The 64,299-nt window shown below is 51.7% G+C and overlaps 2 protein-coding genes across 2 annotated transcripts; one reads left to right on the forward strand and one right to left on the reverse strand.

The window, feature by feature from the left end:
- The first annotated feature begins 21,370 nt into the window (after positions 1 to 21,370).
- Dlx4 (distal-less homeobox 4) lies at positions 21,371 to 28,481 on the forward strand. The gene is made up of 3 exons (XM_005321680.4): positions 21,371 to 23,323; positions 26,671 to 26,867; positions 27,250 to 28,481. The coding sequence occupies exons 1-3, from the start codon at positions 23,041 to 23,043 to the stop codon at positions 27,490 to 27,492; spliced, it is 723 nt and encodes a 240-aa protein (XP_005321737.1). The 5' UTR covers positions 21,371 to 23,040; the 3' UTR covers positions 27,493 to 28,481.
- A 13,689-nt stretch (positions 28,482 to 42,170) lies between these two features.
- On the reverse strand, positions 42,171 to 47,598 carry Dlx3 (distal-less homeobox 3). Its single transcript, XM_005321679.4, has 3 exons — positions 46,866 to 47,598; positions 45,608 to 45,798; positions 42,171 to 43,933 (listed from the first exon to the last, which is right to left on the reverse strand). Exons 1-3 carry the CDS (start codon positions 47,188 to 47,190, stop codon positions 43,586 to 43,588), a joined length of 864 nt encoding a protein of 287 aa, XP_005321736.1. The 5' UTR covers positions 47,191 to 47,598; the 3' UTR covers positions 42,171 to 43,585.
- Between the last annotated feature and the right edge of the window lie 16,701 nt (positions 47,599 to 64,299).

Below are 64,299 nucleotides of genomic sequence, written 5' to 3' on the forward strand. Positions count from 1 at the left end.
GTCTTATGAAGTTGGGAAAGAACTAGGGAGAAGAACTGTGGGGTTAAGTGCTTGGACTTTATCTTAGAAGAGGTGACGGGGAACCATGTAGAGTGTCAGAGCAGCAGAGAGACAGGAACAAATGAATCTGAGAAAGATAAATTAGACAGCACTATGCGGCATTGGGTTAGGGTCAGGAGGGCCGGGCAGGGAAGAGACCAACGCAGTACCAGCCAAGTATATGTTCAGTGGTCTCCAGTTTTCAAGCAGGGGCTGACCTAGATGATGACTCAGTCCCATTTCTGAAGTGTTGGTCCCATGCCCGAGTGTCTATAGACATGCATGCCTATTTACCTTTTGCTTTCTGTGCATCACAGGACAAGTAAAAAAAAATAATTAAAAAATAAAATAAAATTTTTAAAAAGTTCTAAGCTTTCAAAATAAAATCTGATGTGTGGGACAGAGAATGATTTAACAATAAGCATGGTCAAGGTATTTTGCTAGCTGTGAAGCAACGGCACCTACCTGTACAAGTACAGGTATGTACATAATGCACCTATTCATCAGCAGAGCTGTGTGATTGGTAGGAGTGAACAGTACCGGGTGATCTGGTGTTGGGGTGACTTTGCAGGCCTCTAACTTGGGGTGTTGCTGAGGAGCAAATGTTAAAGATGTGAATGATCTTCTGGGTTTCTGGTGTGCCAGGTGTGGCCCAGGTGTGTGTGAGTACCTGTGTGTAGGAGGTGGGATTGGGGAGGTCCAAGCAGTGAATGAGGCCTTGTGAGTAGATTTTCGCTCTTGCAGGCTTGTGGAGAAGACTGGCCCCGTGTACGGTCCTGTGTGAGGCTCTGATTTCCATCCAGTCTGGGGATACCTGTACTGAGAGGTGCTAAGAGCCAGGCCATTCCTGTACACCAGCCCATTGAATGGTCCTTTCGAACCTTCATGTCAACAGGGAAGAAGCCAAGAACCTTCCCTGGGGTCTTACTACTAGCCAAAGCAGAACCAGACCCCAGAACCCCTAGCCCAGTGGCTGGAGGTGAGGCGCTAGAACATGGTTAGAAGGGTGGGGATTTATTGCTCCTTTTATGTCCAGGTGGGGTGGGCTGGGATGTAGCTCAGTGACGGAGCCCTTGCCTAGCATGCCCAAGTTCCTGGGTTCAATTCCAGTATCCAAAAAAAAGAACTGGGTAGGGCACTTCCTCAGGGGCACCATGCATCTCTAGGATCCCCGGAAAATGTCCACCTGCCCAAGTTCTCTGCCACCTCCCACCAACCCCAGGCTCATCTGCTCCCGCGAGCTCCTCTTCCTGCAAACCCACATCCCCGGAGCACCCTCACTGGAAGAGGGAATGGCTCACTCCGTCCCATCCACCCAGCTGGGTGCTCTGGTTGGTTATTGTTCTGGCGCAGGAGGGCGAGGGGGCGGCCTGTGGGCGCAGCGACGCCGGGCTGTCTGCTCTGCTCTCTGCTTGTTATTACCTCTCCTCCAGGCTCCCATTAGCCCGCCGGCCCCAGAGGCCTGCGCAGGCTCCGTGATCCTCGGCACCTTTGTTCCTTAATTATCACTGGGGAGCCCCGCTCACCTGCCTGCCACTTTCTAAGAAGCTGTCTGGCTCCCCTTTGCCGCCCTGCACTCCCAGGACCCAAGCCCCACCACCCCCTGGGGTGGGGGCCGGTGTCTCCCAGCAGCTGCCCCAGGCTTCAGTAGGCTCCTGAGCCCCAGGCATGACCCATCCCAGCCCCTCATAGATGCCCTTTCTCTGTGACCCTTCTACGTCCTTCGGGGACCCTGCCCAGATTAACCCTGACTTGGATATCAGGGCTGGAAGGGACTTTAAACTGTCATGTGGTTCAACCCCGCCTCCCTACTGATTACCTGGATTGGGCCACTTACCAAGGCACTCAATGAATATTCAGAGAGGATGATTAACCTCTGCAACCTCCACTGAATGCTTCCCTTGATGGACAGCTCCCTCCTTCCCTCCCAAGGCAGCCAGTGCCACCTCGGGATGACTTAAGCTATCATAAAACCATTCTCTCCCCAGCGCCCTCTGATTTTCACGGCCTCAAATCCAGAATCCAAGGTGATGCGTTTCCGAATCTGAAGCTCAGTCCGGCCTTCCCTCCTGGGGCTCACAGATGCTCACCTCAGGCAGGAACCCCCACCCCCAGGCTCTGTCCACAGGGCACTTGGTTCTTTTGCCAGGCTTGGGGACTCAGCCTTGCCCCAGCCCAACTCTAGCCCCTGGCTTTCCGGCTGTCTCAGGCCTCTGGCTGCAGTTCTTGGGCAGGAAGGCGAGGGGGAGGAGGCACTGGGGTGAGGAGCCTCAGGCCAAACAGGCTCTGACAGCCACAACCACTGCGGAGGAGGAGGAGGGCGCCGGCTGCACTCACAGCCAGGGCTGGGGAGAGCCCCGGGAGTCAGGGTGGGAGACAGGAATCTCCCCTCCTAGCCAGCCCGCCACCCTGCCTCCTGACCCTGGCACAACCCCCTGCCAAGGTGCACTGTGGGTGCGAGGGGGTCAGAGACTGAGCTTCTAGATGAAGGAGCAGGGAGCGAGCTGGCCCAAGGGGGCACTATGGACACCCTAACCTCAGCTCCTAGGGCACGGTGCTCCTCTCCTGGGGAGGACCACAAGAGTCCACAGCTGCCTACGGATCAGCCCTTTCCACAGCGGCACAGAGGAGGGGCACATGCCAGATAGAAGGAACCTTGTGTCCTCAGAGGTTCAGAGCCTGGGGGAAGCTCCAGGGCCTTGTCCTGCTGCTCTCCTTAGAGGTCCTTCCACTCCGTCCTCCTTGACCCCCTACCCCCACATCTCACCCTCTACTCTAGTCCTGATGCACTGGGGTAGTTTCCTTTTAAAATATCTTTGTGCTCTTGAAATATGTCTTGGTCTTCTCTCAGACTGGGGACTCTGTGAGGACAGGGCCAGGCCTCTCCCTCAGACTGGAGGCTCCCTGAAAGCAAGGTCACATCTTGCCTCAGCTCGGGCACACGGGAAGGGAGAGGCTGCAGCCCCGCCACGCCTGCCCTGGGCTCTGGCACCCCAGCGTTTCCACAGGAGGCCGGGGAGGCGCCTGGCACACGTCGGAGGGCCCTCTGGACAAACACCAGCTGGGGTGGAGGACTGGGGTCGGGAGGCCACCTCTGGCCACCAGACTGTGACCTCAGCCGCTGCCTCGGCCGCTCTCCAGATCTGACTCAGTCCCTTCCCAGGGCTGCTGTCAGGCATGCATCCCCAGGGTCAGCCCCAGGAGGCCCCCAGCTTCCACATGCCCCACCCAGATGGAGGTCACCCCTCAACCCTGCCTGGATAGCCAGGGGCTCCAGAAGGATGTCAGGAGAGCAGAGGACACAGGTCACCTACCAGGCCACTCGCTCCACCAGCTCCACCCCTTCCTCCTCACCCCGAGGATTTCTCCAGACCTGAGGTTTTGGTCTTGGTGTTGGTATACACCCCGGTCAGGCACCTCTCAGCCAGGCACCCCCTTTCTCACATGACACTGGCCATAGAGGCGCCCCCCACACCAGGCTGGGGACCGAAGGATCCCCAAAAGACAGTTGTTTCCATGATAGCGTCTTCCTTGGAAGTCTCCTGAAGTTACCCCCAGAACCTTTCTCATTAGGAAAAAAATAAATGAACATTCCAACTCCTCTGGAATGTTCCCTGGAGCCTGTGTGGAGATGTGCTGAAGAGACTGAAAGCTAGCAGGTATCAAGGTCCTGGAGGAGAGAGGAGGGGGTGACCCTAACAGACCACAGCACCCACCCCCTCAGCCAAAGGGGATTTAGAAACCATATGTCAGAGCAAGTCCTTCCCCTGCCCAAACCCTCCAACGGCTTCTTATCTCACCCAGAATGACAAGGCCTCTAACTTCTGGGCCTGTCCACCTTAGACCCTCGTCTCCCTCTCCTTCCCCCTCACTCATTCCTTGGCACTGGCCCTTGCTTCCAACTAGAATGCCCCCGGCGTCCCCACCCTCTGTCTCCACAGTTCTCACTCTACTGTCCCTCACAACTCTTCTGCAATTCCTCAGTTACTTTTTCCCCTGTCCCCCATTGGTGTATAAGTCCCAGGAGGCCTAGGGCCTCCAGGGGTGCCAAGGACTGAGGGAAGCAGGGGAGGAAGGCTGAGGCTACGACCCCAACTCCACCGCAGGACTCTGGGTGCCGGCAGGGAGGCCAGGGGAGGAGACCCCACAGTCTCTATTCTCTCGTGGAGGGGACAGGAAAGAGTGCTTGGAAAGTCCTCGGGTCAGGCCTGTCCTCAGAGCTCTGAGCCTGGGTTTCCAAGGCCGAGGGTTGTTCTGCGTGGCCCACTGCGTCAGGCTCAGCGCGTTCCAGACCCGATGGCTCATCCTTCCTGAGTGGCTCTGCTCCGTCGTCAACAACCCTGCTCCTCCCGGCCGTCAACAACCCTGCTCCTCCCGGCCGGTGGCTCCACAGCCAGACCCACCTCTGGCGGCCGTCTCACTCACCCCCTGGCTCTCTGCACTCCGACTGGGGCAGTGTCCCCATCCTCCTTGTCCCCCCATCACAGACGTGCCTGGAAAATGACCTCCGTGGGCCCAAGATCGCCCCAGCCCCTGAAGCAGACCTTTAAAGTGGCCAGGGGAGAAGGGTCTTGCCCACTGTGACCCACGCCTGCTTTGAGGGAAACCGGGACGTGCTGGCGGGGCCTGGAGTGAGGCTTGACCTGGGTTGTCTCACTTTCTCCTGATTCTGTGACCTCGGGGAACTCGTCTGACTTCTCTTTTTCTCCATCTGTAAAAATGAGGATAATGATGCATGTTTCACCCGGTTACTGAGAATGAAGTGGGTGAACCTATAATGAGCACCTAGCCAAACTCTGGAAAACAAGCACCATTACCAAATGGGAGGCTCATTCCGTTTCAACCTCAAGAACCTGCCGTGGCTCCCTCTTTCCTACCGCGCGTCTCATCTGAACATGGCTGGCTGTCGGGGGGCCTGGCATGAAATCTGACCTTCACCCCCAACACGTCGCACACGCGTTCTTTCTCCACTGAGCACATGGTGGTCATTCCTCTGCTCTTTCCACAGTGCCCTTCTTGTCCCCTTTGCCTATCCTGCTTATCTTGCCAGGCCCCCTTCTCCAGGAAGTGCTCCCCCAGCCGCTCCTCCCCAAATCCTGCTTCTCAGCCCAGGCAAGGCAGCTGAACGTTCCCTTACAAAGCAATGCAGATAAACAGGTGCAGGAGGGACGCCAGGAGGGGTGAGATGCTGAGCCTGTCCTCTGGGACAGGAACCAGACTCAGTGGCCCAAATGTTATCGCTTTATTCGCACCACCCTGGGAGGTAGTATTAACCCCCTTTTACAGATGGGAAAACTGAGGCTCCATGAGATGCTGTGACTTGCCCGGGGTCACGTGGCTCAAAGTTGGCAGGGCAGGGCTTGATTGGGGGGTGGAGGGTGTGGTCAGGGGGAGGACATGCCAGAGGGGGAACAGCCTGTTCAAAGGCTCGGAAGGGGAAGGCCGAGGTGTGTGTGTGGAGGGAGCGAGTGGGCGGGTGGGTTGGAGAGGGTGAGGGGTACCAACGGGGAGGCGCTTGTTTGCCAATTTGGAAAAGAAAGTGGAGTCTTTGACTGTATGGAGAAAGGGGCAGCAAGGTCCCCCGTGAGCTGGTGGTAGCTCTTGAATCTTCTTTACTGGAGAAAGGTACAGCTGGTCCCCTGTCCACACTAGCACAGAGAAGATGGCGTCTCCATCCCCTCCCTGCAGAGGCTGAGAGATGGAAGCTGGAGCCCTCAGGTTTCTTGATACCCCATCTCTGAAGAGCAGCTTCCTCGGGGCCACTTGTTTAAGTGACGCTGCAGCTGTCACACACCACGTGTCCCTGATATGGCCTTTGCAGGCCTGATCCATCCCCAGCTCTTGGTGAGGTGCTAGCCTCGGGATTCTGCTGTTTCCTGCACTCAGGGTTTGGGGTGGAGACCCTCATAGTCCCCAAAGCCCCACTGGCCAGGCCTCCCTGTGGGCATCCAGGCCCAGCTGGAATAACACGGCCTCCCTCCCACAGCCCTGGGCTCTTTACGACTCACCAGGGCCTTCACACCCATGAGCTCACTGGAGCCTCCCCCACCCACCCTGGGAACCCAGCAGAGGGGCCCCACCAGCTCCATTTTTAGGATGGGGAAACCGAGGCTGGGCTCTGCCCCGTGAGCTCCCCAGAGCCAGGCTCCCGACACTGTGACTTGAGCGGCTTCTCGATTTCCGCAGGATGGTGGCCCAGAACCCCCAAGTCCAAGGTGGGGGAGCTTCAGGCCAGGGCCAGGCAGGAGGCAGGGCAGGATCTGCTGAGTTAGCCAGTCCAGGAGCTGGAAGGAGCCTACGAGGCAGCAGGCCAGGACGGCGGGGGCGGAGGGAAGTTTTCATGGCCCCAGCCACTGGCTGGACAAGAGCCTGGCAGGGACACCTTCAGGGTGGATGCGGGGGCAGGAGGGCCTGTAGGTTGGCAGTCTGGCTGGGAGAGCAGGTGGGATGTCCTGCTTCCCAGGCTAGGGCAGAGGGAAGGGGGTGACACCACATCCACAGAGCTCCCTCCTGAGCAACTGGACATGGGACAATCGTAAGATGGCTACAGTTGGAGAGACAGTGGGTAGATAACCAGGGGGACTTCCTATCCACAGATTCTCTGCTTAGGTAGAGTTCCTTTGCCACATGAACAGCACCTGACCTAAGCCCTCCCTGGTCATCTTCCCCTGAGGATAATGCCCCGAAGTCTTCCCATCTCTCCTTGCCTCCTGAATATCTTTCAAGAATTTGTTCCATGCCTGGGTCCTCGTAATCTCCCACCCTCCAGGATGCACTCTCCTACCTAGCCAGCACCCAAGTCCTTGAAGCCTCCTCTGAAGCCTCCTCCAATTCTTCCTCAGACTCTGAACTTGACTCTTCTCCCAGGAAGCTGAAGTTTGCATTCTCTTTGCTCTTTGTCTTTGGAGGAGTAGTTCTGACTCCCCCATAAAACCAGGGCTTGGGGGATGCCTGGGGACCAGGACCCTGCCTCCCCCATCAAAGCGCACCAGCCTCCTTCCCTTAGCTCAACCTGCTTCCTCCTGGGCGGGCTCGGCCCATAGGGGGCGCCCAAACAGTGCCATTGGGGCCCAGCGCCTCGCTCCAGCCGGGGGCGGGAACTACCTGCAGTGAGATGCATCTGGGGACGTGTCCTTGCGCCTGCAGCTCCAGCTCCCTTTCCCACCTGTGACTAATGGGACCGAGGACTTTTAGATACAGGACTGGATGAGGACCTCTAAAGAGGCGTCCGTCCTTGACCTTCCAGCCTCAGGGAGGGTGCCTAGGGGCTCCCACGGGGGCTGGAGCCACCCACCTTCCTTGGCCCTGCTCTGAACAGCCCCGACCAAGCAACCCCTGTTCCTTCCCCAAGTCTCTCGGAAAGAGTGGTGAGTCAGTTGCGGCCATGAACTCATCCGAGGCAGTAAAAATAGGAAAACACGCAGGCTTCTGCTGCAGGCAGGGCAGGGGCAGGGGCAGGGGAATGGGTTTTTCCCTTACTGGGCAGAAACGATCACCATCTTTTGAAGTCCTCGAGGGTGAGGCGGACGTCCTTATGGCCCCTAGAGATTCAACCACATCAAAGCCATCAGAGGAAGGTGTTTGAGGGGGATGCTGTGTCACATACTCACAGTCACAGTCACACACGGTGACACAGCCGAGTCCCTCAGAGGAACACACAGTGACACACACAGTTGGGTGGGGGCCGTGGCACCCGGCCACACACACAACCTGCAAAGCCAAAAACCCACCAGGCAATGGCTTAGATGGTCACACAGAAGAAAGCACTGCCAGACACTTGGGGACAGTATTGCAGTTTTCCCGCCCCACCTCCATCCTGTGGCATTTGTCCACAACAGCTGCCTCCACACAGCGTCACACTCAGCTCCAGAGAGAGCCACATCCACACTCCCAGCACCAGCCATCTCAGAACCAGCCTCTGAGGGTCACGCTCGCGGCCAGGCAGTGCCTGTTTCCACGCACACAGTCACACAAACGCACAACCACACGGGAGGTCACATGCAGCCACCACAGCATAGCTCACACACAATGCCCAGAGCCACACCCAAGCCACAAAGAGTCTCTCTCACACACACACACACTCAGAGAGGCTGTTACACACCTACCACATACACAGTTACACATTAGTCACATGGTCTCAGTTACAAACGCACCATCCACGCAATTATGCACACAGTCACGCAGATGCATATGGTTCATGGAACCTCTGGGGCTGAGTCCTGATGGCGCTTGGCCCTGGGGTGGGAATGGGGGAGTGTGATTCACAGCTGCCTCCCCTCCCCCCTCTCCTTGGCAGCACCTCCCAAGCCATCCTCTGCCCTGAGCAGTGTTCTCTGGGCTTGGCTGAGACCCCTCACCCTGGCCTTGGCAATGACTGAGTCCCACCAACATCAGGTATCATCCACATCTCCAGCTTGCTGTCATTGGACCCTGGGTTGAAGGTCCTGCACTTGGAGTTGGTGAATAGAGACGCTTTTCCCCAACCAGACCTAAATATCTACTTGCTCCCAAGCCTTGACCTTGGGGAGGCCCCCCCCCAATAGGTCTGGCGCTTCAATTTCACTTTGTTTAGCAGCATTTCCAGGAAAGTGAATAGTTCTCTGACTAAGGCATGGGGACAGACTCAGGAAAGACTTCCCTGTGAACTTGGCCTTCCCTTCTCTGAGGGAGTGAGGCTTGAAAGACAGCTGGGTTGGAAAACACCCTGTACTATGTGCAGAGAGTGGGGTTTGCAGCCAATTCCAAGGGCCAATCTTGTCCCCTCTAGGGCTCAGCTTCTTTTTATTATTTATTTGTTTGGTACTAGAGATTGAACCCAGGGGCACTTAACTACTGAGCTACATCCCCATCCCTTTTTATTTTTTTAATTTTATTTTGAGACAGGGTCTTGCTGAGTTGCTTAGGGCCTCACTAAGTTGCTGAGGCTGGCTCTGTTTCTCCTGCTTCAGCCTCCCTAGTTGCTCGAATTACAGACACACAGGCCACCATGCCCAGCTCAGCTTTTTTTTTTTTTTTTTTTTTAATGTAACCCAAGAGGCAGAGACACTGAGCCATTTACCTTCAGGTGCTTATTAATAATATGCAGATCCCCAGGCCTACCCCAAACTTTCTTGATCCCAGAATTGGAGACCTACTGGCACTGGGGACCTCTGAGATACCTTCCAGCTATAAGAACAACAAAAGTTGAGCACCCCTGTTAGACACTATGTATGGCACGCGACCATAATCCCATCTACTTTGGAGGCTGAAGGGGTAGGATTGCAAGTTCAAGGCTAGCCTCCGCAACTTACCCAGACGCTGTCTCAAATTTTTCAAAAAGGCCTGGGAATGTAGCTCAGGGGTTTCACATGCATAAACCCCTGGGTTCCATCCCAGCACCGCAGAGAAATAAATAAAGAAAAAAAAAAAGTGAGGAAAAAAGAAAGCAAGCAAACCCACAAGAGACTGAGGGTTTGTCCTAAGCTGCTGAGGGCCCCTCCCAGCCCAGGGCGCCTGGCACACCACCTCCCAGGAGGTGCCACGTCATCTTGCTGATTTAGAGGCTTGAGCCAGTTGAGGGCTTGTGGTTAGAGCAGGTGATGACCAAATCAGAACTCTTGGGGCCTGCTCTTGGCAGAGGCCAGGCTTCCAGAGTGGTTTGGGCTTGGGGACTCCTTGTACATTTTTAGGGCTAATGATGCCCAGGGACTCCAGGAATCAGGAGAGACTTTGGTCTCAAAGTCTCAGGCCTGGAGGGTCTTGCTTAAGAGGGGCAGGGCAAAGGCAAAAAAAAGGTCCACACGGGCCGGGCGCGGTAGCACATGCTTGTAATCCCAGGAGGATCACCAGTTCAAAGCCAGCCTCAGCAAAAGCAAGGCACTAAGCACCTCAGCGAGACCCTGTCTCTAAATAAAATACAAAATAGGGCTGGGGATGTGGCTCAGTGGTCGAGCACCCCTGAGTTCAATCCCTGGTTCTCAAAAAAAAAAAAAAAAAAGTCCACTAGGGAGTCTCCAGTCCTAGGAACTTGAATGAAGGTTCTGTTTATTTTTAAAACTCAGTTTCTGATGTTGAGTCCATCTGTTTCCTAGTTTCTACTTGGCTCCTTTCCTGATGCTTATGGAATAGAATCATATGACATTAGCAGGTACCTAGCTCATCTCTCTAGCCCTTGATATAACCCTCAAGTACATACAGCTCGAAAGAGCTGCCTCATGCTTTCCATATGCAGGTACTCTGCTAATCACATATGTTGCCTCTTTGAGCTTCACAACAATTTTATGTGGTAGCTACTATTTACTCAATCTTGCAGGTAAGAAAAACGAGGCTCAGAAACTCTAAGCCACCTGTCCAAGGTCCCTGAGCTGATAAACTGCACAATTGGGTTTAAATCTCCTGCATCTGCTACAGAGCCTAGGCTTTTGACCTCACCTCATAGCACCCCCAGCCTCCGCCCAAACACCTCCAACAAAGGGGATTCACAGACACTTACTGAAACCTAGGCATGGTGGCACATATCTGTAATCCCAGCAGCTCCGGAGGCTGAGGAAGGAGGATCACGAGTTCAAAGTCAGCCTCAGCAACTTAGTGAGGCGCTAAGCAACTCATTGAGACCCTGTCTCTAAATAAAATGCAAAAAGGTGGGGGGCTGGGAATGTGGCTCAGTGGCTAAGTTCCCCCGAGTTCAATTCCCAATACACACACATACACACACACACACACATTTATTGAGACAGTATACACATTCATGTGCAGGAGGAAGCAAAGCCCAGGCAGAGGTGAATCTGCCCTCAGAATATCTCCTTGCAGCAAAGGAAACAAGACGATCATCCAGTGCCTGGTAGGAGTTGGTGCCTAAGATAAAGGTGGAGAGGGAGCTATTTTTGAAAGCCCTCATTACTTAAAACATCCTCCTTATATTGAACCTAAAGCTCCATTCCTGCCGTTTCCATTTGGTTCTCTGCGTTCTGGCCTCAAAAATCACACAGAAGTAGTTTGAAGCCTTTCACGCTTTTGCACACCGTGCTCTGGCTTCCACTGTCTCCTTTCCATGGGGCCAGTTCTTATCTTCCTCCAAGCCTGAGCCCTGCTGTACTGCCCTCCTGCAGACACTGGGCTTTGTTCAGGTCACCACCAACCCTTTGCAGTGAGACCTTTTAAATTCATGCAAGAGTCAGCTGCTAAAGATGGTGGAATGAGATGGACACCATCACCCTCGGTACATGTATGGCGGCTGCACATATGGTGTGACGCTGCATCGGGTACAACCAGAGAAATTCACAGTTGTGCTACAATCGTGCACAATGCAATCAAAATGCATTCTGCTATCGTATATACCTAATTAACATAAAAAATTAATTTTTTAAAAAAGAGTTAGTTGCTTATGTTCAGCCCCTGCCTCCCTTTTCACCCATTCAGAGATAGATGGGCTGTTCTGGAAAAACCCAGAAGTCTGGGATTCCAATCCTGGCTCTGCCACCAGCTGGTTGTGCAATACTGGGCAAGGCCCTGGGCTGCTCTGAGCATTGGTTTCCTCATCTGTGAAATGGGGACAGCAATACCTGCCACACCTGACAGGGTGGCAAGGATTAGCTGAGATCCTGAGTGTGAAAGTATTCCATGTGCAACCAGGAAACAGACCTTCACAAGTACCCCGGACTTAGGAGCTGAAGGTGGCCTCAGGATTGACTGGAGGGAGAATGCTGTGCAGGGCACTTCGGTCCTCAGGGCACAGTGCTTGTTGCCATGGGGATGAGGGCTGAGGACAACACGGATGCTGCCCTGCAGGAATCTCACATCCTGGGAGTGACGCCTCCAGCCATCACTGAATCTTCTGAGGATAAACGCTTTTTAATAGGGTTGGGTCTGGCACCTCTGGCTGGATTGAGTGGTGGGGACAGCTGTATCCCTGTGGGTGAGTCAAGGGCGCTGAACAAGAGAGAAAGGGGACCTGGGGCAAAGCTCAGGGGTAGAGCAGTTGTTAGCATGCAGGAGGCCCTGTGTTCCATTCCTAGCACTGAAAGAGAGAGAGAGAGAGAGAGAGAGAGAGAGAGAGAGAGAGAGAGAGAGAGAGAGAGTGTTCATCTATGTGAAACACCTACTGTGTGCAGTTACAGGGTCATTCATTGAATTTCCACATCGCAGTGAGGCTGGGCTTATTATTGTGTCATTTTACAGATGAAGAAACTGAGACACAGGGAGGTTTTACTTGTCCAAGTCAGTGTGGGGTGGAGGCAGGATTAAAATTCAGATCCTTCTGATTTCCAGGCTGGAGAGCTCTACCTGGACAGGAAAAAGGCCAGGATCCATTTATAGCGTCTCATCCTTCAGGAGCAGTGGGAGGGGAGGGAGGGAGCACGGCCCTTTGGCAGGAGCCTGCCTCCTGAATGTCACCCTGTGACCTCAGATAGCACCCTGCCTCTGGGATTTCTGATAATGAGAAGGGGGTACATATCATTTCACTTGTCTTCATTTATTTGTTTAGTGCTTATTTACTGAGCATTTATTATGTGCCTGGCCCCATGCTGGGTGCTCTGTTTGCCAAAGTGAAAGACCCAACAGCCAGGAGCATCTGGTTGAGAAGACAGGAACTGGACAGGTGCTTAGGGAAACTTGAAGGGTGTTTACACCCCGGCATGAGGGGAAGTCAGAGGGGGACATCTTATAATTGTATTGTGAAGAAAACAATTCAATTCCATTCATCTGAAGCTCATAAGCAGGTATCAATAGCAGATACAGGGGATACTACTATAAGGAAAAGTACAGAATAATTAACACACAGCTGGGGTCCCTAGTGAGGAGCAGATCATGAGCCAGAAGAGTCCCTTCAGGGGTTTCTGGGGAGCTGGCAAAGTTGGCCTGAGAGCTAGTTTAAGTTTTTGTTTGTTTTGTGAGTGTGTGAATACCAGGGAGACTGGGGATTGAACCCAGGCTTATGTTACATTCCAGCCTTTTAAAATTTTCTTTTGAGACAGGGCCTCACTAAGTTGCCAAGATTGGCCTCAAACTTGAGATTCTCCTGCCTCAGCCTCCTGAGTTGCTGGGATTACAGGTGTGCACCAACACTCCAGGTTTATAACTTTCTCAATCCTGCATGTATGTATTTTTTTTTCACAATTTTAATACACACAAATGACCAAATTCACTGTTGTGTGGCCCTAAGTCAATCTCCCATGGCCCTCTACACAGACTCTGTACACAGGAGGTGCTTAAAAAGAGAATTTGGAAGAACTGGAAGCAGGACGTGTGGTCCAGCCAGATAGGAAGGCTATGGCCTCATGTTTAGGGACAAGAGCTCATTTCCTGCCTGAAGTTCTCAAGGTCTAAGAGAACTAAAAATTTTCTCATGATTGTCTAGAAAAAATTGAGCCCCAGACTCCAGAATTTGCTCCCCCTTCCCTCAGCCCGGCACCAAACCACAGAGCAGTGCAGGGCACTGAGTCAGAAGGTCTGGGTTGGAAATCCAGCTCTGTGCGTACCCATCAGGTTTTCCCCAGCAAGGCGCTTCACAACACGGGCCTCAGTGCCTTCATCTGTAAAATGGGGCTGGTGAACCACCCATCTCACAAACCATGACAAGGCCTCAGTGGAGTAACAAATGTCAAAATGCTTTGAGGCAGCTCAGGAGGCTGGGGCAGGAGGATAGCAAATTCAAAGCCAGCATCAGCAGATTAGCAAGCTACTTGGCAACTCAGTGAGATCCTGTCTCTAAATAAAATATTTAAAAAAGGGCTGGGGACCAGGCACTGGCTCAGTGGGTAAGCACCCCTGGGTTCAATCCCCAGTACCAAAAAAAAAAAAAAAAAAAAGGAAAGAAAAAAGTTTGGGGGAAGGCTATGTACATTGCATAGTTCAAATGTCGTATTACCCAGGCATCCGTTCTGCCGCCCCTGCCCCCTTTTGATTTTGCCAGGAAAGCTCACAATTAATCCTGCTCTGATTTAAAAGACCTCCCAGCCCCAGCCCCAGGTCCTCTGGCTTGCTATATTCTGGGCCCCAGCTTCAGGAACTTCAGGGTGATTCCAAGAGCAAGTTCCCCAAGTTAAAGGAAGCTGGGCTGGGGAGGTGGCATTCCAGGCGGCATGTCAGGGAGTGAGTCAGGGCTGGGTGGCCCTCCCATCCCTGGAGGAGGGGAAGGGCCTGCCTCCCTGGCTAAGGCCCAGGCTGGGTCACTCATTTGCATATATCTGCATATATGCAAGTTTCACCTGTGCACACTGGCAGGGCTGGCACAGACACCTGTGCAGGAGCAGAAAGGAAACCAGTTGGTGTAGCTGGCTGCCTGCTGGGCACCAAACCAGGATCAGGGTCCATGGTTCATCCACCTATCGATTCCCTAAATGTTTGAACCAAGCACGTGGCTTCGGCCCTGGACTCCTCTGGCTGTCCGTGCTGGGAGTCTCACTGTCCTGAGGACCCTTTTCTGGCACACTCCAGATGGGGTCACTCTGCCACCATCCCCTTGGGTGCTCCCTCCTCACCGCACACTTGACCTACTGCAGCTGCCTCCTCCAGGGCTCTGACATCTGACTGTCCCCTTTCAGAGCCACCAAGCCTCAGTGGTAACACAGGACATCCCTGAGAAATCTGTCCATTCTCATTCTGGTCCTCCCCCCCACACCCACTCCCATGCCCATCTTAAGCCCTGGACAGGTATTTGAGACCCTCCATAATACACAGCCTCCCGACTCTCACTCCCAGCCCATTCCCCACTTTCTTACCTTCCATTCAGGTGAACGTAGGACCTGCACACACCTTTTCTGTGCTTCAGTCTCCTCGTTTGTAAAACAGGGCTAAAACTTAGATCCCCTTGCAGGGATCTGTAAAGATTTCAATGAGGGGCTGGGGTTGTGGCTCAGCAATAGAGCGTTCACCTAGTGCGTGCAAGGCTCTGGGTTCAATCTTCAGCACCATATAAACATAAATAAATAAACAAATAAACAAATAAATAAAGGTATTGCATCCAACTACACCTAAAAAAAAAAAAAAAAAAAGATTTCAATGGGTGCTAGGTGTGGTGGCACATGTCTGTAATCCCAGTGACTCAGGAGGCTGAGGCAGGAGTATTACAAGTTCAAGGCCAGCCTCAGCAATTTAGCAAGGCCCTAAGAAACTTAGTGAGACCTTGTCTCAAAATAAAAAATGAAAAAGGGAGGGGTGCTGGGGATGTAGCTCAGTTGGCAAAGTGCTTGCCTCACATGCACAAGGCCCTGGGTTCAATCCCCAGCACCACACAAAATAAATAAATAAATAAATAAATAAATAAATAGATAGATAGATAATAAATAAATAAATAAATAAATAAATAAATAAATAAATAAATAAGGGGCTGGAGAGACTGGGGTTGTGGCTCAGTGGTAGAGCGCTTGCCTAGCATGTGTCAGGCACTGGGTTTGATTCTCAATATCGCATATAAAAAATTTAAAAATGAAGTCCTTTGAAAACTAAAAAAATAAAATAAAAGGGGACTGGAAATGTAGCCCAGAGGTAAAGAACCCCTGGGTGAAATATCCAGTGCAGCAGGCATGGTGGCACATGCCTGTAATTCCAGCGGCTCAGGAGGCTGAGGCAGGAGGATTGCCGGTTCAAAGCCAACTTCAGCAAAAGCAAGGTACTAAGCAACTCAGTGAGACCCTGTCTCTAAATAAAATACAAAATAGGGCTGGGGATGTGGCTCAGTGGCCGAGTGCCCCTGAGTTCAATCCCTGGTACCAAAATAAACAAACAAACAAAACCCAATACAAAAAAAAAAAGATTTCTGGGCTGGGGATGTGGCTCAAGCGGTGGCGCGATTGCCTGGCATGCGTGCGGCCCGGGTTCGATCCTCAGCACCACATACCAACAATCAAAGATGTTGTGTCCGCCGAGAACTAAAAAATAAATATTAAAAATTCTCTCTCTCTCTCCTCTCACTCTCTCTTTAAAAAAAAAAAGATTTCAATCAAGCAATGCGTGAAAGCATGTCTGGTACACAAGCACAATGAATACAAGCTATTATTAATATCATTTCTTCTCTTACTGTCTTTCTATAGAGAGAATTCCTTTCTCAGAGTTTCCTCCTTCTTCCCAGCCCTTCCTCTTCCCTCGCTGAAAGCTGCTTCTCCAGGTAAGACAATTTAATGATGGCTAAGAATGCCTGCTGGTCTAGGTCTCAATTCTAGCTCAAGAAGTTATTTCTTGATGGGGGTGGTTTATACACACTTGTAATCCCAGTGGCTCAGGAGGCTGAGGCAGGAGGATGGCAAACTCAGCCTCGGCAACTTAGTAAGGCCCTAATCAATTTAGCAAGACCCTGACAGAAAATAAAAAACATAAAAGGGCTGGGGATGTGGCTCAGTGGTTGAATGCCCGTAGGCTCAATCCCTGATACCGCATCCCTCCACCAAAAAAAAAGAGTTATTTCTCCTTTTTATGCCTCCTGTTCCTCATTTGTAAAATGGAGATAATCTTGGTATCTACCACATAGAATTCTTGTTAAGTAAAATGATGCATTTAAGCACTAAGCATATTAATTGGGATACAGACAACACCAAACTGTTATCATCACCCAAGACACACAGTCTCCCATCACCGCTGCTCCCTTTCTCCCTCTCTATGGCCCTGGGACAGGCTCCTAAAAGTCCCTTAGAGTTGTCAGAAACACTGACAACAGAAACACTGCCTTCATCTGAATTCTCCAGTGCTTCAGACCTCCCGAGGATCACCAGTTGGCCTTCTGACCCTTCCTGTAGGAAGCAACGGAGCTGATCAGTGCCCTACTGCACTGACTGGTGGTTGGGAGGGTGGGCTCAGCTCCACTCTCCACTAATTCTGGGGCATAGGCCATGCAGAGTTTGGGCTGCAGAGGGTTTGTGGACCCTTCAACCCCAGTTAGGGGACTGGGCCTGGGTCAAACTCTGGCCTGGACAAATGCAAATGAGCTCAGAGGCTAGGAGGGGCCCCTGTAGGGGTGGGGTGATGTGGCCTGAGCAGATGGAATTGGGTAACAGTGTTCAAGGTTCTCCTCTCTGAGGCCAGGGGTATTGAGACCCACACCCAGTTGGTGCAAATGTCTCTCCTGGCTTCGCTGCTTCTCTGCTTCCCACCTCCTCCAGTCTCTTCCAGGCTCCAGGCGCAGTAGGTGAACTTCCAGGGTGTGATCTCTTCCAGGGTGAAAGAGGTGCTTGAGGCACCACCCTGTCCTTGAACAGTGGAGTGGCCCTGGATTCCTCCCTCATTCAGACCCCTTACCCCCACCCCTGCCTCCCATCACTGCAGTTGAACCCCGTGGAGGAGGGCTTGTGAGGGAGGGAGGGAATGGGGAGCAACCCAGCACCTCTCCTTACCTGCATCTACCCTCCCACCATACCCCCAGGAGCTTGGAGTCCATGGCCCGAACACCGAGGGAAAGCCTGCATTAGGGGTTTTTCATAGTTGTAATTATTTTTGTCACTTCAAGAATAAGGAGTGGGGTGGGTTTGCAATTCCCACTGGGCTCTCTAGCTATCCCCGCCCCCATTCCCCCAGGCCCAAAGTAGCAAAAGTAAGGTTGTTCTCCCCTCTCCCCTACTTTGCAGCCCAAATTAGGATTAGGGGGTCGACCTACCCTTTCATCATGAAAGAAAAAGTTCAGACCTCCAAAGGGTCTGGTCTGGGCGAGAAACATATAACCCCACCCCCACCCATATAGACACTCAGCGGAAGCGAAGGGTCGGAGGGCAGGCGAGAGCAGTGCATGCATACAAGTAGTGGGCTTGTGCTGTGTGCGCTGTGTATGTTTGATGTGGCTGTGTACTCGCTGCGGTGTCCTGTGTGGTTGCCTACGGAGTGTATACAAAAGCTATGTGGGAGTTCATGTCTGACATGTGTGTGTTCTGGGCTATGTTGTGGGCTCCCGTGCACACACCCGCTTCGTTGTTGGAACGAGATGCATCTATGTCCCACCTCTGGCTTTCACCTAAGGCCCCGCGATGAAGACAACAGCGTAAAGTCCTCATTTTCGTGACCAGGTCTGCGAAGGTCTGAGGATCTGGACCGACCTGCCTCCGTTCAGGGCAGGGAGAATTCGTTGCAGCCGGGTTGGGCTCAGGGCCTGCCACCAGCTCTCCGCGGGGCGCCTAGGCGCACCTTCTGCGGTGGGTCTACTCCGCTTCGGCGGAGGGCCCCTCCCTCGGGTCTGCGGAATTAAGCGCTGGCTTCGGGACAGAGAATTCCTAAGCCCCAGACCACCCAATCCAACGCCTACGCGTCCTGCACCCGACACCACGAGCCATTCCCGGCTCAGGCGCTGGGTGAAGTTCAGTGCCGCGTGGCTTCCTAGCCGAGCAGGGCGCCTCCAACGCACCTTCAAACCCCTCCATTTTTTGGTTAACCATTTTCTTTTTTGTTGTTAGTGGTGCTGGGGTGTCCTAAATTTAACAATTTGTTCATAATTTTGCTTTTAACGTGTTTGATGACTTAATATATGTTTTTTAAATATTTATATTTTTGTTTTAGGTGGACACAATATCTTTATTTTTCTGCGGTGCCCAGTGCCTCCAGCATGCTAGGAGGCGAGCGCTCTACCACTGAGCCACAACCCCAGCCCATATGCGTGTGTTTTTAAGACTTCCCCCGTCAATTTCAAATAGATTTTTCCTGGAGGGAAAGCTGTAATTTGAATGTCGCAAAAAACGACTCAGGGAGAGCTGAGGGGATGCGGGAGACCCTTGTGGGGAGGGATGCCCTGGAGGGGTTGCGCTGATCCCAGGGCCTTTCTCCTCTGATTCCCCCCCACACACACACACAACTTCTCCGAGGTTCTTTGAAAAATGGGGCGGGAATTCCAACCACAGAATATTCTGTCGGCGGAGTGTAGGTGAGGGCAAAGAGAAGCCGCCGGACAGGCAGCGACCGAAGCAACTACCCGGCCACCCCCACGCCGTATGCGCCGCGCTCATTAAACGCTCCATCAGAAGAAAACCCAATAATTCCAAATTTCGGGAAAAGTCAAATCGGAGGGATGTAGGCCGGCCTCTACAGGATGGCCCTTCCCCAGGCCTCTCTGAATGTGAGGGCTCTATTCACAGCTCAAAGAGTAAGGTGGAGGGAAGCTGGGCAAAGATTCGATTCTTAACTCCTTCCCCGGCAAAACCGAATTACTTTCCCCAAACCGAATTACTAAGAAAGGTCCCCTCAAATCGAATTTAAACCCACTGAAACAAAACTAAAGTTACGTTTGGCCAGAACGGCCGCCCAGGGCAGGAATCGTGGTCCTGACTCCATTTCCCTGGGCAGATGTGTGCAGGTGCCGATTTCAGGCACACAGTACTCTTAGCTCAAGAGCGTGCGTGCGGTTGGCACCACATAGAGCCCAGCCACTGCGCTGAGACTCCTGTGCAGTCCCACGTGTTCAGAATGCCTTGAAGAACTGCCAGGAAGCGGTGCTGATTCGAATGGAGTTCCTGCTACCAGAAGGGTCGGAACTCCCAAGTAACCTCAAGCAAGGAATACGTCCGCCCCCATCCCCCGCGCGCCGCCGCGTGGGTTAATAATGCCCGAGCAATCGGTACCCAATTGTGCGGGATGGTTTTCGAATACCGACCAGCGAAGAGCCCGCGCAGTGCACAGCGCTGATCAGGTCCAGTTGCTCTGCCTAGGCTGACTCTGGAGGACCCCTTGGAGCTGTATTCCCTATTCTGGACCCCATTGTCTCCGGACCCCAGGACTGTTGCTGAGGACATCTTGTTAAGGACATCTTCTCATCTGACCAGGGAAGGGGGGGAGGCACTTCTGGCTTTCCTAAGCAGCAGAAGCTGTGAGGTATTGGTAGTGAGAGAAGAGTTAGTTGGTCTTGTCTCTCTCCCTCCCTCGCTCCCTTCTTTCATTTCTTTCAACCTCCTCCCTTCTTTCTTTCCCTTTTCCTCCTTTCCTTCTTTCTTTCTTTCCTTCCTTCTCCTCTTCCTCCTTTTTGGTTTTATTGTTTTTGGATTTGGGGTTTGCAAGTCATTATGCAGCAAATAACAAAGCCTTCGAATCTTAATCCAGTTTGCTTCTGTTATCCTTCTGGAAGCCTTCAGACAAGGGAAATGGCTGACCTAGAATATCACAGCCAGCAGCTTGGAGGCTGAGCTGGGATGGGAACCCAGGCTTGAGGCCTCTCAGGCCAGCCCTCCTTATATTCTTATCAAGCACTTGATAACTTTCTTTCTAGCTCCCATCCCTATCACCTCCTTGTTTTTTAAGGTTGGGAAGATGTGACTCCTGTCAAAGGAGATCCTACCCGGGGGAGTCTGAAGGTGAAGAGATCCCCCAGTTCCCAGCTAGGTGCCCCAATCCTACATCCTTTGGATCTGTGAAGAGAGAGGTGATAATGGAGGGCAAGGTCTCCTCATTTGAGGAATGGGTTAATAATAGTACCTACTTCACAGGGTGGGGAGGGGGGAGGAGAGATGCACAGAGCTTGGTATTGAGTGTTTGATAAATTCCAAAGGACTACAGGCTGTTTCTGTCACAGCTGCTGCACAGGATAAGAATCTTACACAAATTCAGAGAAGTCCCTTGAATGCTTAGGGGCTTTGGGTATCTCCTAGCTTTGGAGGATGTCCAAAGCCAACTGCTGCAGAGGCTGCCAGAAAACCCACCCCTGCCTTTCCTTGCAAGGGCCAGCACAGAAAGCACTCTGGAAACATGATCCTGGGGAAGAAGTGTCTTCCACTGTCCTTTCAATTCCAGCTCACAAGCCTCACCTCTGTGAATCCTTCCATGGCAGCCAACCCTGCCTCAAAGAGCATTGTCTTCCTTCTGTGCACCTGGAAATGTCATTCCTGGGGCCCCACGATGGTGGCCTCCCTCCAGAGGAAAATTATAGTGCTAGAAAGGAAGGTTAGGAAGGACATAGCATAGCCCCAGCTCTAAAGGAGGAGGTGGTGGCATGACTGAAGTTGGGTACAAAAAGGGGAAAGTGGTTCCATGTGATAATAGCACTTATTCACTAAACAAACCCTCACAACCCTGTTGGATGAGAGGGGAACCATCGGATGGTTCTCCAGCTGCCAAGAGAAAGCTCTCCTAAAGAGTCCCTTCTTCAGAGTTCCAAGGTTTCAGGGTAGAGAATTCCAAACTAGGGGCCAGAGATGTATTTTCCTAGAAAATATATTTCTGTTTATTCCAGGAGGAGAGAAAAATTTGAAATAGATTTGCTCTCTTCCCTCCAGGATAACTGATTGTGAGCTTCAAACACCCCTACACACCCCTGGAATTTTCTGTCTCTCCAAGGAGATCTGAGTCTGGTGCCCCCCTTCCTCCAACAGGCTTCTCCTTTTCTCTGATAGTTTTTTCTCTCATCCCCCAAGACTGCTACCTTTACTCTGAGCCCTGATAATAATAGCATACATATGTAAAACATGAAGATCCTACCAAGTTGCATACACTGAGAAAAAGGTGTGTGGGTAAGCTGAGGAACCTGAGGACTCCAGTGGGTCTACAGATGGAATTGTCTTCTCCTAACATGAAGCAACTTAGATGTGTGTAGGCAGGTATCTCTTACAGGGTAGATACACAGGCATAAATGCACCTGTGCTTGGATTTTCTATACTTTTAAGTGTGTACACCAGTGATTTGACCTCTATATTCATGGGTTTGTATAAGGCCCAAGTACAGTGCTTTTACAGTGCTTTTAAATGGGATTGCTATTTATCTTTGGGTATGCAGATTTGTATACATCACAGCCTAAATTGCAGATTCATAAACGAGTCTCTCTTTTCATAGAAGGATGCTAGTGTGAACATTTGTGTAGACACCTGTATATTTGGTACATGTGAATATACGTTGTATTTGAATGGAGTCCTCGTGTAGTTGCACACATGCAGCAATAGATGATTGTACAGGTGGACACATGCCTGTCAAGTCCTTGGGTACTAATGTTTATAGGTACCTTCTGCAAATAGTATGAAAAATGCAGCCAGGGAAACAGGCCTGTTGTTATTTCATGAGCCTTCCTAGGAGCCATCAAACTGGATTCACCCCACTCCCAGACTTTGTCCTGGTTCATGCAAGGCTTCGGTCACATGCGGCGCCAGGTAAGGCGGGGTGCGGTGCAAGCAAAAGCCTAGACGGCAGATCCCTCCCGTAGCCTCGAGGGCCCACAGCAGCCACAGTGTCGCAATCGAGCCGGGGCCCCTGCCGGAAGCGGAAGCCGGCACGGGGGGCGGTGAGGCGCAGTCGCGGCGGTCGCGGCGTGCCAGGCCCAGGGCGCCCCGCGGGGGCGTGTGCGCCGCGCGCGTGCGGGGCAGGCTGGGCGCCGGGCGGTACCATCCCGGCCCCGGCGTCTGTTTACCAACAAACTGCTGGCGCTCTGCAGCGACGCATTCCGACGCTCTGAATAAGCCGCCAGCGCTGGCGGTCTGGTCTAAATGTCCCTGCAGATCCCTGGCAGCGGGAGCCGAATCGCCGTGCGGACCCCGAGAGCTGGACATCACGAAGGCGGGGTTTTAAGCGTCCTGTCAGCCGAGGCGCCTACGCCCACGGTGCAGCTGCGCTCGCCCCTCGGGCATCCCAAGGCGTACGTCTGCCATATTACCGAGGCTCTTGGGCTGCGCAACCACCCTGCAACCCCAGCACCCTTTCAGAGAAGACGCCTGGAGAGATGGGCCAGGATCCCGCGCCCCGCAACCCTCCCCTCTTCCTACTCTGGCTGCCCTGGGGGTGGGTCCCGGCTCCAAGCCTCAGTGAAGTCACCACGTGCAGTAGCCAATCCGGGGAATCTACGTGGGCGGGTCCGTCGGGTCCCGGGAACCGAACCTTGTGGATAGGAGGGGGGGCTCCCACAGACTTAGGGGGGAGGGGAAAAGCATGGGGGACACCCCCCCCGGAACCCCTTTCCCGGGTGCGATCTCTTCTCTGGAAGAGCCATAGAGAGACATTTTCCACGGGATCTTAAGTGAGGGGCCGCTGGCTGGAGGTTTCGTCCGCCCAACGCCCAAGGCCCTGGAAAAAAGAGTTGGCGGAGGGAGAGGGAGACGTGCTGGGCCATGACCTAGGACCTTCGGCTTGGCCTCGGCCGCAATGACCTCTTTGCCCTGCCCCCTCCCTGGCCGGGATGTCTCCAAAGCTGTCTTTCCGAACCTCGCCCCCATCCCGTCGGTAGTGGCTGCCTACCCGCTTGGCACGTCCCCCGCAACCGCAGCCTCTCCCGATTTGTCCTACTCCGGACCGTATGGTCACCTTCTGTCCTACCCCTACACCGGGCCGGCGACGCCAGGAGACTCCTACCTGCACTGCCAGCAACCCGCGGCGCCATCTCGGCCCCTCCCCGACCCGGCTGAGAGCCCACAGGAACCAGAGACAGGTAAGTCTGGTCGTGGCGGTTCTTCCCACCTCGGGGGGTTCAGCTCCCATACGCCCCTAAACTTCGTTGTGGCCTGGTTTGCATGCAGCTAGCGGGATTCAAACTTTACTTTGATTCCACGGAATCTGGGGTAGGGGGGAAGGGCGAAGAGATGGGGTGGGAGGTGCAGGGGGGGCGGGGAAGAGTGGGGGCAAGTTGATCTAGGTCTCCTTTCAAAACTGACCTGGTTTCGATTTGCAGTTGTATGAAGCCAGGCCGGGAAGTCTCCCTACCCCACCCCCTGGAGCAACAGAGTTGTGTGTATCTACTGTAATGGAAAACTGCAACAATCCAGATGTGGGGGTGGGGTCCCTAACCCCTTCCTCTGGATTCTCCCCAGGTGCCCTTTTCTGAGTGGTCTAGTCTCAGAAAGCAGTATTCAAGCCAAACCCTGCTAAACAGAAATCAGGTCCTGGCTGGAGGGCTGTAGATGTAGGGGTTCCTTCTTCTCCATTCCTGGGCCCCACCCCCTTTCCCCAGACCGTGCCTGACCTTGACTGGAGCCTGACTTGGCAGAATCTGGGACTAGGACCCCATCACCCATCATCCAAAGAATAGATCCAGGCTGATCAGGAAATCCCTAATCTTTCCCTGGCAGCTTCAGACTTCTAACCAAAGGAGCATGTCATCCCTGTCAGCTCCACCCTTGACTTTGGGTACATTAGGCCCCAGTTCCTGTTGCCTGGAACACCTTTGAGCTTCTGAGAAAGTACTTGCTCACTGAAAGACCTCAATAAAGCCAATGAGCTAGCAGGTCTTCCTGGCCTTGGAGTTGACATACTCACTGACCCTGGAAGTGCCCTGTACATACTCCCATCTGCACTGGCTCCAGCTTAGACTCCAGGTTCCCTGCACTGCTTGCTCTCACCTCATTGTCCCCAAATGTGCCAAAGACAAGTGTCTTTGGCACATTTTTCTCCATGGATGCATGTCCACCATGCGCTTCTCTGCAATCAGCTCAGGACCAAGACATCTCCTCTCTTCCCTGTTGTTCTGACATGAACACAGGAATCATCAGAGCCAGAGTGACCCTAGAATTTGGGCACTCAATTTCTCAAACTGAGGCATGAAAAAAGGGTATTCATGGGTCAAGGATACAGCCTGTTTTCTAGGTTCTTGGCCTTTGCAAATCCATTTTCACCACATGGGGCCTGAAAAGAGGACTTTAGAAAACTTTCTTAGAACACAGGAAAGTTAACTGTCTTCTGTGGCAAAACTGGGGCTGCCTCTTCCAAGGCTGCTGGGTCAGGTTTATGAAGTGACATTTGGTGGTGGTGATGGCAGGGTCTTACAGATCTAGTTTCTCCAAAATTCCTTGGACTTCTTTTTACGATAGTACAGTGTGTTCCATGTGCTGCAACATGTATGTTTTGGGAGTGGGGTAAGATTAACCAGACTTTACCCTTGAGGTAACTGTTCAAGTGATGTGGGTGTCCTCAATTCTGCCTTCCACATTTTCCTGGTCATCTCTTTGCTTGAACTAAAGACAAGTGAGTGGAGAGTTTCTTTTCTTACAACCTTTACCCGTATCCAACGAAAAGCAGCACACACCACTGTCCTTAAAATAGATTGTAGCATTTCTCTGTTGAAACTGTTGTGTTCAGTTCGCCATAGAGTCAGAGGGGTGTGAGAGCAAGAGGTTCTCCTAACTCCAAACCCCTTAGTGTCCACCCCCGCCCCAGGGAGGGGTTTGGCTCCAAGTGAGCCAGCACTACACACCCCTTAGAGCCGGCGGGTGCGGCGGAGCCCAGAGAGAGGCCCTGAGGCTCCATTATCGCGACTAGTGCAGATCCAGTTGTGACTTGCTGCAACTGGCGTGGAGAAGACTGCAGGTCGGGAAGAAACTTAGAGCTGAGTGGGCTCCCAGAGTTGGGGCGCAGCGGGTGGGCTCCCAGAGTTGGGGCGCGGTGGGCTCCGAGAGTTCAGCAGCAGCGACTGCCCTGTCTTAGCCGCTGTCAGTGCGTCACCGCCGGAATTGCGCTGTTCTCGCAGCCAGAGAGGCGCGGGTGGTTGCTGGATTGCCAGCCCCGGGTTTCGAGCACTGGGTTCTAGCAGGGGAGGCAGGACAGGCGCGGGCGGGAGCGGAAACCTAACTGTTTTTCTGGGAATTGGCTGAGGCTGGGGTCGAAGGAGGAGGATCTGAGAAGCCCGCAGCGCCCGAGGCCACTGGTGTGGGATGCGGGGGAGGTGAAGGCAACCGATGACCGCGGCCAGCTAAGGGCGGGGACCCTGACGAGGCTGGGGTGAGCCAGACTAGGAGAATAAGGGGGGGGGGGTAGGGCGAGGGGACCAAAGCCGCACCGGAGCGCCGGGGTCCGCGGGGCAGATCCCTATGGAATATGGCCAACGTTGCCCTAAGCCCGCGGGCGCTTCGGCTGCTCCATCCACTGGGCTACCCCCATCTTCCTAGGATGGTCTCCATTGTTCGCGTAGAATGGCTCAGGTCGGGAACAATGACCGGGAGGAGTCGAAGCCCCTTGCCCCCACCCGGCGGCATTCTAGGGCCCAGCTGTCCAGCAGCCGAGATTCCTGGAGAGCGAGGAGGACCGGATATCTCACTGCCGCGGCGTCGCAGAGCGATCCAGGAGCGGCCCTGCCGGCCTGCGCTGCGGGCTCTGCATTCTCCGCAGCCGGGGCACCTTGCGGGGACCCTCTGTGCCTGCAGTCCAGCTGAGGACAGGGCTTCCCACATCGACCTGGCTTCTGGGGGTTTCTTAAAACGTCTCCCCAGAGCCAGGCGGCCGGGGAAGGAGTGTGTGGGGAGAGCGATGGACACCCTTCTTCAGGAGAGGAGCGGCCCATTACTGTAGTGGAAACATGGCAAACCCCAATGCTGACCTTGACGCCCGCTCAGCCCCGCCTTTCAAGCAGCAAAAGGGTGCCAGGTGGACCCTATCTCTGGTTTCTGAGCATTGTTTTTGAGACCCCTGCGCCTGGAATGCACTTCCCGTCATTTTCTGGCCTCCTCTCAGCCCTAGACTCAGTCTTTTGCCCCGCCCAACCCATACCGCTGCTTTTCCAGTGCTGAACTCTGACCTCCCACCCCTAGGTGTGGGTGTATTATCTCTCTGGCCCTTGGGCTTTCTGCACACAAAATCCATGTTTGGGAGCACCCTGAGGACAAGAGCTGGGTCTTGTATCCCCTGGCGCACATGGAGCACTGGGGATTGAAAAGAGAAGGACAGGAGAAGGACGTGAGCTGTGCCTTTTACTAATCTTCCAGCTGGTATGCAGAAGAGGTACAAGCTAGCCTGTGAAACTGCCTGTCCTACAGTGTTAATTCCCACACATACCATCTTGTCCCCCAGAATCCGAGAAGCCAGTGCTGTCCCCGGATGCCTCCCAACAGCACCTGCTTGCCCCCACCAAGAAGCAGCGCAAGCCAAGGACCATCTATTCCAGCCTGCAGCTGCAGCACCTAAACCAGCGTTTCCAGCATACGCAGTACCTGGCACTGCCCGAGAGGGCCCAGCTGGCAGCACAGCTGGGCCTCACCCAGACGCAGGTGGGGCCAGTCCCATCCTTCAGGAGTGCAAAACTTCCCCAGTGCCTGCTCGCTGGGAACTCGCCCCCCAGGTGTGAATGAATGACAAGTTCCCTGGCCCAGTTGACACAGTTCTCCAGGGAGTGTTCATAGCTGTCCCTCATCAAGTGTTGGGGGAATGTATTAGAAAAGTGTTTCGGGGTAGGCGGTGGGTGTTGGTTCTAGGGAGGAGAGCACCCCAGGCTAGAGAAATGGATACTAGCTCAGGGGACTTCCTGGACTATGCAGAACTAGAGCAGAATGTTCCCAACCTCAGCTCTTCTTCCTGGACTTGTTCCCTATAGCCAGGGATCTTTTCATGCATATTCCTAATCTTTTATTCAATCCCCTTTTCTCTCCAAAGGTAAAGATCTGGTTTCAGAATAAACGCTCCAAATACAAGAAGCTCCTGAAGCAGAACTCTGGGGGCCAGGAAGGGGACTTCCCTGGGAGACCCGCTTCCCTGTCTCCTTGCTCTCCACCCCTTCCATACCTCTGGGATTTACCCAAGGCAGGTGCCCTGCCCACTGGTGGCTATGGCAACAGCTTTGGAGCCTGGTATCAGCATCATTCCCCAGATGTACTGGCTCCACCTCAAATGATGTGAGTCTGGGAAGGAGGGCAGGTCAGGCCCCAGTCCTGCCAAGCCCAAGACTGGTGCACCTGCATCCCTTCTGGAACAAGAGGAAACCAGCTCCAGATGGGCTTTCTTGGAGGATGAGGAGCTAGAAGAGAAAAGGGGACTGGATGGAGTCCTGTTCCCTTAACCCAAACAGCTAACTCAAGGACTTAAGCCTTTGCCACTGTCCCTGAGACTACCACAGATTAGACACCTTTCCTCCAAATGGATAAAGACTCTGCAGAAAGTGTCATTGGCTGGAGTTTAGTCTGTCCCCAGGACCCTTGATTTTGCCACTCCTCTCATGCTTCAAAGGACTGCAGCCCCACCATTGCCTGGGGTCAAAACCAGGAGGAAACACTGAATATTTGTTCTCCATGTACCTTGGACCCTGCACCACCTGTTTGTGAACCAGAGCAGAAGTGGATATCCAGAGTCTTCAACGCTGACCACCATCAGATCCCACTCTCTGATACTTCCATATTTGGGGGTATAGCTAAGTGACAGAGCACATGCTTAGTATGCACGAGGCTCTAGGTTCAATCACCAGTACCCAAACTAAGCAAACATACAAACATGGAGTTTGTGGACCTGTGGTTAATTTATGCTCCTCTCCTATAAAAGTCCTTTCCCCACATGTCTATGCATTTTAAGTAGATAATACACCCAATTATCCATACAATTCAACAGCTATTTATTAAAAGCCTATTCCCTCCTACTCCCCACCCCTAATATAGAACAACATGCACATATTCTTGGAAACCCAGCAGACTAACACTTAAGGGGAAATGGGGACAAATAGTTTCTTTGGATGGTTGCAGGTTTGACACCCCCAAATAGGTGGGGCAGGCTTGGCAATGCGCTCCTTATCCTGCTTCTGTCCAAAGGAACTGCTCAGGTTTATAACCAATCTGACCAGCATCCAACTCTTACCATCCGTGTACCATGAGCTTCTACAGATTAAAGTTTGTACAAAAACCTGAGTGACGGCTGCGAGGTGTTTGTCTCCTGAGCTATGCTGGGGTGGGGGCTAGTTGTTCAACTCTCCCATCTGACTTGCAGAAGTCAGAGGTACTGGATTCCACTTTTGCCTCTGCCACTGACTGGCTCTGTGGTTCTAGCTGTGGAATGTTCTAATAATATTCATAGTTTTCATATGCTCTGGTGTGAAACTGGAAGATGAGCATGCTGGAAGGAAGAAGGTGGGAATGGCCTTGACCAAGAGAGCCTTTCCTGACCCAGTTGCACAGGAAGCAAGGCACCTCACAGCCCCCATTTTCCACCTGCATCCTGGGCAGTGGCCCTACTCACCCTTGGAGAGGACACGCCAGACCAGTCCTACTGGGAGAAGTGTGCTGCTTGGAGGTGGAATGGCCTCAGCCCAGCTCAGGGAATGAGGAGGCAGGAGGGAAAGAAAACACCAGGGCAAACCAGAATTCTCTTCCATCCAACACGTATTGGGTAAATCCTCTGCTGAGTGTGAGGTCCTGGGGATACCATGGTGACCAAGCAGACACTTCAGGCTAACAGAGAGCCAGACAAATGACCAGAGATAGTGTGGCAAATGCCCGGTGGAGGGCAGGACTGAGGACAGGGTTGGACGCTGTGCAAGGGCTCCAGTTCAGCCTGGGCCGATGGAGTCAATGCTAGGTGACATTTCTGGACAGCTCAGGGAGCAGCAAGACACAGCTGTGACTCATAGCCACTACACCCCACTGCACACAGCACAGGGCTTAGAGAACTGTGGGAGAAGGGTTGAGGAAAAGCGAGAACCATTTAGGGAATCCAGCCCAGAATGGCCCCCAGGGCTGGGGAGGGGCCTTCAATTCCAGGCACAAGACTCCCAAGTCAAGCTACCCTCTTGTTGCCTAAACCTGTTCCCAGGCTCTGCAAGCTCAGGGCTGGCCCCAGGCAAAAAAGCCCACCAGGCTCCTCAGGCCAACCCAGCCCCAGAGAGCAGCTGGCTGGGGATCATATGTAGGGTAGAAGGGGCATCCCATTAGGTTGAAGGCCCATCCCAATGAGCAATTAGTCCTCCCTGTACCACTTCTGGGTCGGTGGCCACTCTCATTCCCCAAAACACACATGGGATGGCAAAGGGCACCGGGTGGGCCAAAGCCGAGGCCCGGAGCAGAGAGGAGTGGGAGTGCTCAGAGGAGAGGCGCTGACTTCTTGCTCAATGCCTTCCCTCACCCAAGGACCCTAGCTCCAAGGTTCTCAGGGGTGGCCCAGCCCCAGATCCCTCCTCTGGGTCTTCTCTAAGGCCACAGGCCCTGAGGGCAGCTGTTCCCTTCCACTTCGGGTTGCACACTCCTCTTTCCACAGAGTGGAGATAAGATCTACCACCCCATCTCGGAAAGCCTCCAAAGGCAGATTAATTGGACAGCCCAACACGAGTCGCATCGTTAAAACAACAGCTCGGTTGTAAAGTTAAGTAGCAGAAGGAGGGTAATTGCTCTCCCAGCCAGCGGCCAGCTGAGCCGACAACATCCCTCTGCCTTACCCGTTCCGCCCTTTCCAGGGGAAACAGGAATCTCTTTTCCACTTGGGATCTGGTCCAGTTTCCCGGGGCTCCTGGGTGGGGATGCACCTGGAGCCCCAGTGGAGGAGGTGCCCGGCTCCCATCCCTCAAGCCATCAAGGCTGTAAAAGGGGAACCCTGTGGTCTCTTGGTCTCTTCCCATGAGGAAGAAGCCCTGCTGGGAGCAATAAAAGAAGGGGAACAAGGAATTCCACAACTCTGTCTCTTGCTAACTGTGTGACTTCTGGCAAGTTTCTTAACCTCTCTTGGAGGTTTGTTTCTTCCCCTCTAAGATGGGAATGCTAATAGGACATGTTTCAGTGGTGTGGTTGTGATGATCAAATGAGATAGTGCTTGTAACATGCTTGACACAGTGCCTGGAACATAGTAAGCACTTAATAAATGGCATTTATAGCTGCAGTTTTGATCACTGGGGAGGGAGGGGCCACAGTGTGGGCGAGTTCATATAGCCATCCATTCTCCTCTCTCCCCTGGCAGACCTGCCTCCGGAGGGCGGAGAAGAGGAATCAGGCTGGAGACAGAACCCCACACATCTCTGATCATCACCATTTGAGAACAGGACCCAGGCAAGGTCCCAAATGCAAAAGGGCGGCTGCTTGTGCATCTTGAAGTGGGCTGAGACTGGAAAATGGGAAAGCATGTCCAGGGCACCAGTTATCCCGTCTGTGTGTCTGCCTCCGGAAAGCTGACTTGGGGCGTCCCCTCCCTCTGGGTCACTCACCTTCTCTTTCCCCACATGCTATTTTAAGGCTTGCCCCCCATTCTCTCCTCCAGCAAAATGAGATTCAATTAATTCAATTAAAGCAATTTTGGAAGCAGCTCCTGAAGCCTTTCAATGTGAGATAATTACAAGTAATTTGCTTCTGTGAGGAGGAAAAGGTTACACGGGGTCTGGGGGGGAAGGAGGTAGCCCCCTCCTCACCAAATGCACACAGATCTAGAAAGATTCCACACAGCAATCTTAGCTGCCCTCCCATTGGCCAAATTACTTGCAGGTGGGAAGACGGAGAGCATGGTGGTGGGAGGGGGTGGGAAGACCCTGAGTGACAGGCGGCCCCTCCTCCACCCCCAAATCCTCTGTGAAGGTGGGGGTGGGGAACTGCTTATTTCCCCGACAAAATGTCTGCATCGCCGAGGCCCATGATTACTCAGCTCCCAGCCTCATTTGAGTTTGGATGCCTGGACTTGCCTCTGGGATTGGATCCAGAGTCAATGGAATGCTATCCGGGTAGCAGAGGCCTGTGTAGACGGGGGGCCTTGGGAGATCAAGGACTTCCCCAGAAGTTATAAGAGATGTGGGTAGAGAGTAGGGAAAGCCTGAGAAGGAAAACAGCAACTTCCTGCTTCCAAGAAATTGAGGAGACACCCCTTCTCTCCCCTCCCGCCTCTCCCCTCTCCAGCACCAATGCTTTCTGGTTCTGCCTGGTGTCTAATCTCAGTTCTTTCCATTGTAGTGGTGGCAGATCTCCTCTCAGCTTTCTGTCCTCAGGGGCACTGAAGCCTCTTTTTTCCCCAAAGTATCCTACAGGTGTTCCCGCCCCTACCTCACCTGGAATAACCCTTTCCTTACCAGGCCTCATTTGGCATGGGAGGAGGAAGGAAGGGGGAATATGATGTGAGGGAGGGGACCCAGACCTGGGGGCTGGGAGGCAGGGGCTCCAAGGGTGGAGGTAGCATCAGCCTCCACAAAGACCCTCTCAATCCTGCCCAAAAGGTCTGGGGTCCCCCTTTAACAGGAAGCAAGTAATGTTTAAACAATTGTGGTGGAAAAAAAGAAATCACTGAGCCTAAAGAACCTCTCGCATGCCCTCCCCGCCCAGCTTTCTCCTAGCTATTCTCTCTTTTGGAAGGATTCATTCCTTTGGCTCCCGTTTCTCCCCACTCTGCTCAGTGATCCTTTCTCTGAGATGGGCTTTTGGGCCTGGAGAGTAGGGAAACATTCCATCGGTGAATTCTTGGTGACTTCTGCTCCTCCAGGATGAATAAGCTCAGCGATGGAAAGTGGCTGTCCCTCCATACCTCCACTTCCCCTTGCCTGGCCAGCTCAGACAGGTTACAAAGGAGGAATCCAAGACCCATTCACTTCAAACCTCAACATGCAAAGGCCCTAAACAAATCCTTGTAGACAGGCAGACCCAGGTTCCCAAGCACAGGGAGACCATGTGTGCACATTTGTACAGAAGATGCACACGTGGGCAGGCAGATATATACTACATGCACTGGCAGAGCTGCAGCCGAAAGACACGTATGTACATCTGCATGAAGCATTCCATGGTTGTACATGGACAGACACAGAGAAATGCACTCGTGGCTCACATGTTTGCAGAGAGAAGCACAATTTGGAGGGATGATCCAAGGAGGAGATGCCCAAGGGCTTCCATGAAGGCAGACAGAAGCATGCACAGAAATCTACCGACTAGCTTCTGCTTGTGTGCACGTGCGCATGCGCAGGCATGTATGGTGGGAATGTAGGGGGCAGGTCTCTTTCTCTCTGTCTCTCTCCTTTTGCCCCCTTATCTTTTCCTCTACTGTTCCTGGCTCCTATATTCTAGGAACATTTCAGGGAATGTGTCAGGAGCCAGGCAGAGGCATGTCAGGAAGCTCCGTGCAGTCTGGCTTCCCCAGGATCTGTTGGAGCAAAGACAGTTCTGGTGACCCTAGTGATCAGCTGTAAAGGGAGGCTGAATGGCCATAGAAATTTGATTGTGACTTTCTTGGATTCCTGGGTCCTGCTTCTTTTCCAGTTCTCTAGCAAGAGCAGCTCCTGTCCCCCTTCATGGCAGGTCCCATGGCTCCCAGATATGGCCATAGTGTCTAGCTCTGCCACAGGAACCCAAAGTTCAGCTAAGAAGGGCTTAGGTGGCCCTTCCCTCAGAGGTCTCACTAGTCCCTCTTCTCCCCTGCCCTGGCTCTGACTCCAGCCTCTGGGAGGGGGGAGGGGGCTTGGTATCCACAGGGTGGCAAGAGGTATGGATGGCTCTTGCAGCCAAAAATCTGGATCTGCTACTACTTGCAGAGTAACCTTGAGCAAGTGACATACCCTGTCTGAGATTCAGATAGTTTCTCTTGCTAAGCTCTGTGTGACCACGGGATACTAATCTATATCTGCTTTGTAATGCAGATCCTGTCTCTCTCATCAGATCGAAGTTTCCTCCCCCATCTGACTGGGTGCATTCTGCAGTTTTTTCCAACACCACAGTTCGATGATGCTAAGGTCCTCATCCCTACTGGCATCCTGGGGGACATGTCTGGCCAGCCCAGGAAGGGGAAAGGAGTTGGCCCACGCTTCCTCCAAACATCAAGCTTTCTGATTCAGCTCCTCACAGTGCCAGGCCTTCAGCCTTTCTGGCCCCAAGATGGAGAGATTACTTCATTTCCAGGGGAGGGTGCCGCTCTCTGTGGAATATGTGTGTGGAATAGATTCCTCTCAGCTCCGTGTGAACCACCCCCTTTGAGAGTTCAGTTTAATCATGGGTCAGACTGAAGGAAGGTCCTTTGCTGGCCCAAGGAGAGTCTATCCTGGCCTGTGGCCCCTGCTGTCTAAGCAATCTCCCCTTCAAGCTGATGCAGAACCCCAGGATCTGGGTGACCCCACTTAGATCACGAAGCTCCTTGGGAATCCCCTTCACCCAGAGACCACCCAAAATCACCTTCTCCGTCCTGTTTTGCACATCAGCCTGACCCGTCAGGACTTGCACGCCTCCTTCAGACTGGGGGTTGCTGGAGAGCAGGACACCCGCTTGCCCTCTCAGACTAGGGGCGCCCTCTCAGCTTGGCTAGGTGGCTCCTTCCTCTGCCAGCTCAACCCTCCCCACCCCTGATGTTCCCACTCTCTTTGGAGGGCAGAGGAGAGAGAGGGGATGGGGACCTGTGGTCCTCACTCAGATCCTTCCCCTCCCACTGCCCACCAGGCCTGTGCAGGGCCACTAGACCTCTCCTGCCCGCTGGACTTGGGAGCTGCTTTCTCTGTCCCTGCAAGCTAGGGCCTGCCACAAACTCCTCCTCCTAGCCCTGGAGCCGCCAGGAATTCTTTGCTCCAACAGATCCTGGGGGAGCCAGACTGCACCGAGCTTCCTGACATGCCTCTGCCCGGCTCCTGTCACATTCCCTGAGCCCAGGGCGATCAGCTGGATACACTGATACGGGCTTCTTCCACCCTTGTGACCCCAAGTCTTTACCCGACCTCCTCAAAGCCCTCTCCCCCACTCCCTCTCCAAACCCTGAGTTCTGAGTTGAGACTCATCTCTGGCTTATCAGTTCCTCCCAATCCCAGCCCTTTGGCAACCCCTCCTGAAAAATAAGAAAAACCCCTTTGCCCCCTTGAAAAATAAAATTTGCAGCTACTCAGAAGGCTGAGGCAGAAGAGTCTCAAGTTCAAGGCCAGCCTGGGTAACTTAAAGAGACCCAGCCTCAAAATAAAATTTAAAAAAGAGTACTGGGGGGGGGGACTGGGGCTGGGGCTCAAGCGGTAGCGCGCTCGCCTGGCATGCGTGCTGCCCAAGTTCCATCCTCAGCACCACATACCAACAAAGATGTTGTGTCTGCCGAAAACTAAAAAATAAATGTTAAACTCTCTCTCCCTCACCCCCTCCTTAATTTTTTTTTAAAAAAGGTACTGGGGATACAGCTCAGTGAGTGAGGACCCCTGATTTCAAATCCTAGTATGGCTAGAAGAAGGAGGAGAAGAAAAAAAAAAAGAGGAGGAAAGGAAGAAAGTCTGACTCTGGGATGCAGGTACTCAGCTGAGAGGTCTTGGGCTGGTCATTTTACCTCTCTAGGTATTTATTTCCTCACCTCTGCAGTAGGGATAATGATCAAAATGATGCCTCCAAAAATTTGGAGGAGGGATGGGGTTGTAGCTCAGGGGTAGAGCACTTGCCTAGCTTGGGCAAGAACTTGGGTACCATCCCCAGCTCCGTGGGTGGGGTAGGGGGAAATAAAATTAAATAAATAAAAATGCTACAATACAGTAAGGATTCAGCAAGAATTATTGGTTACATCTCCAACTACTGAGCTAAAAAATTTTCTCTGTTCATGTGGGACCCTCCCATGTACCCCTTCTCCTGTTATCCTCTTCCTCTGTTATGCTTGATTTTTTAAAACTTGCTACTAGAGATTGAACCCAGGAACACTTTAGCACTGGGCAATTTAGTGAGACTCTGCCTCAAAATAAAACTTAAAAAAGTGTGTTGGGAGCTGGATGCGGTGCCGCACACCTGTATACCTGTAATCCCAGCAGCTCAGGTGGCTGAGGCAGGAGGATGGCGAGTTCAAAGCGAGCCTCAGCAAAAGCGAGGTGCTAAGCAACTCAATGAGACCCTGTCTCTAAATAAAATATAAAATAGGCCTGGGGATGTGGCTCAGGGGTCACCTGAGTGACCCTGAGTTCAATCCCTGTACCAAAAAAAAAAAAAAAAAAACTAAAACAAATCCCAGTATGGCTAGAAGGAGGAGAAGGAAAAGGAAAAATAATAATTATTGTTATAATTTATTTTGAGACAAGGTCTTGCTAAGTTGCCCAGCCTGGCCTTGAACTTGTGATCCTTCTGTCTCAGCCTCCCAAGTAGCTGGATTACAGGGATTACAAATGTATGCCACTGCACCTGGTTTTCTCTGCTTGGGAGAATCTTTTGGGCTGGGGGCTACTTGTGAGCAGAGCCCTGGTGTTGGCTGTCTCCCCTGGACACCAGCAGTGTGGGTGGTAGGCTAGACAGAAGCTGTTTTGTGATGAGGGGAGGAAGTTGTACAGGCGGTAGTTAAGGGTGAGAGGAGTCTGACTGAACTTTCAGGACAGCCCCCTCCACACCCCAGGTAGAAAGACACCCTAAGAGATGCCTGCCTGGTCACAGCTAAGGGAGCAGCAGACAAAGCTCTTAACTTCTTTATCCATGACCCAGAATCCCTCCAACTAGTAAAAATGCAGAGACAAAATCGTTTCTTTTTACTACTATTGATTGGATAGTGAGAAAACTCAAGAGACTCTGGGGGATGGGGGGTGGGGGAAGAAAAAGAAAAAAGACTCCCAGAATTAATAGAATTTTGGTATGGTGGCTGGATACCAATAAATACAAGATACCTGTAACTGTTCTCTAGTGTAGCAATAAGGAAAAATGTTCCTCTTGTCATGCAAATAATAAACAATAAAATACTGGAAGCATAGAGATGTGAAGAGTAGCTTTTTAGCTCCTCAGTAACTGAAATGTATTAACCTCCACCGTGATCCCTTCTGCTGGTGCTAAGCCCGTGGCTCTGTCCTAGAGGACCGTCCTTCCATTATACCTGAAGCATGGTAGACTTACGTTGGAATCAAGAAAGCGTTTCCCAGTAGAGGGGGGAATTCTATAGGAGACCTCTCCACAGAGGAGGAAGGGTCAACTCTGGACTATTGAGGGTGCTAGAACTCCCCCAGACCACATGAGGAGCATCTTAACTGCCCATAGTTAACTTAATGCCAAACTGGTAGTAGAATTTGTTAAATCAGCATCACCATGCCTAGCCCTTTATGTGTGTTATCTTATTTACTATCCTCAGCAGCCCTATAAGATTATGATTAGCTATAGGATTAGCTTAATATGATTATATGATTAGCTTAATTTTATAGGTGAAAGAAAGTAAAGCTCAGAGAGGGCAGGTGATTGACCTTAGGTTACACAGCCTCAGTTATCTCACCTGACCTTGCCAGGAAATTGTGAGAATTAAATGAGATAGTGTCTAGGAAAGCTACCGGCATAGGACCTGGCACACAGTAGGTCTTCAGTTGGCACCTTTCCTGCCCAGATCTTGGGAGGAGCTGTCTGCTCCAGGGAGCAACTTTCCTCTCTCTCTTTCCCAGCCTGCCGCCTGCTCCCTTTAGGCCTCTGCCTTCTGCTCTGCAACCCCTTCAGCCCTGGGCTGAGGACATGTCATCCTCCCCTTCCCTACTGGGGATTCCTGAGCTCAGGGCAGGCCTGACTGGCCCCAGGGGTGGGTGTGGGACAATGCCACACGCATTGCATGACGTGGCCAGGCGCCCTCGGTGCTCAGGGAAGGGCACACGGCTGCTGCAGTTTGCCAGGTGCGAGGTGAACTGCCTGGGGTGGGGGGCGCCCCCTCCCCCGCTGCACTAATCCTCCAGGGCGGGGCGCTGCTCCTGGCTTACTCAGCACACACTTCCAATCCTGCTCTGCTCGCCCCAGGAGATAACTGAGGTATTTGGGCCTCGGGGCCACATCCCCTCCCTCCCCCTCCCAGGTTTGTCTCCTTCCAGGGTACCTGTCCTGGCTGCCCTGGGCCTTTCAGGCCTCTCTGACTCCCCACCTTGGGCAGAGAGCAGCCATCAGACTCCAGACTCTTCCTTAGAATTCTCTTGGGGCTTCACACACTGATTCTATAGACTCTTCCACCCCTTGGGAGCCTTCTAGACTCATCCCTGAGCCAGGCATTGAAGAAAAGCAATGCTGTCAGTGGGGACAGTCCAGATGGGGCCTGGGATAGTCAGAGGAGCCTCACGCTCAGAGCACAGCCTCTCATCTGCTGTGTGACCCTGGGCAAGTCACACAGTCTTCCTGGTCCTGCTTCCTGATGGTTAGAGGACATGATGCCTAGGGCCAGTGCAATCACGGTCAGCTCCTGCAGGAACAGTGACTGGGTGCCGGGCTTTCCTTTTGCCATCTTGTTTGACCCCCAGTGGCCTAGAGAGGACCAGTCACCTTTCCCCTCAGCCTCACAGCTCGCTATCATTTCCTTCATGTATCCGTTGTTCCCAAGCAGGCTGACTGCTAGACACTCAGCACACACACGTCCCTACCCTCGGTTCTGATGAGTTCCTAGTTGAGATTCTATCCTGGCTCTGCCCCAGAGACCTTGGCCACTTGCATCCAGCCCAGCAACCCCCCATCCAGGGTAAACAAAAATACCCGGTGAGGCCCACAGCTGTGCTGGGAACCGGGGACTGAGCATTGAGGCGGACGCCCCTCACCCTGCCTGAACAGAGCTTGCAGGGAGGCCTGGAAAGAGTCATTGACTTGGTGGTGACAAGCATTGCCCAAATGAGAAAGGAGAAAGCTGGGCTGGGGACCCAGGTGGGAGTTTCGGGATGGTTTCCCTGAGGACGGGATCTCAAGACTTCCTGGGGAGGGGCACGCTGGCCCCTTGAGCCTCCTGACTTCCTGGCCCCAGCCTCCTTCTGCAGGCCTCCCCCCACCGTGCCCCTCCAGGACCCATCAACCTGGTCCTCCTGCCCCCTTCCCTGGGGCCCAGGAAACTCATCTCCAAGCACTTTTTAGCTTCTAAGTCTCCCAGTCGCAGGCTGCTGGGTGGTTGGTAAACAGCTTATTAAGGTGATTAACGCTGCAATTAAAGCTGGAAAAACAGAGGCCGGGGTGCTGGCTGAAGGTCTCTCCTTCCCCTCCCGGCCCTCTCCCCTTCCTCTCCGTCCCCTCCGGGCTGCGTTGATGCAACTCTGCTGACTCAGCCAACAGGGCTCTCACCTCAGGGTACCTGGAGCCCAGGCTGGGAGGTCGGGCAGCGGGGCCTTGCTCGGTGCCCAGGACCCCCTCCCTGTCTTCCTCCTATGATCCCAGTCTCTGGTGGCTCTGCCGGAGAAGGGAGTAAGTGGCAGTGGCGGTAAGGTCCCAGAGGATGGTGTACAGAGGCTGAATTGGGTGGGGTCTCAGCGACAGGGTGAGAGACCCTCCTCGTCCACCCCCCCAGGACAGGAGAGCAGGAGGAGTCTCCTCCCAAAAGACAAGGAGCTTGCTTTCCCAAGCTCAAGGTGTAGGGCAGCTCCTGGCCCACCTGAGGGGCTGAGAGCTGCCAGACCACCATCTTCTGTGACCCAAGATCCAGGAAAGGGTCCAGGGACCCCAGGCTCAGCACCTCCCAGCCTTCAGCGCTGCCCCATGAAGACCACGGGCTGCTGCTTTCAGACTCCCCCTCAAGGCTCCTTCCTCTTACCCCACTCCCTCTTGAAAAGGAAGCCACTCTGCAGGGAGGGTCCCCAGGGAGCATGTCCCCCAGACCCCTACATGTGCCTGGCATGTTTCCATCTTCTTTCAAGACATAATTCAAATGCTACCTCTTCCATGAAGCCCTTTCGGGCTTCCTTCCCACCTGCTACCAGTTGCCTCTGCCCTTTCCTCTGACAGTCTGGTCTAACCCTCCCTGACCCTATCTGCTCTGCCCAGCAGTAGAATCCTCCAGACCAAGTCTGTTTCTGGCCCTGAAGCTCCTAGCACAGGGTCTGTGCTCCGCTTCCCCAGGCTTTGGCCATCTGTGCCTGGCATATAGCAGGTGCTCAATAAACATTGTTTGACTTTTTCCTTTTCGAGTGCACCTAGAGATGGTGGACCAATCAATCAATGTGACAAGTGCTGCCAGGGGCTGCTTCTAAACTGGGAGTGTGGAGGGTTGGATCATCTGGTCAACGGCCACTTCCATGAACTGAGCAGTACTCACCAAGTGCTGGGTATCCTGTTAAGCATTTTACTCAGATTATCCCACTTAAACCTCTCACCAACCCTGCTCGGTAGGTAGCATCATCCTTGCATTACAGGAAAGGAAGGTAAGTTTAGAAAGGTGAAGTGACTTGCCCAAGGTCACAGAGCCAGCAAAGTAGGGGAAGGCAGGATTCGAATCCAGGTCAGTTGACTCTGTGTGCACATTCCTGACCACAGCATTAAGCTTTTCTTAGGACCTGCCCAGGGGAAGAAGCCCAGGCCCTCTTGCACTAATTCTCCTCCCAAGGAAGAATCCAGGGAGGAGGGCTGGTGGGGGGGGAGGGTGATACAGTGGGTACAGCTGCAGTCTCCAGCTCTTTGACACTCTGTCCCAAGGCGTCATAGTAAAGAGTTGCAGAAAATCAGCATTCTCTGTCCAGACCTGGATTCAAAACCCAACCTTGGCAATATCTGTTGTATTTCTTCTGTGACCTTGGCAGACACTGAACTTCTCTAGTTCTAGGTCCTCCCTCCCTCCCTCCCTTCCTTCCTTCCTTCCTTCCTTCCTTCCTTCCTTCCTTCCTTCCTTCCTTCCCTCTTTCCTCCTTGAGGATGGAACCAGGACCTCTTTGCCTGCTACACACCTCTACCACCGTAGCCTCAGTTTTCTCATCTGAAAACTCACCTGCCAAGCTATGTGAGGGTCACATGCCAAGCGCCTGGCACAGAGTAGAAGTTTAGCAAATGTCAGCTGTTGCTAAGACTTGGACAACGGTGGCCCTCAGGGCAGACTGGGGTTCCCTAGCTCAGTAGCCCATGGGCACACTGCTGGCCCCCTCCAAGCCCCGCCCCCCACCCCAGCTCCCACCAGGTCGGGTGAAGAGGGCACCTGACTGCTGTGGAGGTGAGGAAGAGGAAGGGGAGGTCCGGGGTGGGGCTGACCCCCACAGGAGGTCACCTGGGCAGTTAATCCAGCCTGACGGAGCGGGGATGAGCAGGGAGGAATTAGGGAGCTTACAACATCCTTTCATCCCGAGGCTGCCCGCCCGCCCAGCCTCCCTCCTTCCTTCCTCTCTTTCTGCCCTTTTTCCCCCTCTCCCTCCCTTGCTGGCAGCCCAGCCCTAATAAAATGCAGTGTCTCCAGCGAGTCTGCCCGGCTGCCGCCTCGCTGCTCCTGCCTGCACGCAGCCCTCAAACCAAACTGCTCGGCTCGCCCCGCCTGGCAGCTGCCACCTTAACCCTTGCCAGCCCGCTGGCGTCTGTGGGCTGAGGCCTCTCCCTTCCGCCTCCCTCGGGCGTCAGGGGAGGAGAGGGCCTGCTTCCAAGAGGGAGAGGGATGGAGTAGGCGCTGAGGTCCCCCAGCTCTGGAGGCCTGCCAGAGAACCCAGCCCTGTGGGGCTGTGACAGTCAGCCAAGTCCCCTCCGTAAGCCTGGGACCCACTCCTTCTGCCTTCTCATCCTTATTCTGCTTTGTACCTTACAAGATCCCCAGAGGCCAACAGGGTGGGGATTGTTATCCCCATTTGACAGATGAGGACACTGAGGGCCTGCCTGGGAGTGCCAGGCTGAGCTGAGTGGTGTTGCCCATTTTCTAAACAAGACTCTTTCCATTACAGGGAGCCGCCTCTGCCTTGGTGCTCCTGTGCGTGCACGCGTGTGTGTGTGTGTGTGTGTCTGACGTCGGGGTGACCTGAGTGTTTGTGCACCGGTGTGCTCTGGGGTGCCTAGATCTCTCGGGGTGTACGGCTTTGGATTTGCTATGTTCGTGTGATGCTAATGTGTCTCAAGTGTGTTTGTGTCTATGGCGGTGCCTGCAGATGAGCCATTGGCCTCATGTGGGAGTGCATGCAAGTGTGACAAACACAGAGATGTCACCGTGTGTCCTGGTATGTGTGTTTGTGTATCAGACAGTGAAGCAGGTCGGCAGCACGTGTGTGTGTGTGTGTGTGTGTGTGTGTGTGTGTTCATACTGTCCCCCTCTGCCCAGATGTGGCACTCACACACTCCTCCATTCATTCCTGCCACCCTGGCTCTCATCTCCAAAGCCTCCACCAATTGGGGTCTGGAAGAGGAGGGTGGCAGCAGCCCTGGCCCGGGCAGTCAGCAGCAGCGATTCTGACTGCAGCCTGAGGCCTCCCCAAGAAGGTCAACACAGTGGACAGGGACCCTGCCAGCTGTGGGAGCAGTGGTGTTCCCCCTGCCTGAAGCCCCACCCTCACCCAAGCTGGGAGGGACAGACAGGAGGCGAGGGGCTGGGAGCGCCTGGGCGTGGAGGCAGGGGGTTTACACGCGTGTGCAAGCATGTCTGCGTGGTGTGAGCTCAAGATCAAAGAGCAGCCCCGAGGTGACCTGGCAGCAGCGGCAGTGGTGGCGGAGGGCAGCTGGCTGACAGGGAACGCCAAGCCACCAGGCAGAGTGGAGTCAGGGAGACCGCAGCTGGCAGCCTCCTCCCTGACCTATCCAGACTGGGGGCCGACACCAGGTTAGGAGCACCTGCCACCTGGGGCCCGGCCTGGCCCAGCTCTCTAGCAGGGGTTCCCCATGGGCCATGTCCCCCAGGAGCCTCTTAGCTCCCAGGTTCCTTCCCATCAGACCCTTTCCCCAACTCCCAGGCCTCCCCACAGGAGCTGCCTGCTTCCAGCCTCCATTCAAAGAGTGCAGTGGTCATTTTCTTCTTTTTTATTAACATTATATATAAAGATGGGTCCAGTAAGAAAGCAGAAATGAGAAGGCTGGGGGGTGGGGTGGGAGCTGGCTTCAATCCTATGCCCCTGGGGTGGGACTCGGAGACCCCCCATGTCTCTCCTCACTCCTGACCTCCCACAAAACCCCAATCCAGCCGGAGCCCACATCCCTCTTTCTCTCAGCTTGGAACACAGGGAGGTTGGAGAAGGCCACATAAATAGGAAACCACAGTGGGAGGGGGCCGCTTTTCTCCCTCGCTCTTAAAAAAAAATACATACTATATATAAAGCTACAGTCTTTTACCTCTCCGTTTCCTCCATGTTTTACCACATCAGGGGTATAAGAAAGTTAGCTTTGGGGGGCGCCTGGGCTGGGGAGGGGTAGTGCCACCAGCCTTCCAGGGACCCAGTGGCCCTGCCAGCCCTCCCCACTAAGGCACTGAGTATCCCCCTTCCCTTCCTGTCTCCCACATACCTCACCCTGCACTCTCCAGCTCAGTGGGAGCAATCTGTTTCCAAGGCCACCGGAAAGGGGGTGTCTGGGGGCTTGTCTTGCCTGGTATGTCTCCTTGGAGATTTGGAGTTTGGCACCCAAACTGCCAACTTACTGGAGAAGAGGTGAGGTGGGACGGAGGCAGACAGTAGCTGCCCACCCGAGGGGAGACCTGGTCCTATCTGTTAACAATGCCCTTTGTTTTCCTATTTTTCAACAGCTTTTAAAATCGAAGTTGTGCAAAGTCCTGTACACGGAAGAAGAAATGGGTCCTTAGGGAAAACAGGGGAGACCCCCCCATTCCCAACACTGGAGTGGGGAGATGGCTCCTTTCATGCTTCCCCTGAAAGCCCCAGATATTCAGATTCCCTCACTTGGGGGGGTTTCTTTGGTTTAACCCTCAAATCCTAACCGAGGGCTAGAAGTGCAGGGTGGGGGGCTAGGTCAGGTCCCCATCCTGAGGCCCAGTCCTGATGTCCAATGTCTTTTTTGGCAGAAAGGCCTTGCAGGAGAGGGAGGGCCCAGGTTGCTGAGGAGAAACCAGGTCTGGCAGGGGTTAGGATCCATGACACCTGGTCTCCCAGCTCCTCCACGCCCAAGGTCTCCAGTCTGGGGAACAAGTACTATTACGTCTTAGAAGGTGGCGGTGATTAGCCATTTAGAGCCAATCCAGGCTCCAGGAGCAGAAGGGGAACCACAGTCCCTCCAGGGGCGGCATGCCCCAATATCTGCAGGGGTATCCCAGTTCTAAGCAGGAGAGGGAAGTTCAGGGGACATCCTTGGTCCATGCAAATTTCACTGGAAGTTCTTGTTTCCTGGAAGAAGGGGCGGGGGAAACAGGGGCTTTGCCCCTAGCTCCTCCATGATTCCTGAGTGTCGGCTAGGACGGAGGCACCTTCTGCCTGGTCCCGGGGGTCCTTCGGTGGGGGTGCAAGCCAGATGGGTGTTCAGTACACAGCCCCAGGGTTGGGCGGGGGCCCGGGGGAAGCATGGTGCAGGGTGGCTGGCTGAGGCGGCTGCTGCTGTAAGTGGGGTCCACTCAGGTTCTGTGCATGGTACCAGGAGTTGGTAGGGTCGTCCAGGTAGCTGGGGGAGGCACTGTATGGGAGCGGTGGGGGTAGCTGACTGCGGGCAGTGGCTGGAGCTGAGTGGGAAGAGGTGTCCCAGAGGGCTGGTGATGGCGGTGAGTTGCAGGCCATGGAATCGCTGTTGTTGGGACTGTGCTCGAGGGGCACCTCCCCATTCTTGTAGAGCTTCTTGAACTTGGATCGACGGTTCTGGAACCAGATTTTCACCTGGGCAGGACAAGAAAGGGGTAGCTAGTTAGCCTCGCAGAATGCCATAGGAAAACCCCACAGAGAACCCAACCCAGAGAAGGTGAGGCTAGTACCTAAGAAAATCAGGTGAAACCCATCATCCTCAGAATCCAATATCTTTTTTTTTTCCCCCCAATCTGTGATAAAATTGTGGCCAGGAACTTTTGACTGCCTGGCCCAGGTTCTATTCTGCCATTAAGTGTGACCTTGGGCAAGTTGCTTAACCTCTCTGGTCTCACCTTCCTCTGCAAAATGGGAGCGACAGCACAATTTCCTACCTCATAGGATCATTATGAGGCTCAAATAAGTTAGGACATATGAACATTTAGAGCAGCCTGGTATATAGTAAGCACTCAATAAAAGGAAGCCCGAGGGGGACATGGGCAGTCCTCCTTGTTTCCTGGAAGAAGGGGCAAGGGAAACAGGGGCTTTGCCCCTAGCTCCACCATAATTGCTGAGCGTCAGCTAGGACAGAGGCACCTTCTGCCTGGTCCTTCTGTGGGGGGTGCAAGCCAGATACGTGTTCAGTTTGTGGCATTTCATTCACCTTAGATGCCCATAAACAAAGGTGCCCAGATACATAGAGACAAACATACACCCACACATGCATTTCTATACTCACACACACCAGCCAGACTATAAAGCTACACACATTCATAGATACACCCAGATAAACACTCCACAGCATGAGCAGCCACATTCACATATCCAGGCTTGAAGTTATTTGGGTTCAGGCTGGGTAGTGGGGGGACCTGGGAACTCAGGAGCAGGTGAGCCATGATTCCCCAAATTTCCCTTGGGGTATCTCCCCCTCCCCCTGCTGCTCCCCACCCCATGACTGGTACAAACAATGAATCAGCTTCTCTACTGGGTGACCCAGATTCCCGGGGAACCAGGCCCCACGCAGCCAGCCACAACCAAGGCCCGCCTGTCAACACCTGTAGGGAGCCTGGTGTCTGCCACTCCTCCCCTGAGCAGTGACAGGCTGCTGGGGACTTTAGGGACACACTGAAGATGGCGGTGGGGCTTCCACTTTCCAGTCTCCATCTGCCTTTGGTCAGGAACCTCTCCTCTTGACCCCTGGCAGATGCAGGGTAGAGAATTTGGTTGCTGGGCAGGAATGTGGGGTTTTGATAAAAGCATGCATTTTGGTATTGCTCACTGGTGTGCAGTCACATACTTGTCTTCCATTTTTGTATGCAATGACATTCTTGAAGGATCACGCTCCTCATGTGAGCATTCCCATGTTTGTGCAGACCCTGACACGTGTGCAAACATATACCCTGTACGCATGCACGCCCGCACCCTTTGGTGCAGCCGCCTAGTATGGAGGAAAAACACAACGTGGACTCCTAAGACTTGACCAGCAATGCTGGGGACCTTGGGAACTATGGATTCTGGGGTGCACTCATCTCTTTCTGGGATATACACATTTGCACAGGTTCACAACTATTCACATTTACACAGCATGTGCTAACGCCCAACATTGCAACAAAAGTTGAAACTTGGGAGTCCCTCGTCCCAACAGCAAGGGTTTCCCCCGAGCATGCAGAGAGCTCTTATTTGTTAGCCAAGCTGGGGGGGGGGGGGCTCGGGAATCCTGGGATCCCGCATGCTGCCCCGTCCAGAGACCCTGGATCTCCCAGTACCTACCTGTGTCTGCGTGAGGCCCAGCTGCGCGGCCAGTTCTGCGCGCTCGGGCAGCGCCAGGTACTGGGCCTTCTGGAAGCGACGCTGCAGAGCGGCCAGTTGGTAGCTGGAGTAGATGGTGCGCGGCTTTCGGACCTTCTTGGGCTTCCCGTTCACCATGCGCACCTCGGCTTCGGGCTCCTCTTTCACCGACACTGCAGGAAACGCACCGGGTTGGGGACGGTTGAGCTTTGGCCTGAGACCCTAGCGTGCTCCAGAGCCCCGCGGGTCGCCGTTCCCTCTGGCCCACCGACTCGTCCCAGGATTTCCGGGAGGTGCGCTCTGCCGCCCGCGCCGGGGGAGGGAACCTCGGCGACGGAGCCGGACCGGCGGCCGCCCACGACGCGGCGCTCCCAGCTCCGCGCCTGGCCCCGGGAGCCCAGCCCCGACGATAGCAACCGCCTGGGCGAGGACCGCCGCGGCTTCGCTCCCGAAGCCCTCCCAGTTCGCCTCCCAGCCTCCAGGATCCTGCCGCCCGTCTGCTGGCCGCCCCCTTCAGTCCCACCTGGCCGACGGCTGCTCCTCGCTTTTTTCCGTACTCCCACCCCGTTTTGATCTTCTATTTTAGAATAGTTTTAGGTTTTCCAAAAAGTTGCAAAAATAATGCACTTCCTTCTTTCCTTTCCCTCTTTCCTTTTTCTTTTCATTCCTTCTTTACTTTCTCCCTCTCGTCCTTTCCACTGTTCTTTCTTCTGTCCTTTCGCTCTTTCTTTCCACATTTCCTTCTTGCTGTCTCCACCTTTTTCACCTTCTCTGCTTCTCCGTCTCTATTTCCCCTAATTCCTGTCGTCTTTTGCCAGGAGCCTCCCACTACTCCTGGTCACCCCAGCCCACGACCAAAGAAGGGTCCCTGGAGTCAGTCCCTGCTGCCTAGCCTCAAGTCCTCGACGACCTGAGGGAGGGCCGCCTGTTGAAGTGTCCCCGAAATCACCTCGATTCAGAGTTTCCCTGACAAGCCAGAGCTCCTTGTTCTCCCAGCTCACCCGGATCCTCACCCGAGACTGCGACACAGCGGCGCATAGCAGGCTCCGCGTCTCTAACGCTCAGTCTCGGCACTGAGGGTCGTCTGCCCCTCTGGGGGTCATCTAGCCCACCTCCTCTGACTCCAGGCAGTGCAATTTTTACCCTCCAGGTCTAGATTTAAACTTCCATTCCCCCGCATTTGTCTCCCGCGGGAACCTTCTAGGGTCTCCGACCCTCCCGGCGATCCCCTAGTCCTCACCTGGGTCCTGGGCAGGCAGCGGCTGCTCCCGGTACGGTCCGTATTGCCGGTAGGAGGTTCCATAGGTATATTCCGACTTGGGCGAGTAAGCGCCAGTGCCCGCGAGCCCATTGAGATTGAACTGGTGGTGGTAAGTGTAGGGGTTCACGGTCTGGCCGTAAGGCTGGCCTGAGTAGTAGTCGTGCTGGGGAGCGCTGTAGTAGCCCAGGTCCGTGACGGAAGACTCGGGCAGGGTGGGCGAGTCCTTGGAGCCCGCATGGCAGCTAAGCGAGCTGGAGATATCTGTGAGGATGCTGCTGAGTTTGCGATCGAAGGAGCCACTCATGCTGGCGGGCGCCGCACCTCCCCCGGGCTGGCCTCCGCCGAGGAGCGCCGAAGTGGAGAGGAGCTCTGGGAAGTCGGAGGAGACCAGGCTGGGTGTGTGTGTGTCCACAAGGCGAGGGGAGGGCCGGGTCGCGTCTCGGGGGGAGGGGGTGGCCGAGGGGCGCTCAGACCATCGCCAGTCAGTCGGGCTTTCTCTGCGCGCCTCTCTTCGCGTCCCAAGCCAGAGTCAAATGCTGCCAGCTCCGCCCGGCCAGCCGGTTATAGACTCAATGTTGGAGTCGCAGAGGGAGGCTCCTGCGCGCTGATTGGCTGCAAGTCTTGCCTTGGAGGCAAAACACGCTCTCGCTCTCTTGCTCGCCCCCCCCCCATTCTTTGTTGTTACCCAAAACGCAGGCGCGCGCGCGCACACATACACACACACACACACACACAAACACACACACACAGTTGCTCCTTCTATCTTCTTAGTCCAGATAAACTCTGGGGAAGGGGTGACTTTGCAGAGCCCCCAGTATCCTTCATCTGTTTTCTAGGCTGGAGGTGGGCTTAGGTGCAATGGGGAAGGAGGGGAATTTAACCATTGGGTGTTTGTGGAAGGAGGTGGTCCAAGATGATCCTGTGTGTGTGTGTGTGTGTGTGTGTGTGTGTGTTCGCGCGCGCGCGCGCGCGTGCTCGTGCTATGCAAGTGTCAGTTGATGAAGTGATAAGGACTCAAGGTCCATGAAAATGTTTTAATCTCTCTTAAGATCAGAAGGAAAAAAGATTACTTCTTTTGGGTTAAAAAGATGTTTGATTATATTCGTATGTTATCTTTATAGCCATTCAGTCATAAAATGTAATTTTAAAAAATGTATGGAAGAAGGGACCCACCTTGCAAAAGCACCTTGAGCCTACAAAAGTAATCATTTGGCTTTGGGAGGATCCTACAGGGGCAAGGCTATGTGAATTTAGGGGCTGATGGGGAGGATGGGGGTTATGCTAGAGCTATCTCCCAAACTACCTGTGCACAATTTCAGGGATAGCACAGGTTGAATGGAAGGAGAAAGGGACCTGGTGTCCCCATATGGTTAGTAAGGACACAGGCTGACTCTCTGTGTGCTTCAGGAAGTCTAGGGACAGATTTTGTGCAGTATGGGATAGCAGTGAGGAGTGTAGGCATTTTTAGGGTTCAAATGTATGGGACAGGAGTGCTTGGGGGTGTGTTCCACAGTGTACAGGGATGTTCAGAGAATGCAGGCGTGTATGTGAGAGAGATTGGCAGTGTGTGGGGGGGGTAGGGGTGGGGGTAGGGGCATGGGAAAGGAGAATGAGCTGCCATGCAGATGTGTATAGACTTCTCAGTACCTTCCCAGTCCCCAATAGGGGAAGTCATGATGCTACATTGATCTCTTTTGCACCATGGAGTTCCGGATGAAGGGTTCCCTACCTGAGGATCCCCAGAGCCTGGTCCTCTTTGGTCTACAAAGCCCAGTTCCTAGGTCATCCTAGCTGTTCCAGACACCTAGCCCATTTATTCATTCCACCCCTACTTCTGACCCCCACCTTTCTTTGGAGGGAGGAAGACCTTCTACCAATCTCACTTCTTTTCCTGCCCACTTCTTCCCCATGCCATGTCTATGTCCTGCACTCTCCTGGCCAACGCGTGTGAGCGAGGACACGCGGTGCCAGCGCGCCACCTCGTGGTTACATCTGGGCTTGGCGCCTCCCCAAGTCCGGTGTCTATCCCAGCACGCGGGAGGGGTCTCTTGCGTAGACGGAGAAGTGTGCAGAGCCCCTGTGCCCCTTTCCAAGGCCAGAGGCCCCGGCATTCTGCTGAGGCTGGAAGAACTTTGAGAGCTGCTGTTGGCGGAGACAGAGGGTCGCGGTCCCAGGAGCAGGAGCGAGTGCCTTCCTGGCCTGGGCCGCCCCGGAGGCCGCCCTCCGCGTGGGAAAGGTGGGGGCGGGGGCGGGCGCGGGGAGCGCTATCTGTCTGTCTATCTGCGCGTCCCCCCAGCGCCTATCGCCAGCCGCTCTGAGCCCGTGGCGGGGCGAGTTGCCACCCGCTCTGGATGCCCTCTGTTCTGGTGCCAAGAGGGAGCCCAGAGAGCCTGCGGCGTTCGGGGCAGGAAGGGCACTGGGCGGGCGGGCTCCCCTCTGAGGGAGGATGGGAGCGGGAGAGGCAGCCAGGGCCTGCTTGGAGCCCCCAACTCCCCACAGGGAAGGGACAGCGTCGGGAAAGCCGTGTCTCAGGTTCATTTCATTCATTCAACTGAGAGCAGAAAGAACAGGTGACTCAGAAGCCTCATGCTTTCTGCCTCCGACCCCACCCAACCCGTGGCTCCCCAGTAGTCAATGAGCTCAGCCCTGGAAATCTGGAAGCCTGAAGGTGGTGGTGGTGGTGGGTCGCATGAGGATAATTTCTAAATTCTGGTGTTTATTTTTATTTTTATTTTTTTGAACTGGGGATTGAACCCAGGGGCAGTTTACCACTGAGCCACATCCTTAGCCTCCTCCTGTTTTTAATTTTTTTTTTTAACTTTGAGACAGTTCTCCCAAAGCAGCTTAAGGCCTCACTGATTTGCTGAAGTTGGCCTCAAACTTGCAATCCTCCTGCCTCGATCTCCAGAGTCTCCAGAATTACAGGTATGCCCAGCCCATTCAGGAAATTCTAAGAGTTCTAGAAAGGGACTGAAACTGCAACATTAGGGACTTGAAGGAACAATTATTTGGTAAAGTCATGCTGACATCTTGTCCCCCATTGCACTGCATGCCAGGGACTGCTGTTCCTGTTCTCTGCTGCCTTCCAGATCCCTAAGACAGTGCTCAGTAGATATTTGTTGAGTGTCTAAATGAGAATCTCTGACACCAAAGAGGGACTGAACCATCTTGGTGCTGCTCTGGCAAACCCCTGGCTGAGGCTGAGCCATGTCTGTAGGAGGCATGGGCCAGGCAGAAGACTCCAGGGCCAAAAGAGGAGCGACTTCCTAAATGGGGCATCCTGAGTGGCCTACTGAGGGACCAACCGGAATGGAACCACCAACAGCTGGGTGGGAGAGGTAACTGAAGGATGCAGTGGGACCAGTGCCACCCACTGGACCTCACCTGGGCTAACAAGATGAGCAAGTGTTGGCTGGAGGCCTGCCCTGGGTGGAAGGGTGAAGCAGGGCAGCCAGTGCCTCTGGGAGGCTGGTGGGAGGGAAAGAGGGCAGCACTGGCTGATGTCCAAAACAAGGTCCACTGCCCACCCTGGCTTTGGCACGGAGAAAGGTACCTGTTGAAGCAAGCTGGTCCCTGGAGCCCAGGTATCATGCAGCCTAGGAACCACCACAGGAACTGGGCTGGCTCTGTCTGAGGGGAGGAACTCAAAGGAGGAACCAAGCCCAAGGTGAACAGGCCAGGCCTTGCTATCTCCCTTGCCCGGGGAGCTGGCGCCATCTAGTGGTCATCATGAGGCAGTGTCCAGCTCCACTGGGCAGACCCGAAGTGGGCCACCTGCAGGGGACAAGGCCATCCCTCACAGAAGGAATGTTATCTATTTACTTATTCAGTTCCATCTCACCATCAATACCCCCGGCTTCCCTTACCCCTTCTGACTGCCCATCTTTGTCCAGCCAGTGTTCCTTCCCTGGAGTTTCTCGTTTGTAAATAAAAAAGTGGATTGTTTGATGGCCTTTGAAGTCCCTTCTAGCTTTAATATTCTCTGATTCTAAATGCTAGGACTTTCCTGTAGCTTAAGGGTGACCTCCCCACTTTCTTCTCACCAACTCCCTCAGAGATACACCCCAGCACTCTGAAGGCTGGACATCCTTCCGAAGTCCCTCATCCACAGTAAATCGTCATGGAGCCTCTATGCTGTGTCAGACTGTGTCAGGGGATGTGATGACCAAGACAGACACGGTGCCACCTCCATGGATCCCGGGTTCCAATAGGAAAAGTAGACACATAGGCGAATAGTTTCAATACTGTGTGATGTGTGCTGGGACAGGGGTAGCACACACTTCTGTGACCATCCAGTGAGGCCCAACCCTTCTCCAGAAGTGAGACCTGGAGGATGTGTGGGACTTGGCCTGGAAAGGCAGAGGTATGGGGGGAGGGGCTCCCAGCCACTGGAAGAGTCGGCTTGAAAGCTCTTGCTTCCGTGACGCTTCACCTTTAGACACCTGGGGACAGGTGTCTAAAGGTGAAGCAGGAGAGATCAGGGCCCAGAGCTCAGAACAGGCAGCCAGAAGTGGGAGATTATTTAGAGGCTGGGGGAAACAATTGAAGTATTTTAACTAAGGGAGATACATGATCAGATTTTCATTTTAGAAGGGTCTCTCTGACTGCAGTGTGGGATTAGAGCATTCAGGTGACAGGATTGGAGGCTAAGGGCCCATATAGGAGGTGACTGTATAATTCAAGCAAGAGGGATCTGTGGTCTGGGTTAAGGAAGAGGCAGGTGGTGGAGAGCAGTGATGTGAGAGAGAGCAAGGAGGTGGGGACCACAGAGCTAGGGAGAGGGTTGGGTGTGGATTGTAGGGAGGGTGTTCAGGAGAATATCACCCAAACTTCTGATTTGGACAACTGAGTGGAAAGTTGAGGCTATTCTCTGAAAGAGAGAACCCTAAAAAGAGAGGATACATGATGGGAAAGACGATGTGTCCAATTTTTTTTTTTTAACTTTTCATTGGAGTATAACATGCTTGCAAAAATGTGCTCAAGTCATAATCAATGAATTTGCACAAATCGAACATAGCCGTGTACCTGGCATCTGGCAGAGCATTGGTGGAAAAACCTTAGCTGTACTTAGAAGCCCCAGAAGGTAAACATTAACCTTCTCCTAGCAAAGTAGGTCTATTTTGCACCATTTTGACTTTCATGTAAGTATGTACTTTTGGAGGCTGGGATTGTGGCTCAGTGGTAGAGCACTTGCCTCGTCTGTGCGAGACCCTGGGTTTGATCCTTAGCACCACATGAAAAAAAAAAAAGTGAAATAAAGGTATTGTGTCCAACTGCAACTAAAAAATACATTTAAAAAAAGTATGTACTTTTGTGTCTGTCTTTTTTTTTGGGGGGGGGAGTGCTCTGGAGATCAAGCCCAGGACCTTGCACATAATAAGCACATGTCTACCACTGAACTGCACCCTAGCCATGTATCTGGCTTCTTTGGCTCAACATTTGGTTGTAAGATTTATCCATGTTATTGGATATATTTGTAGGTGGTTTATTTTCACCACTGCATGTGAGTGTTCTATCATGTAAATTTGTCACCATGTGTTTATCTATCCTGCTGTTGATGGGCATGTGAGTCATTTCCAGTTTGGAATGATCCTGAATGGTACGGCTCTGATTATTCTTCTACGTATCTTTTGGTACACGTGTGTATCATGCTGCTGTTAACTGCCTAAAGGTGGATGTGAGCCATGGAGTGTATGTATAATCAGCTTTCGGAGGTACTGCCAATAGTTCTCTAAAATGGTTGCTTTATTAGTTTAATTGTGAATCATGTTGAGTTGGAGCATCTTTGAGACAGACACCTAGGAAGAGCTGTCCAGCAGGAGTTGGCTACAGGCTACACAGATCTGAAAAATCTGTAAATAAGCTGGAAATGATTAGACCAGAAACTATGCAACTCCTAGGGGGGGGAAAAACTTAGGTTTTTTCCCCAGCATATAGGCATATGCAATGACTTTCTCTATAGGACCCCTAAAGTTCAGGAAATCATGCCAAGGGTTTATAAATGGGATGGCATCAAATTAAAAAGCTTCTGCACAGGATTGGAGAGATAGCTTAGAGGTAAAGCAGTTGCCTAGCATGTATGAAGCCCTGGGTTCAATCCCCATCAACGCATAAAAAACAAACAAACAAAGAAGATTTTTAAAAAGCTTCTACACAGCAAAGGGAAACAATAGGAGAGTGAAGAAAGAACCTATGGGATGGGAGAAAATCTTTGATAGCTACTCTTCTGACAGAGGATTAATATCTAGGATATATAAAGAACACAAAAAAACTTTACACTAAAAAATCAAAATTCTCAATTAATAAGTGGGCAAATGAATTAAACAGACACTTCTCAAAAGAATACAAATAGTCAACAAAATATGAAAATATGCTCAACATCATTAGCAATTAGGGCAATTGAAACACTGAAATTTCATCTCACACCAGTCAGAATAGCAGTCATCAAGTATACAAATAATAGGGGCTGGGGTTGTGGCTCAGTGGTAGAGCGCTCGCCTAGCATGCATGAGGCACGGGGTTTGATCCTCAGCATCACATTAAAAATAAAGATGTTCGGGCTGGGGATGTGGCTCAAACGGTGGCGCGCTCGCCTGGCATGCATGTGGCCGGAATGTAATCCTCAGCACCACATACAAACAAAGATATTGTGTTCGCCATAAAAAAAAAAACTAAAAAATACATATATAAAAAAATAAATAAAGATGTTGTGTCCACCTAAAACTAATATATAGAGATTTTGAAGGTTTTTTTAAAACTTTTTTTTAGTTGTCAACGGACCTTTATTTTTATTTATTGATATGTGGTGCTGAGAATGGAACCCATGCTTCATACATGCTAGGCAAGCACTCTGCCACTGAGCCATGGCCCCAGCCCCTAAAAACTAATAGTGGCACATACCTGTAATCCCAGCAGCTCAGGAGGCCAGGGCAGGAGGATCGTTGAGTTCAAAGCCAGCCTCAGCAAAAGTGAGGTACTAAGCAAGTCAGTGAGACCCTGTCTCTAAATAAAATACAAAATAGGGCTGGGGATGTGGCTCAGTGGTTGAGTGCCCCTGAGTTCAATCCCTAGTACCCACCCCCCAAAAGAAGAATACAAATAATAATAAATGCTGGAGAGGACGTGGAGAAAAAGGGACACTTTTACACTGTTGGTGGGACTGTAAATTAGTATAGCCACTATGGAAATCAGTATAGAGGTTCCTTAAAAGACTAGACATGGACCACCAAATGACCCAGCTATACCACTCCTCGGTATTTGTCTTGAAGAATTAAAATCATCTTACTTCAGTGATCCACACGTACCCATGTTTATAGCAGCACAATTCACAACAGCCAAACTATGGAACCAGCCTAGGTGTCCATCAAAGGATGAATGTATAAAGAAAATGTGATATACACACACACACACACACACACACACAATGGAATTTTATTCATCCATAAACAAAAATGAAATGATGTCATTTGAAGGAAAATGGATGGAACTGGAGACCATTACATTAAGCAAAATAAGTCTAACTCAGAAAGTCAAGGGTCCTATGTTTTCTCTCCTAAGCATCAGCTAGAGAGGAACAAGAAAAAGAAAGATGGGGGTGGATCTTGTGAAAATCAAAGGGAGATGAGTAGAGAAAAGGGATCAAGAGGTGAGGGACGGGGAGTGGGGGGAGTGCTGGTGAGTGACGTTGCGAGTTTCACTGTTGCACTGTGTATTGTGCACGTGTAGGGATAGGTAACGACAAATCCCATCAGTATGTACAACTGTCATGCGCGAGGAAAAAATGTGTCGGGCCCTGGGGGAGAAGCTGGAATTGGAGATGCAAGTTGAGTCTTTGGCTTCCTGCAGTAAGTGGATCCACAGGCGCGGTGAGGGGGCCCAGAGAGGCAGGGAGAGAACACAGGGCCAAGGAGGGTCCCAGGCAATAGCTGAGAGTGGTTAGAGCCGATGGCAATAGAGAGGGAGGTGGCTGTGCGTGGTAGGGCGCATGGATTGGGGCACAGTCTGCAAGGTCAAATCCTGCATGGCTTGTGGTCTGCTTGGGACAGGATGAGGACTGAAATGTAACTACTGGCTGACGTCTCAGGGAAGAGGTTGGTGATGCGAGGGAGGGGGCAACTGGGAGGCTGTTTACAGCCCGCTGAGGGGCAAGTGGAGGGGCGGAAATGGGGTTCAGGCAGCTCGTCCTGGTAGCTCCATCCTGGTGGCTGCAAAAGGCAGGAGGGAGGTGGAGGCGGTAGCTGGAGAGAATCTGGCGAGAAGCAGCTTGTGTGTGTGTGTGTGTGTGTGTGTGTGTGTGTGTGTGTGTGTGTACACGTTTTAAATGGGAGCAAGCTGTTTAGGTGTCAGTTACTGCAGCGGGAGAGGGGCTGATCCAGATTGCCTTCCCTGAGTAGGTAGTTGGGAGGGAAGGATCTGGAACCCCACCATAGGGGCTGACCCGACAGCAGAGGATTTCTTCCCTGGAGTCAAGAGGGAAGATGAAACCAGGTGTCCTGAGCGCCAGGCCCTGTTGGAAGTATCCTACAGGTGGGAGTTCACTCACGCTTTGAACCACCCTACGAGTTGGGTGCTCTCATTTCTACCTTTCAGTAGAGGGGGAATCGGGGCACAGAGAGTGGACATGTCAATGGTGAATTCAAAACTTGAACTCAGCGGAGCGTGGTGGTGCTGACCTGTAATCCCAGTGGCTCAGGAGGCTGAGGCAGGAGGATCGCGAGTTCAAAGCCAGCCTCAGCAATTTAGCGAGGACCTAAGCAACTCAGAGAGATCTTGTCTCTAAATAAAGTACAAAAGAGGAGGGGGGAATGCTGGGCTGGGGATATGGCTGAGTGGTTGAGTGCCCTTGGGTTTAATCCTGGGTACAAAAAAAAAAACAAACCCAAAAAACCCACCACCCTTGAACCCAGGAAGTTAATAGCTGAGAATAGGGACATGGTGGGACCAGAGGCTGGGAGGGACAAGAACAAGCCAGTGTAGCTGCTGCCATGCGGACAAGAGAGAGGTCTGAGCAGGGGACACAGGAGGATTGACGGGGAGGCCAGGACACGGGGTGAGAGCCCATGAGGTTTTAGGGACCTCAGGGGAGGGGCATGGCAGGGTGCACCCTAGGTGCTCAGCAGCCTGCAGTGGGCTGTGGAGTCCACCAGGGGAGCAGCGGAGGCTGGCAGCAGCTATTCCAGTGGGTTGGGGTGGAGGTGGGGGTGGGGGTGTTTAAGCTGAACCAGGAAGGAAGTGAAGAGGGGCTTCTGAACCATGAGGGAGAGGACTAGGCTGGATGTCCTGATGTCCTGCTGAGGTGGCGGGCAGAGGGGGCTGGTAGCAGGAGTGCTCTTAGGGTCGGAGGGCAGGAGGTTGGAATTTAAAGTTTTAGAGGGGGAACAGCTTCAGGTGAGGGGTTGGCTAAAAAGGCGGCTTAACTGTGAAGCTACCAACACTTAATCCTCATATGTATGCAAGAAAGTAGCTTCCTACAGATTAGCACTAATTTACGCTATCTCCCACTGTGTATAAGAGAAAGTCAGTGACCCTCAAGATACTAAGTATCCAGGCAAGCATGGTGTGGCAGTCCTGTAATCCCAGCAACTCAGGAGGCTAAGACAGGAGGATCACAATTTGTGGCCCACCTGGGCAACTTAAGTGAGACCCTGTCTCAAAATGAAATAAAATAATAATAATAAAGGGCTGGGGATATAGCTCAGAGGGAGAATGCTCCTGGGTTCAATCCCCAGTAACACACACATACACACACTCACACACACACACACACACACACACACACAGACACACACTGAAAGAAAAATCCCAGAGAATAAACAAGAGCTATGTGGAACTAATAAATTTTCAGGATACAAGGCTAATATACGAAAGTCAATCCTTTTGCTGTATACCAATGAGCAATTGGAATTTAAAATTTATAATTTTTATTTTTTGTTCCTTAAGATAAGGGTTTCACTGTGCTGCCCAGTCTATTCTGTTGTTAGTATGAGGAATTTAGCCCAGAGGTGCTTTACTATTGAGCTATATCCCCATGCCTTTCTATTTTTTAAATTTTGAGACATCATCTTACTAGGGCCTTGCTAAGTTACTGAGGCTGGCCTCCAATTTGTGATCCTCCTTCCTCAGCCTCCTAAGTTTCTGAGATTACAGGTATGCTACAAGGCCCAGCTCCCATATGGTTTTGAACACACCATCCATCAGCCTCAGCATTCAGAGTGGCTGGAATTATAAGTGTGTGCTGCCACACCTTGCTTGGAATACCATTTACATTAGTACCAAAAAAAAATTTTACACGTAACTCTGGCAAAATGTGTAAAATATTTGTGAGTCAAATTCTGATGAAATACAATTAAAAGTCTAAATAAATGAGAAGATATTCCAAGCTCAAAGAAAGAAAGATTCACATCATTATTCAGATGTCATTTCTTCCCAGTTTGATCTATGGATTCAATGCAATTCCAATCAAAATTCCAGAAAGTTGGTGTGTGGGTATTGGTGAACTGATCCTAAAATTGATATGTGAAGGAAAAAGATCCCAAATAACCAGCAATACTAAAGAAAGAAAAATGGCTGAGGACAGCTACTGCCCAACTTCAAGATTTGCTACAAAGCTTCACCAACCAACACAGTGGTATGGTGAAAGAACAGACAAAGGTATCATAGGAATAGAATAGGAAACCCAGAAATAACCACACAGGGCAGCCAACTGAGCTCTGATAAAGGAACAAAGGCAGTTCAATGGAGAAAGGGAAGATTTTTTTTCTTCAACAAAGGGTAATGGAATAGCTGGACATCACATAGAAAAAATGAATCCGGTACCAGCTCCGACACCTGTCACAAATATTAACTCCAAGTGGATCATAGTGCTAAATGCAAAATGCAAAACTATAAAACCTTAGTAGAGGGCCTGGGAGAACACTGAGATGACCTTGAGTTTGGCAATGGGTTCTTAGATATGACACCGAAAGCATGGTACCTAAAAGGGGGAAAAAAGAAGTCAGACTTACGTTTTTGTCAGCTGTGCCTAAAGGAGAATAGTTAGAGGGGATGAAAAGTTAATTTGAGGGCTCACGGTTTCAGAGGTCCTAGAACATCGAAGGCTGGCTCCATTCCTTGGGGCTCAAGGTGAGGCAGAACATCATGGTGGAAGAGTGTAGTGGAGGGAAGCAGCTCAAATGATGATCTGAAGCAGAGAGATTCCACTCTCCAGACACAAAATGCATTTCCCAAAAGGGAGAACCTGCTCTGTGAGATGCTCTCAAGAGAATGAAGAGACAAGCCACAGACTGGGATAAAATATACATGTTCTTTTACTCCCCGAATAAAATATTTGCAAAATACATATTTGATGAAGGGCTTGTATCCACAATTGCAAAAACCTTTAAGCTCCACAATAAGAAAACAAGCAACCTATTTTTTTTTTCCTTTCGTACCAGGATTGAACTCAGGGGCACTCAGCCACTGAGCTACATCCCCAGCCCTATTTTGTATTTTATTTAGAGACAGGGTCTCACTGAGTTGCTTAGTGCCTCGCCATTGCTGAGACTGGCTTTGACTTCAAAATTCTCCTGCCTTAGCCTCCTGAGCTGCTGGTATTACAAGTGTGCGCCACCGTGCCTATAAATAACATAATTTTGAAAGGGACAATGATCCCGCACAGTGGCACACGCCTGTAAGCAGAAAGCTGAAGCAGGAGGATCGCAGGTTCAAAGCCAGCCTCAGCAACTTATGGAGGCTCTAAGCACCCTCAGCCATGGCCTTTGGTTGACAGTAATTTGTATCAGCATCCGCGGAAGTCATGTAACAATGTCTCGCTAATGCGAGACCCTGACTCTAAATAAAATATAAAATAGGGCTGGGGATATGACCCAGTGGTTAAGCACCCCTGGATTCAATACCCAACAAATGAACACCCATTGGAGTGACTAAAATTCAAAATACCAACGATACCAAATACCGGAGAAGGTTGTGGAACAATATGAACAATCCCTCATTGTTGTGGGATTGCAAAATAGGACAGGCCCTTCCGAAGACAATTTGGAAATTTGTTACAAAGTTAAACCTGGCCTTCCCATACTCTCTAGCACTCACTCCCCTAGGCTTTTACCCAAATAAATGGAAACCTATATCCACACAGAAAAAAAAACCCACGTGGATATGTATAGAAGATTTATTCACGATTGTCACATCTAGGAGCAACCAAGACATCCCCTGGTGAGTGAATAGATAAATGGGGACACCGGAATACAAGGAAACGTTGCTCAGGGATAAAAGAAATGAACCCTCAAGACACAAGGAGACACAGAATAACCTGAGGTACACGTTGCAAAGTGAAAGAAGCCAACATGCCACGTGGATTCCAACTATTGGACTCTCTGAAAAAGGAAAAAAAAAATCAGGGTTCCCAAAAGTTCAGGGGCAGGGCTGTGTGAGCAGAACATGGAATTTTTAGGGCAGTGGAATTATCCTATGTACACTGTAATGTCAGATTCCTGAAATTATCTATTTGTCAAAATCCATGGAGTTGCACCGTACAAAGAGTGAGCGTGACCCCCAGCCATGGCCTTTGAAATAGTCATTTGTATCAGCATCGGGAAGTCAGGTAACAATGTCTCTCTAATGCAAGGTGCTAATGACAGGGAAGCCAGTGTTGTGGGGGGGAGGTAGGTGCACATTCTGCTCTCTGGGCTCAATTGGTCTGTCACCCAGTCCCCTCCTAAAGATGGTCTATTAACTTCTTAGTTCAAAAGCATGGAGCCCATCTCTTCAGTGGTGGTTTCTTGACAGGACCACCATGACTGCCAAACAGTCCCCCAACTCTCCTGGCTCCTGTCCTTTCCTGAACCTGGTTCCTCAGTCACATACATTTAATGCACGTACCACAGGTATCCTGCCCATACATTCCTTCTGACTTTTTCTTTTTCTTTTTTTAAGGACAGATAATATTGAATACCTTTTCCCTCCACTTTGGTGCTGGGGATTGAACCTAGGGATGCTCTACCCCTAAAGCTACACCCCCAGCTTTTTATTTATTTATTTATTTATTTGAAAAAGTCTTACTAAGTTTCTCAGGCTGGCCTCACACTTGTTTTTCTCTTGTCTCATGTGCCACCGCACCCAGTGCCAAAAACTATTCTTTTTTTTTTTAAATATTGATAGACCTTTATTTTGTTCATTTATTTATATACAGTGCTGAGAATCGAACCCAGTGCCTCACACATGCTAAACAAGTGCTCAATCACTGAGCCACATCTCCAGCTCCCCAAAACTATTCTTTTCTCTTTTTTTTTGGCCTTTTTTTTAAAAGAGAGACAGAGAGAGAATTTTAATATTTATTTTTTTAGTTTTTCGGCGGACACAATATCTTTGTTTGTATGTGGTGCTGAGGATCGAACCCGGGCCGCACGCATGCCAGGTGAGCGCGCTACCGCTTGAGCCACATCCCCAGCCCCTCCCCAAAACTATTCTTAATGGAGAAATTTTACACATGTACTGTTAAGATTGAGAAAGAGCAGGACACACCAGGCATGATGGTGCACGCCTGTCATCCTAGCAGTTTAGGAGGCTGAGGCAGGAGGAACGCAAGTTGGAGGCCAGCCTTAGCAACTTAGTGAGGCCCTAAGCAACTTAGACCCTGTTTTAAAATAATCATAAAAAGGGCTGGGGGTGCTGTAGTTGTAACTCAGTTGGTAGAACATTTATCTTGCATGTGTGAGGCACTAGGTTCTGATCCTCAGCACCATATAAAAACAAATAAATAAAATAAAGATATTGTGTCTGTTTACAACTAAAAAAATATTTTTTTTAAAAAAGAGATGGGGCTGGGGATGTAGCTCAGTGGTTAAGTGCCTCTGGGTTCAATCCTGTGGTATGAAAGAAAGAGCAGGAAACTGTCTCTGCTGTCATTTCACATAGTGAAAATGGAAGTCATAGACAGGCAGATGCTACACGACAAATAAAAAGAAAGAAGTACATGGTTTTAAAAGGGGAGAGAGAAAACTATCATTATTTGCAGACAATATAAATATCATCCAAGAAAACCCAATAGAATGAACAAATCATTAGAATTCATCAGAGTTCAACATGGTCACCACATTGCAAGATCAATGTACAAGAGTTTTAACAGCAGAATCAAGAAAAAATTTAATGAAATTGCTGAAAAACAGTGACAAAGAAAGTATCTTAAAAAGAACCCAAGAAACAACACTCTACTTACATGGCACAACTAGCATCTTCTTGTCAGAAATCATGTAGGTCCAAGACAACAGATCAACATTTTGTTTGCCTGTTTGTTTTGTACTCTGGGCTTGGAACCCAAGGCCTTGTGCATGGGAGGCAAGCGTCCTGCCACTGAGCTGCATCCCAGCCTCAGGTCACGTTGTAAAAGAGGTGCAAATAAGGAAAACAAAACCTGAGAACATTAAAAACTCAAAAATGAAGTTGATGGATATAAAGATAACACAACTAATAACCATAGACTTGCACTTTGAGAGATCCGAAATTAATCTTCCAGGTGGAAGGAAAATGATATCTAATATCACAAATTCAAATGACCTCGGTGCTTTAAAAGCATTTTCTCTAAGAAAGAAGCATTAGGGCTGGGGATGTGGCTCAAGTGGTAGCGCGCTCACCTGGCATGCGTGCGGCCTGGGTTCCATCCTCAGCACCACATACAAACAAAGATGTTGTGTCCGCCGAAATCTAAAAACTAAATATTAAAATTCTCTCTCTCTCTCTCTCTTTTTAAAAAAAAGAAGTATTAAACTTCTGATTACATCCACTGTGTACATCCAATTGCATCCCATGCATTTTAAAACTATGGGCATTTTAGACCTGGTAGTTTATAAGATGACCCTAATAGTTTATCAGTGCATGCTAGGCAAGCACTCCACCACTGAGCTACAGCCTCAGCCCCTGTTAGTGAATTTCTACAACTCTAAAAACCTGTTATTGTTAGTAGGTTAAATCCTGAGTATTCCAGGCTCATTTTTTTAAAAAAAATTTTTTTAGTTATAGATGGACACAATATCTTTATTTTACTTATTTATTTTTATGTGGTGCTGAGGATGGAACCCAGGGCCTCACACTTGCTAGGCAAGTTGTCTACCACTGAGCCACAACCACAGCCTGGCTTAGTGGTTTTTGTTGAGAGAATATTTTGTGCAATATAGGAGTGATCAGTACAACCTGGGCCTGCAGTTCACAGGGCACTTTCCGCTTGACTGGCTGAATTAAAATGGATTATACATTTCACTGCTACCTAAAAAGAAAAAAAAATGTCTTAAGGACTGTGGGCAATTTAGAGATGTGTCATTAAATCGGAGGACAGAAAAAGTCAAATTGTCCTACCCTGGCATGGACCGCTAAGAAACATGGCATTGTTTATCAGTTAAATTTAATGTAAGTAATATCTGTTTAATTTGTCTTATTATTCTCCTTTTTAAAAGAATTATGTTCGTGGCTGGGTGTGGTGGCACATGCCTATAATCCCAGCAATTCAGGAGGCTGAGGCAGGAGGAATGCAAGTTTGAGGTCAGCCTCAGCAACTTAGCGAGGCCCTAAGAAACCTAGTGAGACCCTGTCTCAAAATAAAAAAAGATAAAAAGGGCTGCAGATGTAGCTCAGTGGTAGAGGGCCCCTGGGTTTAACCCCCAGTACCACAAAAATATAAAACCAAACCAAACCAAAAAAAAGCAGTGGTATATTTTTCTTTTTTTCAGTGTTAAATTGTTGAACTGGCTGTATTAATTAGCACTAATGTATAAATAACAGCCTAAAAAGTTAGTGTTGTTTTTAGCCACAAATGGCAGTAATTTGTTATAGCGGCAATAGGAAACTAATACAGTGATCTTAGGAATTAGATCATAATCATTATAATCACCAGAAAATATGCCAGAATCTGTTTCTGAGTGAATCATGTATCCTCAAAAAGTTTTTTTATAGGCAGTCAGAAATAAATAAATAAATAAATAATGACCTTTTTGAAACAGAAAAAAATAAATAAAATAGAATAATATATAATTCAAAATGAACACCTATTTTTATAGTAAAGTAATAAGATACATATTATATATGATATTATTATGTTCTTTATTTTTTGTCTGGAATGGCTGTGTCTTAAATTCGCTCTCTAAAAAGTTGGTCACCCAAGGGTTAGGGGACTTACTGCCAGGGCCAAGCAGACTCACTTTGCAGACCTGGTAGGATGTCACCAGATCTCAGGGATCTGTCTGCTGTCCCTGTCCTCAGCTTGTGCTTGCATTTTCCTCTCCGGGCCATTCAGCACTGAGAGCACCTCCCCTGACATTGTCCTGGGATTGAGCCTCATTGGTGTCTCTGGGAGGCTTGTCCCTGAAGCTCCTGGTATCTTCAAAGAGGGTGGCTGAGTCTGGGTCCTGTGCAGGCAGTTGCCGTGTTGGGGAAGGAGGCTGGAGGGAGTCAGCCCCTCCAACACAGGCCCAGGGAGCCGGAGTCAGGTCCCTAAAGGGAAGGTGCAGAGCCCTTACCAGAAGAGGGAACAGATGTTGTGCAGCAGGAGCATCCTCTGCTGGCCATTACCCATTGGCAGGGAGCCAAAGTGCTTTCCGCTAAATCATTTTTGGCCAAATCCCTGGAGCCAAACAAACATACATCCATTTTATCACTTACCGTATTATGTTGAGATGATCTATCGAGTTTCTCGCTGACTGAAGAGTGAGCTCTCAAGGATGGGGGCCATGTCTGGTTCCTGCTCCCTTCTCTGCACCTTGCGAGCAGCCAAGCACATAGTAGATGCTCAGTAATGTCTTGGGGTCCTTTCCTGCCTCTGTTCTCAGCTCTCGGTTCCCATGTTCCCTGCACCACCTCTCTACTTAGAGAAACTGCAAGTCTTAGCTCTGAGATTTGCTCAAACTTTTCCCCTGAGTTCAGATCTGTGTGCCCTAATGTCTTCCAGACACTTGAACCACATTTCTCAAGCCCCTGAACTCCCAGCTCTGCCCAGGGGGAGTCTGCTTAGGAGCACACAACTCCCCGCATCTAGTCCCCCTCTTTGGGTGGCTAAAGCCTTCTTGTCCTTGGAAATGATGCTTTTCACCAAGACATGCTCCAGGATGCACCGCCCAGCTCCTCCCCACCCACCACCCTGCCGCTGCAAGCTCCCCTTGCCTTCCAGAGCCTTCCATTCATTCATCTTTTTAGGGGTACATCTAGTTGAGAACCTGCTCTTGGACTCCACAGTAATGTGGCTTACTGTGGCAAGGCCTCTGTGGCTTCAGGCCATCTCTACTTACCAACTCTCCCTGCCAAGAGGGCAGAGATAATGTCCCTGGTCTCCCTGACTCCAGCCAGCTGATCCCTGGGATCCTGCAGGTGTTCTTCAAAGGCTAAATGAATGGACCAGGGGACCAACTGCCGAAGAGGTAGGCACATTTTATAA

The sequence above is a fragment of the Ictidomys tridecemlineatus genome, chromosome 3 (genome assembly GCF_052094955.1).
Source record: "Ictidomys tridecemlineatus isolate mIctTri1 chromosome 3, mIctTri1.hap1, whole genome shotgun sequence".
NCBI classification, from domain to species: Eukaryota; Metazoa; Chordata; class Mammalia; order Rodentia; family Sciuridae; genus Ictidomys; species Ictidomys tridecemlineatus.

What these genes read in the sequence shown, in the direction of transcription:
- Dlx4 (XM_005321680.4), top strand. Translation starts at nt 23,041, where the DNA reads ATGACCTCTTTGCCCTGCCCCCTCCCTGGCCGGGATGTCTCCAAAGCT. An exon ending in CCCACAGGAACCAGAGACAG is followed by an intron (nt 23,324 to 26,670) that starts GTAAGTCTGGTC and finishes CTTGTCCCCCAG; the next exon opens with AATCCGAGAAGCCAGTGCTG. An exon ending in TGGGCCTCACCCAGACGCAG is followed by an intron (nt 26,868 to 27,249) that starts GTGGGGCCAGTC and finishes TTCTCTCCAAAG; the next exon opens with GTAAAGATCTGGTTTCAGAA.
- Dlx3 (XM_005321679.4), bottom strand. Translation starts at nt 47,190, where the DNA reads ATGAGTGGCTCCTTCGATCGCAAACTCAGCAGCATCCTCACAGATATC. An exon ending in GCTGCCTGCCCAGGACCCAG is followed by an intron (nt 45,799 to 46,865) that starts GTGAGGACTAGG and finishes CGTTTCCTGCAG; the next exon opens with TGTCGGTGAAAGAGGAGCCC. An exon ending in TGGGCCTCACGCAGACACAG is followed by an intron (nt 43,934 to 45,607) that starts GTAGGTACTGGG and finishes TGTCCTGCCCAG; the next exon opens with GTGAAAATCTGGTTCCAGAA.